The following is a 72,089-nucleotide window of genomic DNA, read 5'->3' as shown; positions in this document are numbered from 1 at the left end:
ATTTTAGACCTCTTGGTATTGTTTAAACCTGAACTTGAATGTTTTGCTATCCTGGGGCTCTAATAAGGAGGTAGGCAGCAGGAACTTTCTTAGGAGCTTACCAGAGCTTTTGCATGCAGGAGATTAACCAAGAAATGATAGAGAATAACTCCTACTCTGACTATCCTCAGCTGTAAATAAAATGTAAGCCTTAGGATGATGGGATTGCTCCAGGTCTTCCTGTCAGTGCTGCAGGGAATGATCCTGAGATCCTGCATGCAAAATATCGTGTTTGTGGAGCAGCTGCAAAATAGGGATTTCATATCCAATTTTTCTATCAGAAACTATTCTGAGTGGGTTCAGTAAATCAGCTGATTTTGATGTTGAATCATAAAGTCCCAAGTGAAGGACCTTGTTTAGGTTGTTGTGGCAGAAGAAAAAGCTCAGTAAAACTATGTTTTCATAGATTTCTCAGTTCTGTCATAATTCAGATGAAAATTTGTGAATTTGTGACCACTTATGTATTACTTACATGAATGATCCAGCCTAATCTCTAAAAATAATGACCATTGCCACTGCTCTTGAGAAACTCCTGGATTTAGGAGAAGAAATGTTGACATGTTCCCTAAGCACTGCTTTGCCATAATCAGGCATTAATCTATTTTGAAAAGCTGCAACTTCTTCATTTAAAAATTTTATCTCCAGATGTGATGTTGCCATTGGATTTCATCAAAGCTTAAAAGCTGGAAAAATGTTTTCTCAGATCAGTTCTTCCCACTATCTGTTACTCTCAGAGGAACTGATTCAGCAAGATGCTCCATTTGGGGTACAGTTAGTTCAAAGTTTTGAATGGGACTTTGATTTCTGCTCCTCTAGTCATGTGGTTAAAGTTACAGACTTGCTTATGGGTTATATTGAATTGAAGACTTGTTGTCTTCCTCCTACTTTTGTTTGCTGCTTTTGGTCTTTTTCTTTTCTGTGTGTTTTTTTTTTTTTCTTGTCTTCATATTTTTTTTTTATTCAGGCTTTCTGTTCTGACTTCTTTCTTCTACTTTTCATTTCTTCTCTTATTTTAATTTCATGTAGAAATTCCTAATGGAATGAAATGCTGAGTAAGACAGAATAGTAAAGTAGAATCTACCTTAAATTTGAAAGCTGAGCAATTTCCCTCTGATTGAACGCTAGGTTTTGTGACTTGGAAATCTTTTCAGTGTACAGAGAAAACCAAAATCTGTTGAAGTGAATAAGAAAATTTTTTACTTCAGTGGGTTGATGTTTAGGGAGTACTCTGATATTCCTCCTTAGATTTGGTAGGAGTCCAGTAATTCTAACAATGTAATTTAAATTCCCAGGAAAAACCCCAAGCCAAAGCCAAAAGCAGGACAGTGCAAAATATTGTGTTCCTTCTGTTCTCTATTCCCATAATTTTATAACAGTCATGATCATGTAAGATCCAGGGAGGAAAGATTAGTCCTGCCACCCATTTACTGAAGGCAAAAAATGCTTTGATATATTTCTCTCAAGCTGTGAGTTATAAAGCTTTGTGAAAACAGAGTAGAAAAAGCCCCAAACACCCTTGTGATAAAACTGAGAGTAAGCAGTTCCATGCAGACTGTCATTTTCTTTCCTAATTGCAAATGCCTTCTAACACCTTTCCATCACTTTATTCAGCATTTTTAATAACCAACAGTAAATGTGAGTAAATCACATTGACCTTTAAGGTCCATATATAGATCAAAATAAACACACAGAGATTAAACACGTTGTTGCTTTTACTGCAATGATATGCAAACAATTATAGATGGGGTCAATCTAGGGCACCATTGATATTGCTTACCAACCAATTTATTTGTGAAACTTCTAACCCCCTTTAATGTATTTCTTCAAAGAGGAAGACCTAAGAGGCTCTTAGGTATGACTGATGGAAAATTGACTGGTTTTTTTTTTAACTAGTAAAAGATTTTGCACAATTTTTTATGATTTATTTCTTACTTAAATGAAAGATAAATGTATAGCAATTTAAAATCTGCTTCGTGGTGATTTTCTGAGATATTTAAAAGCATAAATATTTAATGTTTTAAAATACCTCAGAAAAAGCATTCAAACAAAATATTAACATAACATGAAGTTTAATAGAGTTTAATAATTTTTATCCACTTTTCCATTGATCACAGAAGAATATGTCTGTCTATTCTTTCAGGATATGTTTAAGATATTTTTAAGCAAAAGATTGTTCAGGCATGTGATAAAGTGATTATTAAAAAAAAAGACATTAATGTGGTGATTAACTTATATTGCTCTCATTATTATAACCTTACATTTGAATTATCAATACATGATTCAGAGAGGGGAAAACAACTTTAGAGCTGAATACAAAACAGACAGCGTAAATCATGACAAAACATTAATCTACCAGGGTTTAAAGCCAATTATTTTTTTAATGCTCTCTATCCTCAGTAGATCCTCAAGAGAAATACACACACAATACTAAATTAAAAAATGTACTCATTAGGATTCAAAAAATTAATTTAAATCTTTTAATGTCAAGTATTTCTAATAATTTCTAAATTTAATTAGTGAGCAGCATGCTTGCTATCGATATATTTTGTGTATGATTGCATTTTCAAGGAATGATAAAAACCAGCCAGCTAAGGTGGATATATTGTTTGACAGCCTGGAGAAGACAAAAAGTACAAAGATATATTTTCTTGGTACCCAACAACTTTCAGTTCTAGTTCTTGACCTTTGAACATTATTCATATGAAAGCATAATCACAAACAAAACCCTGTTGTCATTTTTCTGCTCTCCTCAAATACCTTATTATGTAATTGACTAAATTTTACAACATCTTGTACAGGATGCTGTTACTGAGACAAGCATGATTGTCCTGTTGGTGTAGTCTTTTTATGTTTTTTTTAATTTAATGTGCATTTTCCTTTAGGAGTCCATTTATCATTGCAGATCATGATGTAATTGTGGTAGGTGGGTGCTGATCCCTTTAAAATCTCGACCTAAGTGCCAGACCTTAGAATGGTCCACAGAAGAGGCTGGAGTGTGTGATATGATAAAGGGGAAGGGAAAAGCACTTGCAGTTGGGAAAAGGAAACCATGATCCTGCACTGCCAACCACACGTTAATAACAGGCAACTACTAACAAATTCAGCAGGCTCTGAAGGCTTCACAGAAGCTGAATGACACTATATAAAAGAGACTGCATTTATTCTGGCTGGGAGATGAGCTCATTTGTCCAAGCAGCTCTTTGTAGCCTGTCTGAATGGCACCAGCACCCTAGTTTTGCATACATTATACTGGAATGGCTGTTTGTCATCAAGGTGCTTTTCTCTAGGCATGCACAACATTAAGAAAACAGGGAAGGTAGCAGGTTGTACACACTAAGAAAACAGGGAAGGTAGCAGGTTGCCCTGAAGGAATTTTTGACTGTGGAACTCATGGCAGCTTCTTCTGTCTTCAGCAGTTTGTGGATGGTGCCAGTGTAGAATAGAGCTGCCCACTTGGCATGGCCTGAGGGCTCGGGCACTTTTACTGCAGATGTTTGCAGGCAGTGATGTGTTTGGCACATCATACATGCACACATACGTGCTCCTTTAGCCCTGACGTCTGCTCCAGGTAAACCAGACTGCAGCTAAGGTCAGGCAGTGATGTGACTGGCCTGGGAAGGGTGGGGCAGTTTCACTGTTTTCAAATGGACTTCTGAGGGTCTCTTCAGTGAACCTGAAACTCTTATGAGGTGACAGATGTCATGTGATGTTTGATTAAGGCTGTCTAGCGTTTTCTATTTATTGCCTTAGACATGAGAAGCTGATGGTGAGGTTGTAGTTGGAGACATTTTCTGCAGCAGAGGCAGGTTCCATGTCACTTTATTAATCTTAGAAGCTCAGATTTAGTAAAAATTCATTTCTGCCAGCTCTTCTTGGTAGTCCAGGTTGACAAAGAAAGCAGCTCCTTCCATTTGTTTTAAACTTTACACTTGTGTGAAATGAATGATTATTTGATCTCCTACCTCTTTTGGTTGACGACAGAGGTAGTGAAAAAGACTACCTTAAAAGACATATCTGTCTTTCAGATGGCTAAAATTATGTGACAGGAAGCCTCAAGGACTAAATGGGTTATTCCATCTTTCCTTGAAATAACCAGATTTGTTTCTGTGAAGTAGATACTCGTTGTAGCAGTCATATTTACATTACCTTTGTTGCCCATCTACCACATGGGTCACGGATGTTCTTCCCAGACCTCTCTCACAGTTCATACCATACATATTCCTGGCAGCTCTAGGCTTCTGCCTACACATCAGATTAAATTGGGGTGAAGATGCAATTAGTGTCAGGAGATCTGAGTTCAGAATTTTATGCCATAGTGAGCTCAACTGTGGATTCAATTGTGGAAAACAGGCTAAGTGTTTTGAGTGGTATTATTACCTAATTACACTTACCTAATTACATTTTAATTAGGATGAGTAGCCAAGGGTTCAGTATTCCCAATAAGAAGAGGCTTCTGTCTGAAGGTTTTGACAGTTTTTTGGAAGGTGCACAAGAAAATTATCAATTTCAGTCTGTTTTGGTTTTAATAGCCTATTCCTGTAATTTTGTGTATAGATGGACTAAAGAATTAGTCAATTTTAAGTGTACTGTAAATTCTGTAAATATGGATTGAATTTTTACTTTCCTTTTTCACAAAGTGATTTTGTTGTGTGAATGTGTTCACAGACTGACATTTCACCGAATTTTTACAATGATTAGCACAGAAATGAAACATGGACTGCTCTGCCTCTGCATATATTCCAGAAAGGATTACAGAAAAGTCTGTGACTTTGACCTATTCAATGTTTTCTATTTGGTGTGTTAGCTGTTTTCAATCTCCTCCATTTCTAATTTTGGTACTTTGTGAGGAGGATGTGAAATAGTCAGTCCATCAATATGTGTAATAGTGAGATGGTCAAAAATGATGTTAGTGAACAGAAAAATAGCATTGCTGGAAATTTGGTCACCTGCAAGTGTGTTCACAATCTAAAAGATGGTATTGCAAATTTTTATGCTTATTGTCTTCCTATTTCTTTATATTCAGATTTATTCAGTTAATTTTGTTAAGAAGTCATCTCTTTTCTAATTCCAGTATAAGTGTTTCTCATGTTAGACTGTTGTTTTAACTGTTCTGCATTCCAAAGCTATTACTTTATCTACTTCAACAGAGACCAGTGACCTCTTTTATGATATTTGAATGTTTCTCTGTCACTGCTTAATGTATACTTACACAATGATTTCCCTGTGACTGCTTACATGCTTAGGATGTAGTATGTGTATGTACTGAATATTTCAGAGTTGTCCCTCAGTTAAAAATTATTTTAATCATATGCAAGTCAGGATTAACTTATTTCTAACATTGTACATATACTGCAGATTGCTCTGCTTTATGGGAATAGAATACAATAAATCCTATTCTTTAGATAAGCAGATATAATGGCTCAAAAGACACAAAGTTTACACATCTGTTGGATAAAGCACTTCCATGTTTATAGAATAACTTTCCAAAGAGGAAATGTGCTTTAATCACTCATGTTTTTTATTTCTCTGCCTGATGTTCCCAGAAGCAAGTTCTTCTGGGCATCACATTAAAGCATTCAGAGATCCTTGTCAGTGCTGCTGCAGCATCATTCCCAGCCATACTTTGCCTTATTTTGCACAAACAGAGAACAAATCAAACTGTGATGTTTGAATTCTCATGAGAAAGAGTGTAGTGGGAGACAAATGTGAGTCCAATAAGAGACCAAATAAAATTTACACATATAATCTGGTTATCACCCCACAACTGTGACTTTTCAGACTTTCCTAGATACTCTGTTTTGAATTGTGTCTCAACATGAAGATGTGCTTAATCCAGGATCCTGCTATTTAAAACAAAACAAACAAACAAACAAGCAAAATGCAAATGGGATTCTATTAGAGACATATTGGTAAAGCATAATGACAAAGTACAGCACAAAGTGTGATTCAGTCAGTTCTACTGGATTGGTTACACAAACCTAAATCCTACAGAAAAAATTAAAAAGTTTCCATTTGTTACAGAGGGACAGAAGATAATGTTCATGTTCTCCAGAAAACTGCATTGAAGGCTCTTTACCATTCTTAATATCAAGGGATTTTAATGATAGAAGCCCTTTGCACATTTGCTCATTCTAGTTTGTTTCATCTTGTTCAGCTGTTCTCTCACTGTTACAAATTAAACATATATTTTGAAAGAATTCATGCCAGAACATGTTTGTGATGATGTAAAAGCCATAACCTTTTCAGTACTTCTTCATAGGACATTTTCCTTTAACTATTTCTATGCTCAGTATCTGAAATTTAATTTTTCAGTTTTAAGAGGAGTAATTTCTGTAAATACACCCTGATATCTTCTTTTGTATCCTGGTCCTCTTGTAACAGAACTTTAGCACCCCTGCTTTTGACAATCTGGCTTTCTAGCAGAACCTCAATGGATTATCAAGGACAAGAAAGCTTAAAATGATTACAGGAAAGATAAGGTTGGCACTTTTATATTGACTGCCACTCAATAATATTCCAAAGGATCTCATGCAAGTTCTTATGCAGAAACTTGCATACCAGAAAAACCCAATAATTTCTTATATTATTTCTTGGTCTTCACTTCATATTTTTAAATTCAATTTCTGCAAAATTATGTTTTGGTTTTTCTGATGGCTATTGTTTGTGCATCTTTACATCGACTCTTCAAAGGATCCATTTTAACTTTGTTTGGCACATACATTCAGTTCTGTGATTCAGTTGAAGAATATATAAGAAATCTGTATTCTGTACAAACTGATTTTTCTTCTCCAGACTTTGAGGCTGTCTTGACTAGCTGCCTCATTTCCTGAGAGTCCTCATAGTCCAATATTACTGAACCTTTCATATTACTCAATACATTTTTTGTCACAGATGTGTTTAATTATATCGCAAGAGCTTTTTTTTGGCTGAACTGTTGTTCCTTCCAGATGCAAGTCAAACCAGATGTCCTATTTAAAGCCCCTATCTCAAATTATAGTTTTTTCTATTCTGCTAAAAACTGGTGCAAGGCAAGAGCTGAGTGCAGAAATCTGGGGTCTTGGTTAGAGGTGGGACCCTCTGCACAGTCTCTGGCATGAGCTAGGAAGCAGGAGCTGTAGAAGGGCAGTTGCTTCAATAGGGAGAAGGATTCTGTAATTTATTTTATTAAAATAATAATTTATTTTATTAAAATAAATTACAGAAAGGAATCCCAGAATATTCTGAAGGGGAAGGAACCTAAAAGGATCACTGAGTCCAACTCTTAAGTTAATGGACTATATGGGGGTCAAACTCTCAGACTTGGGGTTATTAGCACCATGCTCCAACCAACTGAACTAATCTCACTGCTGTGCTTACTGATCACTGCTTTACTTTCTTCAATAAGAAAGTTTTTCATGGTCTGAATGCTGGCTAATTTCCAGCTAAGACTCATGCCCATAAAAATAAGCTGGTCTTAAATTAGGAAAAGTATTTTAAAGAACAGGCATAAAAATTCTAGTCGCCTATGTGCCAACCATATTCCTGATGCTTCCTCCAAATTATTTTTCCAGCATTTAATTCTCATGGAAAGTTTAATGAAGTATACTATAAGTGATGCTTCTAAATCCCCACAAAGAAGAGCTGTTAAATGGAGGTGTGGAAAAGAGGAGCAGGTTGTGGGGAACCTGCAGAGTACTGGAAATCACAGGATTTATTACAATCTAAGACATTTCTGTGAAAAATTCTGTGGATTCTTATCTTGATTATTTTTATTATGTGAACATTTCAACAAAGAAAAAGAATTGTTCTTCAATTTAAAAGAATTTGATGATAGATAGTGACATGGTACTCTGACATTCAATCTGTGAATTAGAAATTATGTAATAAAAATGAGGGGGGAACTGTTTATTACAAGTGTACCGAGTTCAGCTTGCAACATGGTTGAAAACCTTGGGAATGGTAGGAGAAGGGTGACCTATGTGTGATTCTAGTTTAAGAGACCTAGTTTAAGTGGTCTGGTGGTCAAGCTCAAGTTAAGCCATCAGACAGCTTTTCTATTTAGTATGTGAATTGACGACCTTAGGTTCAGTGAATTAAAAGGAGTGCAATGCTCACCCGCTGTTTCCACAAAGGAAGAATATTTAGTGCTTTCTTTGCTTCTGAATTTGGATCAGAAATTTTTACTGTGGCAGAGTGGATTTTAGACAATGATGGTCAAATTGCAAACAGTACAGTTTCTAACACCTAAGGGTTTATCAGGTTGTACTCTTGATTGCTTGCACATTTATGAGAGTTTCCTGGGCTCAGAACTAATAATGGTGCTTTGGCAGTTTTCAAAGCCACACTCTAACTCAGCATGTTTTACCTTGTTACTGCTTCTACTTCCATGGTACCCATTCTCACCTGTAACCCCCTCCTTGACAAGACTGGGCATTTTAGGCTACACACCGATCACTACCTGCCACATTGGTACTCTAAAGGAACAAAAATTTTCCAGAGAAGGAGGTGCAAAGGAGTCATGGTTTCCTTGGAAACATTTTCCATAAACAAGTCTGAATTTTCATGTGAGTATTTCCCAAACCTTTCTTGAACCGCTGGAGTGAAAAAAGATCGGTTGTACCTAGGCATAGCAACAACTGTAAAACAGAGGGCAAGAAAACAGACATATCACCTCTACTTAAAGATGAGGTTACCCAGAGCACAGGGAGTATGTCAGTGTCTTAGGAGTGTCTTCAGTAGCCTGAGATGTGTCTGGCACAGAGGTGTTACAAAGCCATCAAACATTTCCTTAAAGAGGAGCAATTGTAAGATTTTATGCAGATTCATGCCAAAACTAAGTGTTGGCACTACCCTGTGAAACAAGAGACCACGTGTGTCTTCTGCATGGGCTTGTGCTCCTTCTGGTTGCAAGGTTGTCTTTCCAACTGTCTTCTACTTTGGGATATTTCCAACAGGTATGTCAAGAGTCATAATAAACTGTAGAGTAATGCCATTCTATTTAGCATTGGGAAAGTGTGAAGACAGTACTGGTGTAATTTCTATTTCTGACCTAAGACAAGACTTACATGTGTCCAATTTGAACAAAGAGTAGCCTGCGCAGAACCCAACAGGAAGATTTGTTTCAGAGGCAACATATTTGCAAAAGGTTAATCTAGGATTTTTAAGAAATGAATGGCTGACTGAGACCACTGTTATCTTAGAAAGTCTTAAGAAGCAGGCACTGTGTAATTTGATTTTTTGGATGGAAAAATTTTAAGATAACAAGAGAAAAGAACTAAAGTAAATGAGAACGATATAATGGAAAAAAAAAAAACAGGACCGACAAAAGCTTTGAGAAATATACTGATGAATGAAGAAAGAGAAAAGACTGAGATCTTGTCTGTTAAACATCTCTTTGTAGAAAGAACAATATCATAGGGAAATAAAAGGTTGTTTGAAATCTCTGATTTAACTTCAGGTGATATTCACACACAGTCTATTTCATATCCTTTAAGACCATGTCAATTAGATACAATAGAACTGTTTTCAGTACAGCAACTTGTTGAAAATCAGTGGGAAAATCTTTGTTGCATTTACTTATTGGATCCAAAGCAGAACTTAAATCTGGGCTTTCTGATCATGAGGTTTTTCTTAAGTGCTCACAAATAAAGAACTGGTCTTTATTAAATAATAAACATTAAAAATGACATCACATAGAGATGTGCCAGTGTACTGATAGAGAATAGTTTTTAGCCTGTTTCTAGCAGAAATGACTGTTTTTAAAACAACAAGTGTTTTTGATGAGAAGTTTGCCTTTGACATGCTGGGTTGTTCCAAATGAGGTATATGTTTTTTTTCCAGTGCAGTCTTATGAAATTTAATTACCAGAGAAGACAGGCAAATCTCTGCTATTTATAGATTTTGTCAGTGCAACTGTTGTACTTTTAAGTTCACATAGCGCCATCACAGACAAGGAACTCGTAAAACCTATGGCTTTCCCCAGAAAGTGCATCATGGTGCAAATTTTTATTGTTGGTTTGTTAGGATGCATGGTTCCAAATGAACTTTTGACCTACTTCAGAACTATATGTAGAAGCCTCTACTAATCCCAACACTTAAGACTGTATCAGTAAAACATACTTGATCAGACAGTGCTGAAAAAATAACTTAAACAGTGCAACTCTCTTTTTGAATGCAATATTGCCTGTTCTTTTTTAAATTTATTTTATTTTGTTGCAGGAGACATGTCTTTGTTGTAAAGGTCCAGGAATTATAACACTGGAAGACTTAAGTACATTAAGAATTTGGAGCATTAATCACAGTAAGAGAAAAGAGGCAGGCTTCCTTTTCAATGCAAGAATAATGTATTTCCCTCTTTAATACAAGAATAATGTATTGCTCTCATGACAATATATTCTTCAATTATGATTTTGATTATCATAGGACTGACTTCACTTACAACTGGCAGTAACTTCAATGCTTGCAGTTCATGCTGAAATAAATATTGCATTCATCCTCTCTGAACTGAACCTAACCCAAAGTCAACGCAGTTATGCTTCTGTATTTACAGAACCAAGGGTTGGTTTATATTTCCATTATACCCTTTATTTTTAAAGGTCTTTACTTGGATTTTGATTTTTGTTGTGTTTATTTTAAGATTTCTAAACTTAAAATATTAACTGCATGAAAACCACATGTGTTTGCAAAATAAAATATGCATGCCAAAGAAAAATTGTTATTCGGCTTTGAAATATATGGGTTTTCAGTGCCTGGAAGGTAAAAAAATAAAAAACCTAAATGAAAACCTCCCATGAGGAATAGCCCAAAATGAATTTGGTCCAGAAGTAACAGTCTATAGCCCCAGAGCTGATTCCTGGGAACCAGGTAATTTTGACAGGACTTCAGGAAAGTAATAGAGATTGGAGGCTTGAAAGTAAAATGCAAGCATGTTCTTGTACGCAGTCCTGCATACAGATACACAAACTCAGCTCCACACAAGATATCAGTCTGAGTTACAAGTTTGCCAAAGCAGAGCATCCAAAGTCAATTTTTTAATACACAGAACTGAAAACACTGGAGTTATCCAAGTAATAATCTCCACTCATTTCTCCCATACTAGCTCATTCCTTGACTCATGCCATGGTGTATCAGCACAAAGACAGATATTTGCAGTTGAAGCTGGTGCATAACTAGCAATCCAAATATTATAAGGCAAGATCTTATTGCAAAGTTTTGAAGTATATTGCACTGGATATAATTTGAATGTAAGAATTGCCTTGCCATTCTTGCTGCAGAACCAATGCAGAACTGTTGAATACCAGGAATGCCTGAGGAGACTTAGACAAATTAAAACACTCCTGGTGCATCCTGGTAAAATATCTCTAAATTTGTATTGGGTACAGTTCTATACCATGATTATCAAACTAGATAATATCTAAGGTAATGATACAACCTATATTTTGAATTCTGTTAATCCAACAGATATGATTAGAGAGTATATTTCTGTATTATGTTAGAAGACAGAAGGTGTGTGCAATCAGGCTGAGCTCTAAAAACATTACTTGTGAGATAATAATTGAAAAGGAGGTGTTTATTTGGTTAAATCAATGTTCTGTTCTTCTAAATCCATGCCTATATTGTCTTAGGACAAATTTTTAAATTATTTTAAAAAATATGGAAATCTGATTTTCATCTTTTTTTTTCATCTTCTCCTTAACAATATTTTTTCCTTTTCCTTAGTAATTTTTCCTGAAAACATGCCCACAAATGCTGCTCTATCACCCTCCTTGTCAGCTGGACCTGGGAGAGAAAATACAATGAAATGCTCACGGGTCAAGATAAGGCTAGGGAACACCACTCAGCATTTACTGTCATGGGTAAAACAGACATGACTTGGGGAAAATGAATTTAATTTATTACCAATCAAATCAGAGTAGGGCAATGAGAAACAAAACCAGATCTCACAAGCATTTTCCCCTACACCTCCCTTTTCCCAGGTTCAGCTTCACTCCTGATTGCTCTGCCTCTTCCCTGCCAGCAGAGTGGGGAGATGGGGAGTGAGAGCAACAGCCAGTTCATCACACCTTGTCTCTGCCACTCCCTCTGCCTCGGGGGGAGGTCTCCTCAGGCTCTTCCCTGCTCCAGTGAGGGATTCCTCCCGCAGGAGACAGTCCTTCACCAACTTCTCCAAGGTGAGTCTTTCCCACAAGTGTTTCCCAGAGGGTGCAGTTCTATGGGACCCGGCTGCTCCAGGGTGGGATCCCTGCAGGGTCACAAGTTTGGCCAGCGAACCTGCTCCAGTGTGGGCTCCTCTTCCCAAGTGTCTGCATGTCCTGGCAGGAGCTTGATCCAGCACAGGCTTCCCATGGGGTCACGGCCTCCTTTGACCATCCACCTGCTTTGGTGTAGGATCCTGTATGGGCTGAAGGTGGAAATCTGCTTCACTGTGGATCTGCATGGGCTGCAGGGGCACAGCTGCTTCACCGTGGTCTGCACCAGGGGCTGCAGGGGAATCTCAGCTCCAGTACCTGGACCACCTCCTCCTGCACTGACCTTGGTACAGTTGCTTCTCTCACATATTATCACTCTCTTCTCTGGCTGCAACTGTGCAATAACTTTTCCCCTTAAATCCATTGTCCCAGAGGCACTACCACCACTGCTGATTGGCCCAGCCTTGACCAGTGGCACATCCGTCTTGGAGCCTCCTGGCTTTGGCTCTGTTGGATGTGGAGGTTGCTCTTCTGGCAGCTTCTCCCAGAAACCACCCCTGCAGCCCCCCTGCTACCAAAGCCTTGGCACACCAACTCAGTACAGCACTGTGGAGGGCTGTGTGCTGAAATGCCTGAGAGCAGATGTTGGCCAATCTTGGTGTTGACAGCACTGGGCTGGAGACCTGTAATGATGATTAAGAGCACCTACTGAATCAATGTCATTTTGATTGTCATGCTGCTGGTGGTTGCATATGCAGGGATACACCACAGGTTATTTTTAAGTCTAAAGTCTGAATTTCTGCCTTGGTCAGAACAACACAGTAATTTTCTAGTTCCTTAATTTGTTGCCGAAGGGAAACTAAGGTCTGTATTGCCTCCTGTGGGTCATCTTTTCTTTGTATTAGATGGTGGAAATGAAGCAAAGCCAATTCCAGTGACGCTCCAAGCTTTTCAATGAACGGTACTGGAGGTCCAACGAACTAAATGGGAATGTATCAGCTGAAAAAAAACCCCATAAAATAAAATAATCATGTTTAGAAGGGTAGAGACAGGAAATTACTTGTGAGAAATGTATAACACTGAGTGATTTCTTTTTTAAATGTATGACGCCAATTTAGTGTTTAAAGCTGCTCAATGGCTGGAATACAAACTTCTTGTGAAATATATTAGGTGTTTAGAGTCACTTAGTGGTTAGTAAAAAGCCCTCCTAATGAAACAATGTATTAATTGCTCAGGGCCACTCAAAGCAAACACACATAAAATATTTAGATGTCTGGAGATGCTCAGCAGCTTGATAACCAAGTTTTAATAAAGTCTATTCAGTGTTTAGAGTTGATCAGCAGCTAGGAAAACAACCTGTGCTCAGCAGCAGAAATGCAGGGCTAATAAAATACGGAGCTGCTCAGTGGCTGCAGCAAGGTTTTTAAAGCTATGCTGAAATTAGGGAGACTAAATTAAGCAATAACAGTAGAGGCACTGGTAGTTCCATAGGATTAATGACTGTCTGGGATGAGTTGATGGCCTGCAGCTACATTTCAGGTCATTAATCCCAGCTGGTCATTAGTCCCCAGGAAATACTGAGCACTGAGGTCATTATTACAATTATAGCCAGCTTAAAAAAAAAAACCAATCAAAACATTTTGTGCATTATGGTATATGAATGTGTGTAGTGCCTACAGATACCTTAAGAAGAGACCTCCATACTCATATTAACACAGATTTTCTCTAGAACAATTCTAACACCTTAGAGTCAGTAAGATTATTGGGAAGTCTATTCATCTTTCCACTTGGAAATGTACACAAATCAAAATCAAAGTTTTGGTGCCCTGCACTTCTTAGTTGATGCTGTCTGGCATCCTTAAAAAGGAGCACCTCTGTTGGGATACTTGGTGTGGCCTCATTTGCATTAAGCAGGAGCTGCATTTGGTAACATTCCCAACATCCTGTGTTCTTCACACACTTACCTCCTTTCTTTTTCCTTTTTATGAATACCAGAGTGATAGCATTGCATACAGTTATACTTTTCATTTTTATAGAAACGTGTACCCAGAAGGATACTAAGAACTTCTCAGAGACCCTAAAAAGATTGCTGGGCTTGCTGCTGAAATACAGTTTCCCTTGAAAGAACAGTGACTCCTTCTGGGACAGCAATATTACGCAGTAGTGTTTTAACAGGAGGAAATGAAGATAAAATTTAATTGAAAGTACAGGGGAAATTCAGGTAGGTAGTAATACTGCTGGAGTTTGGCCATGATTAACTTTCACAAGTAATTGTTCAACTCATTCTGTCTGTCCAGTTGCCTACCTTGACATGAATTTAGTATTCACCTTAATTTTCTCAGTTCAGTAATTTAAGAAGTAGTAGGTAGCAGCCATGCTCCAAATTCCAGAGCTAAAACCCATACTTGCAGCCTGCTTATGTTATATAGAGAAGAACTTTACATCTCAGGACTGGAATATAGCTTTGCAAATCACAAGGAAACACCATGATACTTTAAATGCTATAACTTATGTTATGGATTTTACTCTGGAAGCATTTACTCTTTTCCATTAACCTAAGTTGGCCACCTAAAGCAAAAATGATAGGAGTACCTTCATAAACAGCTTGCAACCAGTAAGGCAAGACAGAAAGGAAAACAGCAGATATCCCTTTCACAGGAGAAGGAAATCTGTTTTGGATTGACTTTGTTGTGATTGGTAACATCTGTTCTGAATTGTCCAAGATGGCCTGCAGACCAAGGAATGGAAGGGTATCTTCCAGCTCTCACAATCAGATATCCAAAAGGCATCTGATCATACCTATGAGAAATTACTTCTTGTGTTTGCAGCTGATCAGCAGATTAAGCCTTTTTTTTTCCTCTTTATCAAGGTGATCAAAGTGGATTCACATCTCCCAGCCTTGTCTAGACTGTTATAATCACCTCTAACTCTTCAGGTTAAAATATCGAAGTAAGTCTGAGAAACTGAGTATGAATTTATGTGCTGATCTCAGCCCTTAAGTTTGATTGTTAAATTCTCTTGCTATTACTTCACCAGCATCTTTGCAGATAAATTTATTTATCTACCATTTACATGCAATAGAGGCCTGAGAGCATGAACACAGTTAACTAGCTGATCACATCACTGTGTGAATAGGTGAAAGAACTCTCATATTACTGACATCAGAAAAAACCCCATTCTGTGAGATTACAAAATTTTGCTCATATCCCATAAGAATTGTAAAGATCTTTAAGATGCTGTCCTGGGGTTGAACTGGTAAGGAAACCTGGTCTAACTGTGTGTGAGTGGGGAGCCAAGCAGGGACCCCTTGGGTCACTGGAGCCGCCTCCTGTGAAGGGGCTTGGGGAATGATCATGGGAAGTGTCCTTGGCAACCTCAAGGCTTGAACGACACCACTCACTGACATAAAATGTAAAATTGATTTACTGAGTGGGATGGGCATAGCAGGTGTCCAGTGGTTTCTATTCCAAGATTGCTATTTTACCATGCACACACACTGCAGTCACATTCGCATCAAAAAAAGCCCTGCTACTTTGGTACAGTCTCAGCCTGCACCGTGGAGTGGAGGATGCCAGACACTCACTACAGTTGGTGACTGTGTACAAGCCTTTACAGGTGGCCTGGCTTCCACAAATAATGGTGCTAACTTGGGCTCAAATTTCTGCCCAGCACTAGGCATTTGAGGATATGTTCCCTCTATGGCACTACTGTCTCAAATATTTATTGCTTTCCAGGGTATGTGGTCAGCATAAGCTGTGAATAGCTTTGTTGATCATGTAGTTGAAGGCCAAATGCCTTGGACTTTCTCTCTGTTTAAGACTAAATTAGCTGTCATTACCTTGGTTGCTATGACTTTCTAGCCTTTCCCCCAAACATGTTACAAGGATGTAGATTTAACACTTCAGCTTTGATTATTACCTGTGATCCTATTTTTCACACTGCCTACCTGAATTGTCTGATGAGTTAGATCTACTCAGATACAGTCCAGATATTTTTCCAGATGCTTTCAGGCATTTCTTGTCCTGTGACGACAGCCGGGATGTGTATATCAGAGTACAAGCCACTGGCATCTTGAATCCCGTTCTGGTACTGATATCAATGGCTTCTGCTTCCTCTTGCGTGTCTTTATTTATTTATTTGGATTAACTGGATGCCATTTTATAAGTTTTCAACATGCTGTTGTATCTTGCTTTTTCTTGGTCTGCAGCTGGACATTGTATCTGAATTTATGTTCCATTCCATGGAACATTATGTTCCAATCCATTCCATTCCATGGCTGTTAAATTCTTAGTCTTTGATACACCTAAACCTCATTTTGTCCAACTCCATATTTGCATTCTTTAACAGTGTCATGACAGACACTTAACAGTGTCATGGTGAGCTATTTACTCTCTTACAGTCTCCAGTGTTGGCCAGTTTCTCATCCTTACCATTCCCTGCCTGCTGCTCTGCATCACATCCTGTGTCTCCACTTCTTCAGACACCTGCTGTTGTACCAGGTTTCTTTTCCTCTTCAGCACATTGCTACATTAGAATAATAAATACCTAATTCACCACAGCATAACTACTTGATAGTATTGTTAGCACTGGTCATTAGACACACTACTCTCACGGCTAACATGTGCTCTGTTAAAACAGAGTTGACTGCAGTTAAAGAAAGGTTCAGACAAATGAATCCTGACAAACCTTGAGACCTTGAAAACTCAGTGAAAACCTGTAGCTCATTACTAGCAAAGGCAACACCAGGACAGTGTTCCTGACCTACAGGGCTACTGTAGGGTCTTCCTCTCACCTCCCACAGAGAGGAAGACCTCCCACATTTTTTGCATCCCTTTCCTTTAAACAGAAAACTCTGTGTAAATAGTGCCTTATGACAAGACCTTTGCAAACCCTTGAGCAGCTGACCTTCTGTATCTTGCAGCTGCAAAGCTGAATAATTCTGTCCTAAACTGCACACGAGATTGCAATGACACAAAACGTTAACGTTAACTGCTGATGAACCTCTTTCATTACTTTTAATAACATTATATCTGTGTTGTCTGCTCAATGCAGTGATAACTTAGTGAAGGCGAATTAATTTTACATATTATCCACATAAGCAATAATGAGGGAAATCAGTTTCCTCTAGAGTTGAGGAGAGAAGTTTAATTAAATTTGGGTATGGGCCAATTGATTTCAGGTTGGTCACTTGCTTTCTGGCTGACAGTGGGACCTTGGGGCTCAACGATAGGTGCAAAATCATGAAAATCCATGAGTGAAAATGCCCATGCCTGAAGCAAAGTCTTCAAGATATTATAATGGGGGTGAAAAGGGAGCAATTTGAAATTAACTGCACAGAAGATTTTTTTGTAAGGTTATTTTTATTAATCTTATGCTCTGGAAGGGATTTGAGTAGCTATGAACACACACGTACCTAGCAAAACGTGGGGTAACTGGTCAACTGGTGAAAACACTGCATAATGCAGTCTGTAAAATCTCTGGGATACTCTGGTGTTATGCATAATGAGAGAAGCAATGCATAGGCAGGCACATGATAAAGTAAACCTCTGATTCTTGAGTAAAGATCTTTCTTGTAGTGTGTACTCAGACTAGAATGACTAGCAGCTTTGAGTTCATATTGCAAATGAAGTCTCTCACCACACCCCCTGTGTTCATGGGGAGCAGGCACTGACTGGTTAGTGGGACTTAGGGTTGCCCCTCATGGACAAAATTTATTTGAACACCAAATAATTTAAACACTGGTGTTGCTAGTATCTTAATGAATCAACCTGTATAATAGGCTTCTTTGATAATAACTTAAAAATATTTTTGATTCAGTGAGTTCTGGAAAAGCAGATGAAGTGGCTAATTTATTAATTAAACATTGAATTGACAGGAGGGCATAATTGGATAAAACAGGTTCTGATACTTTCAATTTAAAATTCATGACAATCAAACTGATCTCTGCAATCAAACTGATTTCTAATAAAAAAATTTCCTGAAAGATCCAAGCCTCAGCTAAAAACTTCATATTACATGCTCTACCAAATTAGAAGAATTTTGGACAAAGGTCTTGAGGTTGCTTCTATGTAAAAAAACAGAAAAGGCACATAGCACTCTACCTTCAGCTGCATAACAAAGCTTTGGGCTCAATTCTTCCTCCTCTTAAAGGAGCAAGGGTTAGGCACTGACTTAAGTGGCTGCAGGATCAAGCTGCAAATCATCTGTGTGACCTTTACTTATCATGACTCACCTCCCAGTTCAGGGTAAACCCAGAATCTGCCTGGGAGTATTTGTGTTCCTCGAAGACAAAGGACAATTCGCAGTCTAAATGCTGAATATTGCCAAGGGGCTGCTGTAGGCTCCAGGAACCTGGCAAAGGCGGGAGTGAAGGAGTGAACTCGTGGAGGAATGAGCAGATTTGTTAAAACTGTACTAAGCTGGTGCTGTTTATTAAATTCAATTTGTCAAAGATGTAGTATAAATTGCTCTTTCAGTTGCTTCTAAATGGCATCATTCTGTATGGGAAAGGATAAAGAAAGGTTAAAGCAATGTATTTAACTTCCAAAATGCATCTAAAATATGTCATCCCAGAGAGCTGGGAACTGACACATTCACCAACACAGAAATGCATGTGCTGTGCCTCCTGTGACTTTCCCCCTCCCATGTTTCTGGGGCAAGTATGAACTAAGAAAGAAGTGCCTATGAATCCTCGGCAACATATACTGGCAAGAAAGAGCCAAAATTGCTATACTGAGTCATCATATCCAGCTACCGGCAGTAACATTATCAATAGTAAATTGCTATGTTGCAAGACAGCAGGTAGCAGAGGAAGCTCCTAGCAGGGGGAGATGGATCAGAGATACAGTAGATTACACCCCACCAGAGGGAATCATGAATGAAGCCTCAAAGGAACATGAGCAATCTGATAAAATTAGAACAGAGATATTAGTAGCATGGAAAGAGGCTTTTCCAGGGAAATCTTGCACTCTGATGCAGAGCACGTCAGGTGAGACTCTATATTGTGCCTCCAGGAGATGCAGCAGAGACCTCAAAGTCAAAAGTCAAGTGGGAAAATAATGAATTTACCTCTGAATCCTCATAATTCTAGGCTGGTCCTGCAGAGCTGGCCCGAATTTCTGCAGCCATACACCTACCATATCCATTGTATTCTGGATCTGTCCTTTCCTAGCCCCAGACTGAGCAAGAGCCTGGAAGAAAAATTATACAAATGCGTAACCTACAAGCAAATTCATCTTGAGACAGATATATGCTGTGAAAAATATTAGTCTAAATGCTTAGAGCTGAGCTAAGCAATAAACAAATAAAAAAAATCACAAAATAGTCACAAAGGCCTTAATGAGATCTTAAAGTTGTGGGTTTGTTGTTGTTGTCTTGTTTGATTTTTTGGGTTTTTTTTTTGGTTGTAGGTTTTTGGTTGTGTGTTCATTTTTGCAATGACTGGTTTCTGAAGTATTTTCTTTAAGTATTTCTATATGCAAAAACCTTCCCTAAAGTCTTTAGGTAGTTGGTATACCCATTTCTTTGACAGGTTACCCCCATGTAGATACTGGTATGTAGCAAAACTCTAGACCAGTGAATTTTATTTATGAAGGCTTCAAACCTGTATTGTAAATTGTCTTGTGGCTGTCTCAGATACATGTATGGTTATTATCTTTGCAAATTGGCAATGGAGTGATACATCTCTGTGCATAGGTTTGGGGGTTTTTTTAATAAAAACAAATAATCTAGGAAACAGTTTTCTGCAATACAATCTTATTAAAAAATTAGCATTTCAAGTGTAGCCATCATCTTTCACACTTTCCAAGTGGCTTGACTCCCATCCCTGTAACATTTTTTCTGATTAGCCGGCTGTCCTGTTTAATCAATAGAGCTACAAAGCCAGCTATCTCTCACTCTATGGTTATCTTTCATTGTACAGTACATAATGCCACTAGTCCTGCTGATAACAAAGAGCACACAGAGGGAATGTGGCACTGCATGTTTGTTATCTTCCACTCAACTAAACATACTTCTTTTTCTCTCTTGACTCTTATCAATGCAAAAAATGCTGAAAACAAATTACTCCTGGTGTTAACACTGCACATGCCAGTTGGGACTGAGATTTTTTGCCTATCTTATGTCTGTGGTTTGCCAGCACTACAAAAGCCTGCCAATTTGATACATCACCTCATCAACCTTTAAGAAGGCAGTCCAAAGTACTAACACTGTCAGCCAGCCTTACGTAGATGGAGGGAAAACTCTGGATGCACAGAGACTGTAATGCAGGGAGATTGACCCAAAAGCTGTTTGTGGTTGACCCCAGACCTGAAAAAAAACCTGAAAGTAATCCAGTTCTATACTTTTTCATTTCCCACAAAACATGAAAGCTGATATACTTATGTTTCTCTCTTGGCAACAAGAAAACAGCTAAATTGAACCTTTGCTTCAGTTAAAGCACAATCTAGCAGTTTCCCTTCTCAAAGGTCTGCCACTCACAAAGGGCTAAAGTGCATTGCTTAGAAAAGGATCCCAACATTTTTTATGTCTTTCCTGACAAAAAACATCCTGAAGGATTTTGTTCTGTCCACTATGATCTTGAGAATTTTAACCAAGATACATTTTGATGGTGCCTCCACCATATGTACGAGAATCTGATGTTCCACAGTCAAAGACAATGATAACCATGTACACAGATAATATTTAAGAGAGAATAGCAGTTTTTCCCTTTGCTCACAATTTTTATCCACTCGTTGAGTCATAAAAAAAAGTCTTAAAAAGAATGATTATTGTTTTCTACAACATCTTCCTGTTTTCCTTATTTCAAAAGAAAATACTAAAATAGCCCATAAAAAAATCCAAAATTGGAAGCTCCTTAAAAAGAAAATAAATAAATGTTTTCCTGTTTCCTTTGGGCACGAGTGTATTGGTTTATATGTGCATAGCATATGTATGGTTCAGAATCCTTGTTAACAGAGAAAACTGAAGAAAAACATCCTGTGCATGTGTATAACTACATAGCATATCCATATTTAGAAGTATATACAGAAGATCATTATGTGTTTTGCAACATGAATTTTATTAGAAGAAGAAAAACTTTATAAATGTAGAAAAAATGAAGAAAAACAATTTTGCTTCAGCATTGTATTTGACAACACTCAAATAATCCCCAAAACATGGGTATGCTTGTGTGGGAATCACTTTAAAATTTATAATTTCTAACTCTGCTCTGAACTTTTAGATAAGAGATGATCCTAAAATTGTGTTTTATGTCTTGCTTGATAGCACGACCTTTGATAATGTGTCTCAGCAACAGAATTCAAAGCTTTGCATAGTATTTATGATGTGTTCATAACCCTATTTCTTTTAGCTCTAGGCAAACATTACATATCTTCATTCAGATTTTAAAATAAATTTACTTCAAGCATGTTGATATAATGTCTGAGTTTGCTTTCTGCAAATATTCATCAAATGAGAACCACTAGTGTGAAAAACTCCAGATAAGCAAATTTACTGTCTAATAATCAAATATCTTTTTGAAGCTGGTGTTGGATTTTGTTATGGATTCTGCATTTTTGAGTTCCTTTATGTAGTCTGCTGATTAACTAAAAAAAAAAGAGAAAAATCATGCAGTCCAAAAGCAACATAATATTACTTGATACACTTAACCAGCCAACACAAATATCTTAACACTCTTTGTGAGCATTCTATGAAGTAAAATATTTCTTGGGAATAGTTTTTTCACATGATTACTCTTGCAAAAACTGTCCATTGGATAATTTTAATTTGATTTTTGGTTAATTTAGGATTAATTATTTTTTATTGCAATTTGAACCCTAATCTACAGTAGTTGGTAATTTTGCTCTCAAAAACACATGTGCTATAATACAAGCAGCTCAAGTGTCAGTGACTTATAAATGAAATTTTCCCAATTGGAAAACTCTGTGTATAGCTGGTTGTAACAGCACCAAAATTAAGTCATTAAGTTTGAAATTTTCTACACAGGATGCTTGTATTTGGGTGCTTTGAGAAGTGTGTGTGTCTCTCCATGTCTGTGAATAAATCAGCAAATATGTGCACACTTGTAAATGAGTCTGAAATTATGGATTCATCATCAAATTAATTTAATAAATAATGCAAACTCTGCTAGACTGTGATTTTCCTAAAATACATAAGAATAAAACCAATTGGCAGTCCCTTTTGGAAGTGTGCACTTAGATATATAGTAAAAAGTCTGAACACTTTCATTAATTTTTGTCACTCTTAGCTCTTTCGCAATCATATGCACATTAAAATATTTTTAGAAAAGAAAGTAAAAGAAAGAAAAGTAAAGCAAAAAAGTGAAGATGTTTAAGTATTTTGGAGGTAGATTCTTAGCTGGTGAAAGCATTTGCATATATCCCCATTCTATAAATAAAATCAAGGTTTTTTTAGCCAAGAGGTGTGTGGACTCAGGTACAGTATGCATGAGTTGTGGTTTATTCCTGACTTTATCACAGAGATCATCTCTAATGAGTGCCAATAAAAACTTTATAACACATATGCAGTTAGGCTATGTTACAAATTTAACACAAAAATTATTTCAGAAACGGTTCAGGAGGTTTTATGATTTTTTAAATTGATACTGTTATTGAACTTCCTTCTATATTAAAGCTAAATTAACTTGCTAATATGAGGCAACTACATAGGCCTCAGAATGACTACTGATACAGTTCTGAACCTCTAAATGATCTTTAGCAACTTGTGTATAAATCACTGTGTTCCACTCTCGAGGTCTAGCATATGCCAGCTAGAAACATTTGCCAATTCAGATGGAAAGAGCTTTCTACCAGTTATTTTCCCTTGAAAGAAACATGCTTCTTCTGCATTTTTGGGAATAAGGAGAACCTCAAACATCTCTTTGCTTCAGAACTGAGCATTCCCCATCTTTCTCCTTAACACAATGTAATTTGAGAGGAATTTGTGCATTTTTTGGTGAACAAAAAACCTTTTTTTTTTTTTGGTGACAGATCATTAAAAAATAGCAGACACTTGAGAACTGCTCAGAGGTTAAGAGTGATGGAATGAATCTTGACAGAGATAGATTAGTAGGCAGAACACAGGTAAGTCAGTCAAAGGTGCATGATAAATGTAATTTATCACATGGATCTGCAATTTACTACATGAATATCGACTCCACCTTTGTGTAAGTCTTGTCTAATGTGGTACACCTGTTCCCTGTATTTTCATTACAAATGTGACTGGTTAATACCAGGTCTCATGACCAAGTCATTACACTATTTTCTCCTTCATTATTAACCAGAGAAAAACAACATCAATTTAAGGATTCTTAAATTAGGAAGAGATTAATTTAAGTGAAAGAAAAAATTGATCTAGAGTCTGTATCTTCCATGTAAGTGCTCTAAACAAAAAGAGCAGATCCATAAACAGATTTACGATATATTGTGGTGTGTGGCACTGCAATATGTGTAACTTATGAGCCTCTTAAGGGGATGAATCTAGATAACGCTGGCAAAACTTGTGAGTTTGTGCATCTCTGTGCATGTGTGTGCACATGGAAGTCAGGGGAGGCTTTTTGCTGCATGTTTTCATGAAAACCTAGGATGCTGAATGGCATGTGCTGCCTCTATGGATGACCGGAAAATTTCCAGACTGTCTGTGATGCCTTTTAGGGAAGTCAGTGCCAGTACTGGTATCACCATTTCAAGCTGTGTATAACAAGAGTATAAAGGTATACCCTTAGGCATGTGTTACCTATGATATGTATGATAAAATATATATCAGATACCACTGTTAGCTAAGTGCTAAATGTTAGATGGGCAAAAGGTTCCTTGCCGCAATCTGGATCTAAATGTCTAAAGGTGGCAAATATTGAGTCTTAATTTAAAGTCTCGGCATCCTGCTGGCCATGAATACTGTGGCATATGGAGCTCAATCAGGACACAGACTAGTTGACTCTTGCTGAAAGTGCCTATTTAGAATCACAGAACCATAAAATAGTTTGGGTTGCAGGAGACCTTTAAAGGCCATCCAGTCCAACCCTTCAATGTTCCCAATGAACTTCCTAAATAACAGCCTACCTGCTATTCAAGGAGGCAGGAACTTGGAAGTTAGGCACTGAAAATCTGTTCTGGACTGCCTGAACATTCCATAAAAGAAATGAGAGAGAAATCATCATCACTGGGGAGTGGGGCAGGTGGCAGAAGGACAGAAGCTGTCCCACTCCTCAGCACATGTCTGAATCAGTAGATCAAAAGGATATCTTTAAGTGTCTTCACCTCCACGTCATCCCAGCTTTCTCTGATGTGGCAGTGTGATATTGGTGGTAGTTTAGAGACAGTGATTTTAAGTTTCCTCTGGCGTTTGAAGAGACACTGAAGAGTCAAATCATCCATGTCTGAAAGGGACATCATGGAAGAACAAAAAGGCAAAACCAAAGAAATCTCAAGGAGAAAAGGCACTATTATAAGGAGTAATGGAAGGATAACAAAAGACTGTGATGACAAAGCACAAATGGGAATAAGAGTGATCAGGTAAGGAATTATAAAAAAAAAGTAAATGTAAAAGAAAGAGACAAAACAGAACAGAAAGGCACATTAGAATAATAATGCAAACATGGTTTGGCTTTGGTGTTGACATTTGTAAAATTCCCTCTTTGGGGAAAGTGTGTTTTCAAATGTAATTATTTTGCAACCTCAAGAACTATTTATATTTTTGCTGCTAGCAATAAATACTTTTGCTTCATGACAATGGTAGTACTTTTGATTATATTTATATGCAAATAGTGTTTATTTTATAATAGTGCTTAATACTAAGATTGCCATCTCATTTCAAGCTTATTGTCTAATTTTCCTCCAGTTACACCTTTTATATCAAAAATATATTCATAGACTTCACTCTGGACTGTGGCATATTAATCATGCTACCATAGCAATACCTATCTATGGATTTCAAAAGATCTTGGAACACTAAAAGAGGATGCATTTCTCAATTTCTTATAAATCATAAGCCATGGAAAAGAAAAAAGAAGATCCCTTTCAGGGATTTACTTGTATCAAGAAACAGATTAGTAAAAGAATAAGCTAGGCTTGTACTCAAGCATTATCTTTTCTTGCTGCTGTTGATATTGTTTCATGCAAATCTTGTAGTGGAGATATTTTCTGTTTTGAAACTATTCTGACAGAATGGAAGAAACAATCCAAACACTTAGGCAAACCTCAATCACACTTTTCCCGGTGTGCTTCTTCTATTTCAGAGCTGGGCAAAGGAACAAAAGTGCATGAAACGAATGTAAAAGACACACACAGGGCGGACTGCCTTCTTTACCTGCAAATGGCTGTAAACAGACTTTAGCCTACACAGACTGCCACTGCTACCAAAGGACATCCTTGAAAAAATGAAACAGCTAATGCCAGAGGTGGTTGCAAACTGGGCTTCAATAGCCATTGACGTGCTTTATACAAAGCTGCACACTTCAAAGGAGGGGACTTTTTTTCCAAAATATCTTTTTGCCTGGTACCTGGGTCACTGCAGTGGGAATGTTATGATAAATTCAAATCCGTTCAGTGCGAGAAAAGACAAAGAACTGAAATCTGCCACCTCTCCTCAAGAGCATTCTGCCAGGCTTTTGGGTGAAAAGAAATGACCATCTCTGATTGACTGCAAAATTAATTTCATTTGAATGAAATACTTTAGCGACTGTTTCTGAGAGAGCGTCCATGGGGTACATGCTCAAGGAAAGAGGCACAGCTGCATTCTGACAGAAGCATTTCCAGTATTTTTAGGAAAAGGATCTTGCCTGCAGATACAGTCCCCTGAGAAACAGGTTCAGGGCAGTGGCTGGATCAGAGGTCCTGTCCAATTGAGTACTTTCCTTTTGGAGCCTGATCTATAAGAAGCTACAGTTTCCAGAGGTGTAGTGAGACCACCTCCAAACTCATATAAAGAGCACCTCCAAGCTCTTATAAACTTGTTGTTTATAAGAGCTCTCACAGGAAGGTGCCTTTTTTCTTCATTATAGGTGCTTATTCAGAAGTCCCCAGACAACCACAAGTATCAAAACCAGGCGTACTTGGAAATACACAACACACAAATTCAGAACTACTCCAGAGACCTGAAGTACATTAAGGTGAAAAATGAAGTTAGGAATAGATTCTAGGTATATCTGGATTTAGGCTGCAGCTGGTAAGGGTTTTTAAGGATAACAATCTGAAGCATAAAGCTTTAAATTTTTTCTTTTTCCTAAAAATTTGATTCCTGGATGGTTGTCTCCCATGCCATGAATTGTATAGAATTTCCCAGCTTAATGGCTGAGGCTTCTGATGGCAAAGTACCAATGGCTATTATAGTTCACCAATTCTTTTACGCACCTAGGTCTAGATGCCTAACCTTGAGCAGTAATTTTTAACAATTTTGGCACAAGATCTGATGGATACATTGGCCCCTTCTGACACACAGGTGCTTTGAGTCTAAATTTCCAGAATATTACCAGCAAAGCTTCATTTTATGTTGTTTCTCCTTGCTGTTTAACCACTTATCCTGGGTCACTCAATGTTTAAATTTATTTGTGATGAGGACTGATGAGGAAGATGAAGAGGGCTGGCTAGTAAGAGATTTATCTCTTAGTAAGACTAAAAAGAAATTTTGAAAGAAATTTCTGCTTGAAGGGTCTTGGGATCAGACTGAGAGACTTATATGTGTTTTCAATTTATATATGAGAATATATAAAGCAATAGGCTTGTGCATGGTTTACTTTGACATGTTATTGCTTTTCTGGTATTTTTCATTAAGCCTGATGCCAAAAGCTCCTGAGTTGCAGATTACTGGAGGCTGGGAGAGTAACCTCGGTGAGCATCTCACTATGCTTGCCTACCTCTTACACTTTTTACAAAGCACTTAGGAAATTGGGTACTCTTGGAGACAGAATGCTAAATTAGACTGACCTTGTCTCTGACCAGGTACAGCTGTTCTCACATTTCTTAAAAATGCTGACATTTAGCATTTGAAAGTCATTTTTATAAAGCAGTATTACACTATTTCCTTGTATAAAACGTTAGATCAATATTAAAGTTGTTCCATGCATGATGTAATGGAAACTTCTATTCTGCTGCAGAATGTTTCATAGAAGAGCCTTCAGCCTGTGATAGTGGAAACCCAGGGAAAACCACCAATATTTTCACATGGACAGTTCATGTGCCCATACCATTTAAAAGATTTGTGCCATGGGAATAAGTCTTCAGGTGATTTGTGTGGGACACCCGGAAAGCAGAAGCAGCGTCAGTGTGAGGACTCAGAGGAAAGAGGGCTTGGGGAACTGGAGGCCAGGAGCCTGGGTGAGCTCAGTCCTCTTGCACTTCCCACATGCTACTGACTTGGTTTTTATCCAGATGAAGACCACTGGTAATTGGATAAAAATAAGCAGAAAAAAACCCCTAATATTTTAAGGTTCTCACTGATTTGTAAAGAAACAGTAAAAAAAAAATAAAATCAGAATTACTTATGTAAGTGGCAATGGCCTTAAAAATCAGAAGTACTCACTGACAACATTTGGTAAACTATGTATTTGTGAAATAACTTTGTTTCTTTCGATACAGAGTGCCATATATTAAGAGAATATCTATTTTAGGAATTGACAGAAATACCTTTTTTTAACTTCACCTATTCAAACAAAATTTCAATCTTTCATGCACTATGGAAAAGGTCACCTAATTATAGCAGTTTTTCATTAACTCACCTGGTTCCTGCCTGTACATGCACAAGCCATTCATCAGGTGGTATAGCTTATTTAATATACCTCAGATGTAACATCTGTATGCGCAGGTTCAGTAATAATGTTCTGCATCTACCATTATATTTGTTGAAAATTTATTTTATTAGGAGATTCAAACCAACACAGAGAACAAAACCACCCACAGGCTGTTCCTTAGGTCGTCCAGACATTTATGCAGGTGTGGAACTTTATGTATTTGAAATAGCTGCTGACATTTTTTCCACCTGTTCTTTTAATGAGAAAGAAATAAAACTAGCACAGAAAGTCTGCAATATTTTCAAAACATAAATAAATACAATACCTGAAAAAGAATATTATTATATTTACTTGTCTTGTGTTCACTTGATAAGGTTTTGGTAGTGGGGGGGCTGTGGGGGTAGCTTCTGTGAGAAACTGCCAGAAGCTCCCTCTGTGTCCAGCAGAGCCAATTCCAGCTGGCTCCAAGATGAACCTGCTGGTGGCCAAGGCCAAGGTGATCAGTGATGGTAGTAGTGTCTCTGGAATAATAGAGTTAAGAAGGGGAAGGGCAGAAAAGCTGTACAACAACCTGTAACATGAGAGAGAAGTGAGAACAGTGTGAGAAACAGCTCGGCAGACACCAAGGTCAGTGAAGAAGGATAAGGAGGAAGAACTCCAGGTGCCAGAGCTGAGATTCCACTGCAGCCCATGATTAAAACCACAGAGATCCTCAGTGAGTCAGATATTGACCAGACTGAAAATGCCACACTGAAATTGGTGGATGGCCAAAGGAGGCTGCGACCCTGTGGGAAGCCTGTCCTGGATTCTGGCAGAATCTACAACCCATTGGAAAGGGAAATCCATACTAGAGCAGGACTTGTGACCCCACAGGGGACCCACACTGGAGCAGCTGTTCCTGAAGGAACAGGTTCCTGAATTCCCACTGCCAAGGGACCCCGTGGGAGGGACCCGCACTGGAACAGTTAATGAAGAGCTGCAGCCCCTGGGAAGGACTCACGTTGGTCAAGTTTAAGGAGGACTGTCTCTTGTGGAAGGGTTCCCACACTGGAGAAGGAATAATGAGAGGAGCCCTTGCTCTGAGGAGGAAGGAGTGGCAGAGACAACTTGTGATGAGCCCATGAACAAACTCGTTATCTGCCTTCAGGATAGAGAAATCTCTTCTTTTGTGGGTGGCTTCTCTTTCTTACTGCTTTCTTCAAATTCTGTGAGCTAGCATAGAAGGAAAGATTGGTTTTCTGATTCCTGGGCAACCTGTCCCTCACAAAATCTACCAGCTCTCTGAGCAAATCTTTCATTTGATGGGTACAATTCTACCGCATACTGCTTGCTTTCTCTCCCATGCAAAATTCATTTTCTAGTCCCCTTTACCCTGCAGAGGTGCAACTTAAATTGGAAATTTTATTTTCTCCTAGCTTACAATGGGCCCTGATCCTGCTTCTCTTTGGCAGGAGATAAATGTGATGGGATACAATAGCACAGTAGAGAGAAAATGAAGCCTTAAATGTCTCAAAATCCTTAGACTAGCAGCTCAAGCTTTTTTTGTTTAAGCATGGAGGGGATGAAAGACAGGCTACTTAATGCAGCAGGTTTCATAGAAGAAAGAAGCTCCTCATTACTTAGCAAAAGCAGGCACAGCATGCAAGTAGTCAAGCAGCAGCAAACACAGTAAGTACTATGAACATAACCAAATACCACTAACAAAAAACACAGAAAGCATAACTCAGATCTTGCAAAAACAAGGAGAGAAAATAGCAAGCCTCTAGGAGTGCTTTGTGAGACTGTTAGCAGCATACAGTGTCATTGCTGTTGGTTCATGCATGCCTGCATGCCAGCAATTGGGTTGCCTGGTCCTGTGTCCCTCTTCTGCAGGGTCAGAGCATCTCTCCTATGCTGGGTCTGTGCAGGCAAAAAGCTGTTTGTGTCCAAGCATCTATAGCACAGCCTTGTATCCAAGCCCAAACATCTCCTAGAGCTGCCTGCCTTTTTAGATCCCTTCTGCTGGATTTGTACATAACCCTTTATCCAGCTGAAAGCTGAGGGAATTTATTTCTGGTTGCAAGAGAGCCAGAGAGGAGCCCAAACATACTTGCACAGTTAAGTGATGTGACCAATGCAGGGAGATAGCAGAGAAGCTATCCACATACTCAGCTGAACTGTTAGACCTCTGCAATATCAGACATGATCTTTAATTTTGTCAGGATGTGGGTATGAAAACAGCTTTTTAAAAATTTCACTGCATAACTTTAATTTTTAAAATGGAGTCTAACTTAATGGTCTGTGGAAAATCCAGTGTTCAGATTTTGATTTTGTATTCCTGTTTACTGTTAGCTAGAAAGACACAAAATATGTTATGACACTCCTTGCAATGCTGTCAGTTGTTTGAAGAAATACAATGGGAGTTAAAGAATATCTATATTATTTTCACTGCAAAAAAGACTTGCTCTGGGGTCTGCAAGGCATCCTTCAGGTGTTAGGTGTGTGTATGTGATGACTTGGTTCTTCTTTCTATCTATTTCAGTCTAATAAAAGATGTTAGATCTTCCTGAATCTTTGACTCTCTCCTATCCTTAGATCATAATTACAAAAAATTACTTTCTACAGAGGCAGAAATGAAGGACTTTAAAATTCCTTAAAAAGAAAAATGAATTCAGGAAGGGCTATTTTTAACGTGCTAGGCACAGATTTTTTCCACTAGAGATAATTAATCTGAAACTTTGCCCACAAAATAAATGTCCAGAATTAACCCTCTCCCACCAAAAACAAGAAGCTTGTAACAGATGGGAAAAGTCATGAGACTAAATGATTAGTACTTCAGATTAAAAGTCTTTTTCGTAAAACAGCAAGCAGCGTATCTACTTCATGACAGTCGTTACTATATCAAAGTACTCAAAGCAGAATACAATTATATTGAAAAAAAAAGAAATACACTTTTTCTCCTTATAAAAAGAAAGTTGTCAAAAGAAGGAAAAAAAAGAATCTCCCATGAAGACAGATCCTGATGAGATGTATGATCTTTTTTGTTCTGGAGAGGGGAGGGGAGAAAGAGAATAGAAGAGAGGAAACAGAAAAAGCAGCCCCAGGATAACAAGCTTTGTGTGAAGCAGAAAATCATACCCTTTGAGGGTCATTTTCTTTGAGTTGCTGCCTCAGGGAGAAAGGAGACAGAGATTGAACATTGGAGGGAAAGTCCACATTTGCTTATGAAGAATCACTCTACCCTGTAATGCTTTGGAAGTAGAGAGTCATTTTTGGTCCTCTGGGGGATGTGCAGATCCCAGCAAACAGTTTGGATCAAATTGTGCCCTTTCCCTCCAGCCCAGTGGCTCAGTGTGCTGAGAGACCGGCTCATCAGCGGGGATGCAGGGATAGCCCAGGATGCTGAGCATCACCGGGATGCTGGGTGCAGGAGCTGTGCCATCGGGTCTGCCCGGGAGGAGCACAGCTTCGAAACAGGGATCTGTCCTTCCAGCTGTCCTTCCTGGGGGTGATTGCCAGCCCTCAGCCGTGTGTAGGAGCACAGTCTGCCCACCCAGGAGCGGATTTTACAAGGGAAGGGAGGCTGTTCCCACTAGGTGGAGCCTGAACCCTTCAGTCCTGCACTCGCCCTCCTTCCCCCGCTTCTGCACAGAGGGGTTTTCGCCTGTCTCAGTCCAAGCAGGGCACAACTAGAGAGAAACCTGAAGGCATTTGTAGGGGGTAGGAAGGTCATGAGATATTTTTCTGGGGATTAAAAAAATTTCTTTTTATTTATTTTATTTTTTTTTTATTCTACAGTAATGCCTGTTGTATATTAAGCTAGACAATGAAACCATCACATCCATCCGTATGCTCCCTGCTATAGCTAGTACCAATATAGATGTGCTTTAAATCAGGTTACACTTAAATTAGTGCTAGTTCCTTAAAAAGAAAAAAAAAAACAACAAAAGAAAGAAAAATTTGCAGAGGCAATGGCATTGCTTGAACTATTGAGCTGCTGGGCATGAGGGACACTTCTTCAAAGTGTGCATATAGGAACTGAAAAAAAAGCTGCAAAACTTCCCCTGGATCAAACTGCCCCAATGTTATGTAAATGGAATTGTATATCCTTGATGTGGGATTGGGGAAAAAAATAGAAAAATGTAGATGGAGGGCAACTGCATGTACCTACAGGTTTAAATAATCATGGTTTGAATAATCAGGCTGCAGCTCATACTTATGCCAAAGTTGGTAGGTCAGACCAAGCACTTTGGCTGACTCTGAATGGATTAGCTGGCAGTTGCTGAAAACCCTGCCCAACAGTTTCATTTCCATGGCCTTTTTGGAAGAGGCACTCTCTTTGCTTTGCACAGGAGTTCTTCTCCCCATTGTGTTCTGAGTCAGGAGTGGCAGGACCGGCTGGACAATGGTGATTGTGTAGCATAGTAGCCTTTTAGGTTTCAACCTTTTCTTCTTCATAGGGTCAAAGATAAACCTCTTAGATGCTTTGAAAAGCATGACCCCTGTCTCTGGAAATAACTGAGGTGTCCAGCACTCATCAAAGAAACCTTTCCTTCAAAAACATTGTCAAAACTGAGATTTTTAAAAAAGCTTTTGGCTCTGATGAAAGCCAAATGATGAAATCGGTATGTATTTGATGGGAAGTGTTCCAGCCAGCTCTAATAAGGAGCACTACTCAGTATTTTAATGACAACCTTCAATAGCAAAACTCTATTTTGGCTCCTTTATGTTCCAACCGCTGTACTACCGGGGCAATCTCCCAGTCTTTAATGTATTTTTCCTCACAGTATACCTGGAAAATGCTATTGTCCTGACTTTACAGATGAGAAATGGTAGCACAGGAAGGTGAGGCAACTTACTGAAGATTGTACAGTCAAGTTCGCAATGGAGAAAAAAAATAATTCCCCTTGTCCTAAATCATAAGTTAGCGCTGCAAGTTAGAGTTATTTTTCTGTTATATGAACCCAATCAACTCTGTTTAGAAATTGAGAGTATGGATAACCTGACAGATCATTTGCCCCCTACAGAAGAAATGTAAGACAGAGATCCTTTGTAGATGAGGTCTATGGGGTCCTCTGGCAGTTGTTGGGGTACCATAAAGGAGTTGTTATATATTTACAGAAAACAGAAAAAACCCCCACCCCTTTTATGCTTGTGCTTCTGTCTTCCTGCTCCCAATTTCCACGCTGCATTTTTGGGGCTTACATACTGCAGATGCTATCTATAAACTCCCCCCTCAATTTTAAGTGAAGTTTTTATCAGGTGGGAAAATCTCTCCAAAAAGGATAGGATAAAAAATCAGAGACAGCCAGACAATATTTGGTTCACTAGAGAAAAATATCAGTTTCTTACAGGGAGTAGAGGAAGCAGCAGAAACTATATTTAACTAGAAAACAAAAGCATAATTACTAATGTTATTTAAAATCCGGGAATGCCTTATTCGGTGCTCTCACCTGAAATGGAAGACCATCAGCTTTTTCTAAGTGAGCATGCTGATATTTTCCAGTAATTCTCAGTTTTAAAGCAGTGACAGGATTTCAAAGGAAGAAAGATAAAAACAATTTTCTGTGAGAAATACAGTCCATAATTCAGAAGACATTGAGGATGCAGGAAAAGAGTGACAACAGGCCAAGTGTAAATTGTCAGGTATGATTTTGTTCTTCAAATAAAATGTAAAAATGATGGTGTGGTGTTATGCATGTTCCCATGTTCTTTTTTTATATGAACTCCTCTTCAGTATTGCAAGCTGAACTAATGAAATTTTCCAGTTTCTTATTTATTCTTCTGTCAGCAAGTGACACCGGATGATCAGTGTACAGTTTTGTGGTTTCATTTTGCTTTCACCTCCTTTGTCCTATGTTTTGCTTAAGCATATGTGGCTGGATATGATTACTTGCATAAAGAATTCCATGAGGGGTAGTGCCTTGGTTTTGCGTCAGAAGACAATAATTCTTCTAATCTAGGTGCAGAGCTGGCACCTAACTGTGCTACATCCCTTCATTTATAAATAGTCTCAGCAGGGCAGTACAGAACTGCCTTTATACAAAACCCTAGGCATGGAGAAGAAGGAAGGCTCTGGGGTAGCTACTGTCTGTCCTCTGCCTTAAACAAAGAGAATGCAGGGTGATAGACCTGGGGGCAGTTTTGAAGGAAGTAGAGCATTGCTTTTGGCACTCACTGAAATCCTCAGATGTGTCTGACCTGTTCAGGTGTCCACAAAGTCATGGGTCACCATGGTCAGACTGATAGGGTCAGAGTCTGATAGGATGGGGTACAATCTACCAGGCAATTTCTTGGGGACAGTGGTACATAAGGGTCTCAAAGTGGTGCCAGCTGTGAGCTGGTTTATGGTCTGTCAAGATCAGTGACCCAGCTTTCACTTGGGTTAGAGACCCTGTGCAGTCCCTTCCAGCCTGAATTTTTCCATTACCCTGTGATGACACAGTGATCCTAGAGTCATAAAGGAAGGAAGCTCCTCGTGGACTTCCATTCTCTCCTGTCTTCTCCATGGCCCAAACAGCTGCTGGCTTTGTGCAGTCATGAGTGCTGGGGGGTCATGTTAGTTACTGATTTAAAGGAGATATTCCTTGAAGTCATCTGTATATTGCTGGGATCCTAGTTAACCTCTTGCTGCCTTTTCACATAGGTTCAGATAATGTTTGAATAGTTTGGAGACAAGGATTTTTGACACAGAGCTACAACTTCTGCAAAGATCTTGAGACTTAGAGGTTTTCTTCAGCTGTCTAAAGAGTGTATTTTTTGCATGTTAGTACTATGGTGGTGCTAAGACACATTGCTTAGAGGTGGAATTGAAAGTTCCAGGTTAATGGTGGACTTAATGATTTTAAAGATCTTTTCTAGCCTCAATGATTCTATGATTCCATGGGTTTGCACAAGTAGAAGCTAGTTTAAGCATATAAAAGCATATGATAAACAAGAGTTAAACACAAATATAATTCCTATATCTAGTTTTATTATAAAAAATCTTTGCATCTTCCTTTTTCTTAGACCTTGGTAGCATTTTATTTTAATTTCAGTGTCTGACAGTAGTGAGGAAACCAAAACTAATTCAGGGCCTAAGAACATCTTTCATCACTTCTTGCTTCTTGTCAGAAAAACAATTCCCTGCCATGGGAAGATTGTGCCAGGAATTTCCCTGCAGGCCTAAGTTTCCACCACCTTGGAACTTCAAAATGTTGAACTTGCAGTCTGGAGAGAGAATTTTCTTTCCAGAGAATATGAAAGTCATCTTGAAGTGGTTTTGCAGTGTTTCTTTTTTATTTTTTTTCACTGTATGTATATCATACACACCTTTCTCTTCACTCCTTCTTCCTGCTGTAATTGCCTCTAAAATGGTTTTGATGCACTTCCTTGTGTGTGTGTGGCAGCTGAGGTGTGTAAGGCTCAGCTGGGTGTAACTGTTGCCAAATAATGTTTGTATATATTCTTGTCAAAAAAGCTTATTTTCCTCTGGCATCTTATTTGTGTGCCTGCACAACTTTGGAGTGTGAGATTTTATTTAGGAATATATATATAAACAGAAGTATCAGGAAAATGAAATAGCTTGTTACAGAAATATTTGTGCAAAAATGTCCTCTCAGGATAGTCTTTTAAAAGCTTTTTTTTATTTTGGTGCTGTTATGTTCACTGAACATAGTTTGTAAAAAAAAGGAGAATCCCATTTTCCTACTTTAATATTATTTACATAATCTCAGAGTGCCGGTCACCCAGTTCTGGAACAGAAATTGTCCTGTGTGATTCACAGGGGCAGTCATAAATAATGAGTTCTTGTTCACCAGTTTGTGAATAAACCCCTGGCTAAAATGTAGTCATTAAACACTACAAAAATATCACAGCATATCTACAGATAATTTACTGCTAAAGTTTTCAGATAATTAATTTGTAAAAGTAAATTTTATTAGCTTTGATCTGGGTGTTAGCTATCTATCATTAAAATATCAGTGTTTTACTTTGTTGTGGATTATTTTTGAATATTGTGAATATCATTATCTATAATCCATTGCTTAGCCAGATCAATTATCTGCCATCACTAATCCATTGCCTACCCAGATGACTTCCATTCTCTTGAGCATAATTTATTTAGCTGTGAGTTTCTCTTGAAAAATTGTGATAGATAAACTGTAAAGTCAGGCTACAATACTTTAATGTAAGTTGTGATAGATTTTCTACCCGGAGAATGTCTTTTTACTGAATTCTTAGAAAATATTTCTTATTAGAAATTCTTGTGGCTGTATATAAGTAGAAGTACGGTAACTCTTTTCAAATAGCAGTCAAAATTCCAGAGGGGAATTTAAGCTTGGAAACCGTCAGAACCAAATTTTTCCTTGAAATTATTTTTTATTAAATGGTAAGTGTTCTATAATGACAAATGTCTGTATCTGATGAAAGCAAAATGTGTTCATGAAATACAAGATATTTCAAATCACAGTATCAAATCCATAAATTAAAATTATTTTTTGTTGAAAAGATTATTTCCAGATTCCTTAAAAAATAATGCAAAAAGTAGGGGAAAAACCCCAACCTAACCAAACCAAATGAAACCAACAAAGCCCTCTTTAAAAGATGTTTTTTCCTGGGATAGAAAAAGACTTCTTTTCTACTAAGCTTCCTGAAAGACTATAGATTTATTTTGAGTCCTCATTTTGCAGAGACTCTTGCTGCATTTTTAGATATACCCTCTACAATTGGGAAGCACTGTGTTTTTTTTAGAAAGCTTTTGAAAATTTCTCAGAAAAGATTTCCTAGTAGCCTTGCTATTTGGCACAAAGCCATTCAGGACTGTGAAACAAACAACCAGGTTACATTTCAGTGTTTACCTGGAGTCTTGGGAAGTGTGTAAATGTATGGCAGGGTAAGATTATCTTCACGCTTTCAAAACTCACCACCTTTTTGCAGCTCCATAATTCAGGTTTAATGTTGCAATAATGGCAGGACACATTGTGACAGCTACAAATGGCTCCCTGTCTGCGGCACTTGCTGCTGTACGGGGGAGGTCGGGAACAATTCCTAACTCAAAAAGCCATTTCTTGTCATATTTTCTGTCAGCCATCAAGGGCATGTCTCTCACGGAGAGCAACTGAGTAATTCACAGGATTCAAGTGCCTGTGGTTGCCGTGAGCAGGTTTTCAGAGGGGATGAAGGGGAGGGTTTTCACCATGAGGATGTAGGGAAGGAGAAGGCCTGCCTTCTGCTCTCAATGTCACAGCCTTGCTCTAATGGGACATTCTGCCTTCCCACAAGAGGGCCAGGCAGCCCCATTAGTCAGAGAGACCTTAGAACCAGCACTTGCCATGCTTCAGGTCCCCTGTGCCTTTATCTGCTGCTGGAGCTCTACCCTTTCCTCCCTCCCAGCTAAGTGTGAGAAGACAGTGCCTCAGGCTCTCTTGGGAGGGAAGGAAAGGGGCAGGGGGAACAGGGAGAGATGTCGGGGTCCCAGTTCTTGTCCCTGCTCTGGTTCCCAGGCAGGAGGGGAGCGGAGCACGCTCTCACACACATCACTCTGGCAGAGAGGGAGGTGAAGGACTGTTGACAGGACAGCCCCTTCCTACCAGCCAAGAGGGTCATGAACTCAACTCTCATACAAAAAGTATTATTAAAAACAAGCTGGGAAAAAAAAGCTTCCTAGAATTTGGCCTGCAAAACAGAAAATAGCATTATCTCTGGAGCAGGAGCAAGTATGAAATCCTGGAAAACATTCATAAATATGATATATTTTATTCAATGTTTTAGTTTCCAGTAAAGCTTTCATGACCCAGTTCTTTATTATCATACAATCGTATATGAAGCCAGGAGTGTCATTTGAACAGGATAAATTGATAAATACCCATTGATATTGTCTAATGAATATTCAGCTGCATTTGATGCATTGGGCAATATATTTTTCAGATTTGCTGAACATCTTACTTGAAGCCAGAGGTCCCTATGCTGCACAAATTTTCTGCAAATTCCAGGGTCATTTTGCTGCCTATTATTGATTTTTGCCTTTTTTTTTTTTTTTTTCCCAGAACTCCCAAAATCTATTCAGAACCCCCCCCAAAATCCATCCAGGACCATCCAAAATCCCTCCAGGACCCCCCCAACCCCCTCAATCTCCCCAAAACTCACCTAAGACACTTCAACCACAATTCTAATATTTAAAAAAAGCTTGGGAAGGTAATACTGGGGGGGAATCCCAGGGAATTAGAGGGTTGCAGGGTGGGATTTGGGGGTCCCAGTGGGGTTTGGGGATGGGGACCTTGTTTTTGTCCTCCTTGACCTTGAGGACCCCCACAAGAACTCCCCCAAAACCCAAATTCTGATGGAAAAGGAAGGGGGGGTGACACAGGGGGGATTTTGGGGGGGGCTAGAATTTGGGGTGGCATTTGGGGGTTCTAGGGGACAGAAGGAGGACATTGCAGGCTGGCAGCTTGGACAGTAGTGAAAATCATGATTTTCAAACCCTTGTTCTAGGCTGTATTGGACTTAAATTAAAAATGTTTTCCTTCAACTTGGAGTATTTTTTTTCATTTGGAAGGTATCCCTTCTAAAATAAATCTAAATCAGGCAGCATTAAGGTCAAAAAGCTGTTCAGTTCAATCAGGTCAAATGTGTTGTAATGTAAATTAAGTCAGTTAGGTAAAATATTGGTGATTTTGGTGTTCCCACACTCACAGTAACAAAGGGCAATTCCTACAGAAGGAAAGAAAATGAGATAAACTTCTGCAATGATGATTTAGACTATGTGTGAGTTTGCACTGCTGTTTATTGCACTGACTCCTGTGGAATGGCCAGCTGCCAGGTCCACTCGTCAAGTGTCTGTCTTTCATTTAGTCTCTTTGTTATAATGTCAAGATGTCTCTTGTGTAGACAGGCTGAGAGGGAGAGATTACTAGCACGGGCACAGCACGGCACTGGGTAACGCTCTTTTCATCCCCAGCTGGGATCTCTGCATGGGAAGGGGCCAGGCTGCACCAGCTGAATGCCACGAGCACAGCTTCAGTGCTGTGCGTCTGCATCGTGCTGCTCCATGATGGATATGAGGTCAACAAGTGCTGCTGAAATTTCTTAAATCATGCTGATTCTTGTAAAGACAGTTATAAAACTCGTGTTGACTTCAAGAGAAATGCATTCAGACCACAGGTCAGGGTCACAAAAGGGCCTGTGACAGAGCTGGAACAGAAAGTCTCAGATTTCTGTTATTCACTTAATAAAAAAAATCCATCATCCCTTTATGAATTGAGATCCTCTCTTTCCAATGATTTTTTTTTTTAATTTTCCTGAAGTATTCAGGTCAGTTTATTTATTGTCCAAACTTAGCTGAGTAGTTTGCATACTTGCTCATATAAAGGAAAATTTTCTACCTTCAAGTGATCAACCTTATAAACTGCAGCTGTAACAAGGGCCTTCTGGGCAGCAGGGGAAAGTGGAGTGGGTGATGTTGTTCATTCCTGTAGAACAACTGAGTGAAATTGTAGTTTTTATTATGCTTCATTTTCAGCCCTTACCTTTCTATGGCCTCTGCTTCCTCACTTCTATAAACTGGGCCATTATTGCCCTAAACCCTTAAACTGACCTTTTAACCAGAGCTGCTTTACTGTCCTGCCTGCACAGCAGTTTGTAAACATTCTTGGGGCACTCAGAGGACAAATCACCATGTGTTTGGAAATACATTATAAAATATTTTATTTCCTATTGCTTAATGGAAATTTACGATGGTGTCCTAAGAAGAATTTATTTGACAGCCTGCTAAGTCTTTTCACCACAGAGGTAATATGTTGAGCATCAGTCTGGAGTGTACTTTGTGTTGCAGGAGGCTTTATTTGCTAAGCAGTGAGGAATATAAGAGCAGGTTGGGGCAGATGCAAAACAGATGCATTCTTCACATGAGGGTATTGGATGTGTCCAGTGGTGTGAAGCCATGCTTTGATGTGATCGTGCTTTTACAGGGCAGTCTGATAGTGTGCTGACTAATGGCAGGCTAGAAGCAGGCATGGGTGTCAGCCAGGGCTGAGGCTGTTTAGCTTAGAAAGCATGAGGCTTCCATTTAGAAGAGTGATTCTGGAATGTGCAGGAAACATTCTGCCTCATGAGAGGCTGAGGCAGGGAGCAAAATCATGAGGCTGCAAAGACAATAACCTCTTGTTTTCTCCAGAGAGCCACCATCCTTTGTGTGTGCTGCAGATTTTTTTACAGATGGTAATAAACTCACATTCTGGCACACCTTTTAAACCATCCTAACTGCATCACTGTTGTTTAGGAATTGTACTTGGACCACGTCAGGAATTTTATTAAATGACTTGTCACTAGAAAAATGCTGATTCCTTGATACAAAGTGTTTTGTGGAAGAATGTCAATGCTGTGAGACGCTGCCGAGACACAGAAAGCCTTTCATAGAAATTCACCTGCTGGGCAGATTCCTTGTTACTTCATCTGCTGCACTGCTAAGAGAAGAAGATCCATAAAGAAAACTATTATCTTGAATGCTTATTCTTGCTGCTTTTAGATAGTCTTGCTAGAAGACAGAATTAGCTTGAAAGGCAAATATACATATATAGAAACAAGTATATTTTTTTAACTTGTAAGATTTTAGCATTTTGCACCAGATAACAGTTTAATATGCATGAACATTAGCAGTTTTCAGAGGCATATAAAACACAGCAGTGAAAAACTGCTTCTAAAGTATTGCCTAAAAGTACTGGTAAATTAAACTCTACTATTTGCCTAAATGCATATAAATGGTATGGCATCAGTAACGTTTTTGTTCAGCTCCCTGGCTCTGAGTGTTTTTGATCACTTAGCTTCTATGTCTGTCCAAGTTTATTACTTTTTCTACCTTTCTCCATATGAAGATTTCCTTGCTTGATGACAATATTGGGATACCTGAGTTGTGAAAGTTTTCTCCAGTAAGGAAATTTGTGTTTCACATTCTCAGTGAGAACCTGAGATACTTTATTTACTCTTCAAAAACTCTAAATATTCTGAACCTGAATATTTTGGCTGTCGTTCACAGCTGAAATAACTGTATGGTCACACATGCATGGTTTAAGCTCTAGGGCTGTACCATGACCTGTATCTCTTGGATTGTATTAAGCAACTGCTTTTAGACTTGGAATTGCACAGCAATTAATTTACCATATCTTAAAAACCCTTTTGTTCCCATGTTTTCAAGACTCTCTGTGTCTTTATTTGGGTGCGTTTCTATGTGAAACACATTCTTTTTTAAGAATATGAAGTCAAACTTGCAGGGCCCTGGCTGCTTTGGAAAAAACAACAGTAATTCAAGTAGGGACTGAGCATCTCCTGAAACATGAGAGTTCAGATGTCTCCTGTTATCACCTTACCAAGACCAAAGAGATCTATTGTCCTCACTAATTGATCCAGGTTTTTACTTGCAGTGACAAAGTCAATCCCTTCTGAAAGTTTTCTTGCTTGTTTCCAATGTCCCTGTATAGAATGAAGCATCAGAATGTATATTTTTCCCTGTTTTTCTTTGGGAAAGGCTTTAAAAGGAACACTTAAAACAGCTTGTTATGGTGCAGTTTCTTTTATTTTGGAAGCCTTTACATTGTTTTGAGGCTTTCATGTACTTGAAAAAAACCCAGTCTGCTGTCTTGGCAGGTATACTTTGATGGCTTTAGTGCCCATGAGGTAGCTCAGTGACAGCCAGAGCAGGCACAGGGGCAGGAACATGTGGCAAAAGGAGCTATAAAGCAGGAAAGATTTATCTACAGATGTTTGGGACAATTTGCCTGATTCGTGGACCACTTGCCTGTGGTCCACTGAACACTGCACTTCTAATACTCTCTGTACTAGAAATATCCAGCCTTCTCCAGCTGCTTAATACCATGGCAATACAACACAAACCTCTTCTCTCTATAAGTCTATTTATGCCACTAAGATTAATTCAACTGGTCCTGGGAGGCTGCTTAAAAGTAAGTACAGAAAAACATGACTATTTTATACATGAATTTTCATTTACAAAAAACCCACCACAAACTTACAGTAGTTTTTCATGTCCTTCCAGGTTTTGTACATTTTTTGGGCAGAGTTGATTGAAAAAGGGACACACTGTCTTTTGATATTTTTGCAAAGAAATTTCCTTTGGGTGTTTCTGTTAGAAAACTCGTGGACTTGAGTTTTTCCCCAGCTCTAATGTATTCTTCTTGCTACAATTTTGACTCGGAATTCAATATATATTACTCCATGCTATTCTCTATTGCTTTGCTACAAAATTCCTTTGGAGGAAAAAACATTATTCCTAATTGGTTAATTTATCAGTGCTAGCAGAAGCAAATTTAACAACTGATTTTGTGGACTCACATCTCAATATTAGCTACTTTCCTTCCCTTTGGTTCTGCAGTATCAATTGAGAAAGGCTACACAGCATGTACACAACTATGCAGCCAAAAGAGGACAAAGAAGCTGCTCTAGTTCTGCAGGAATGCAGCCCAGACTCCCTCACCTATTCTTTGTTCAAGTATGCAAATACACTTTGCTCTGCGACAAATCCTTTTTTTCTTTTTATTGTTATTACTCATGAAGTATTTCAGGGTGGTTAAAATCATCAGAATGACTTAAAGGTGCTCGTGGCCAAGTCCCACACTGTAGGGACTACACATTGTGTGGTCAATTCTAGCAGCAAGTATACATCAGAGATGGGGTAATAAATCAAGTCTGCTAATTTTCTACCACAAACACAAAAAGGAAATTTCTTTGCAAAACTTTCTGAAACTGGTGTTTCCTTTTTTCAATCCACTCTGCCCAGAAATCATACAAAATTTGGAAGGACATGCAAAACTACTATAGAGTGTTAAAAAAAATTATAATTTACCTATCAAATAATAATGATCTTCACTACTTATATTTAAGCAGTCTTGCAAGAACTTAGCCAGTTCTTGTATGACATAAGAACTTGCTGCTCAAAAATTTCCTCCTGAAAGTCTGAGGGCTGGAATGGAGGACCCTATCCCTCTTCCCCATTTAATGCTATTGTGTGAATGGGCCTTAACATCCTGCTTCTTTGGATCCTTTTCTGCTTCCCCAATATCTAGCAGGGCTTTTTCTCCGTAGCTGTGGCCCAAAATCCGGAATTCAATTTCGACTCTCTTGTGTGTCCATGGACTGTGTAGGCACCTGCATTTTCCCCCTCTTTTCTGGGCTTCCATAGATTTAGCCAATGTGTAGTCCCTGCAATAAGGTTCACAAAGAAAGGCTGATGAGAGAGATTTCTGGAAAGAATGCAGCTGTGTAAGCGCTTGCTTTTGCTCCTGGATGTGGAAGGGTCGTGGCTGCTGCTTTGTGGAGGGTGATGAGGAAAGGAATTGCACACAGATATTCAGGTAAGAGATCAACAACTTCAGTGCTTGATTCAGGATTCCAATTTAGCTTGATCATACAGGATGAGGTACAAATACTTGGGTTGAAATTTATTTTTGCCTTTTGTATTGGTAAAGCCACAGATACCCTGTTTTAGAGAAAGGTGCTGTAACTGTCTGCTAGAAATTGACTTAAAGAAAAAGGGGACATGCCTTGGAACATTCTGGGGTGATTCTGGCAGTTAAATTCTTGTACATTATAGCAAATTTTCCTTTTGCCCTTGAAGACAAATACATGAAAAAAGACCACAAGAGATTCTTTTCTATTCCCTCTAACAAAATAATGCATGCATAAGAATCTGATATTTTCAAGAAGATTTAATCCCACTAACTTTATTGCTTTAAACATTTTAAAAAAATCTTCTGGCTCCAGTATATGTCCCTTTTACATATAACAAAGAGTGGGCTGTATGATGTACAGGCAGTTTGGCCCTCCTCTGCCCCTATTAACACTCACCAAGTAGGAATTTATTCTCTGATTGTTTCACTTTCCACTTCTGTGGAACATAGATATCTCTTCTAGCACACATTACCAAATATTATTTTTTCTGCTGGGTATAGGTCAGTCCTTTTACCTTTTATTTAATTGACATACATTTTTTTCTAGTAGTGGGTGCTTTATTTTTCTTGGAAATGGGCCTCAAATAAATGTGGGTATTCTGTCTTTTTTGATATTTGCCAGCCCTTCTAATAACAGAATACAGTTGCTGCCATCCTAATGGCCTTCAAGAGAGCTCTTAAGTAAGATTAGACTTAACATGAAGTTATGAAAACTTTGGATTCAGAAAAAAATATCACCCTCTTTTCTACAGGTTTATTTTTTTAGTTAGAGATGGCTGATTAAAGAATAACATCAGAAAAGAATACTTCAGATAAAATAAGGCTGAATCATATTTTATAACTACATTTCTCTAGTTCCTGTTATTTAAGGATCAAAAGATATTATTTTCCTTTTTGAATTGCCACAATAACAGAAATAACACAGAAGAAAATAAACAACCATGGGTAATAAGACTGCTTATCTATTACAGAATTTTGGGATCCTGAGTTTGCAATGTCACAGAAAACCATAAATGGTTAAGACAATATGGTTACAAGTGGTTCAGTGTTTGAATTTAACTTTACTTTTTACAATTTATAGATGTAAATAAGAAAAGTGTCTCTCCCTGCTAACACGGATTTCTTGCAGAGGCAGTGCTATGATTTTAAAAAAGGAGCTTCCATGTACTAAATAAGGAGGTGAAAAAGACTAGCATCTCTCTGTGAAAGGTAAAGTTGATCATGTTTACAATATAATTTAAATTTTAGTACATTTTACAAAGGGAAAACAGGATGTTTAAAATGACCTGGAATTGCCCCAAACTCACTGAAACCAGTAAGACTCTTACTGATTATATCAATTGAATAAACCCAAAACTAGGCAAATGGTGACTGCTTTTGATATTTCATAACTCTTCTGTGCGTAACAGATGTATTAATTAAATGTATGGATACTTCCCCTCCATCTCCCACACCCTCTCAAAAATACTAGAGAGGATCAGAAAACAAAATGTATCTTATAAACTAATTTATGTGCAATAAATTAAATTAAGACCAACAGCTAAGGAGAAAGGGAAACCAGGTAAGAATGACAAGGTTCCCAAATGTCAGCAGGACAAATTCTCACATTTTATGAGTGCTGGTTGTGGTGTGAGATTTTCTTCCTTCCACAGAAGCCCAGTGAATGTTCATGGATTATTTCATGAGGAATGGGGAGCATTTGCACATAGATAGGACTTACATCTAGCATGAACTCTGTCACAAAACCTGCCTGAAATATCCTGTTAGATCACTGAATCTCTGTACCTCCAGAGGCAGGGCTCCTCTTTGGCCTGGTCTGCCCTGTAGCATCTAATCACACCATCCCTGTGTACATAATTCCTTGGCTTTTACGAGAGAGAAATGCACGGCTGACAGGCTAAAGGAAAGCAATGGTGATTGTCAACATATTTTTCTGTCTTTGTTATAGAGATGGCAGAAAACAGAGTGTGTGTAAATGTGTAGAGATTTTTAGTACATATCTAAGTTGCTTTTGGTAAAAGTAGCTAAATTTCTGCCTGTTTTCAATAGGAATAGAAGCTGTCCTGCTGAAAACCAGATTCTGCATCTGATTTCCTTAATTTTTTAATCTTCTAGCCTTAATTTGTGTGTAATTGCATGTGTGACAGCAGAGGTTCTAAGGAGAAAGAATGAGTATATTACAAGGAGAATGAAGACTCAGAGGCAATCTCCCTTTATAAAAAGAAAAAGTAAAAATTTGCACTTGTATAAATTCTGTGATTTTTTTCCATTTATGATGTGAATCCTGTAACATTTTCTCTTCGGGAGGACAAGTCTTGGGAAACTTCATCTAAGTGGAGTGTGACTTACCAAAAAAAACGTACATTTCACAAGTGGATTGCCCTCAAGAAAAGCTCCATGAGGATTCCAGAGTAGTGTTATTTCACAGGACACCTCCATACCCTCCTTCTGCCTCTGAAAGATTACACTGACCCCAGGTAAGTCAGTTTTTCCCCAGCCTTGGTAAAACTACTCTTGGTAAAACCATTGCCTGCCATCCTCCTCTCCTGTGTAGTCCCCAACAATGCTTTAATCTGTAAAACTCCTGATGTGACAATGTATATTCTCTATCTAGTATATGTTAACTGTTCTTATTGACTACTCTTCCATCAGTCCAGGTGCACATAGCTTATAACATTAACTTTCAGTGGGATCTCTTTCTTTTTTTTTCTTTGAGTGACTGATTAGCACTTTTTAGCAGTACCAATAATGTGACCAATATCCACAGTTTTTTTCTTAATCATCATTGTTGTCTTTGCTCCCTTTTTTGTCCAGAGCAATTTTAATTCAGCTGAATTTCTTTTCCCCCTTTTGTTAGTCAGACTGCTTTCAGTGTGCTGACTGTAAAAAATTTCTTTGGAAAACTGCCTGGTTTCTCTCTAGACCCTGATGTAAAGTCTTCAAAGTAAGATTAAGAGCTCTTTGTTAATTTATTTATTTACAGTGTCTTGAAGAAAGGGGGATTTGGGTTTTTTATTCCATAGACCCTGAACTTTGAGTACAAATCTTCTAAAGATGCAGGCTCATCACATCAGTTCAATAAAAACAGAAGATTCCAATTAGTTCTAGAGGGATAACCTGCTAGAGAGTGCATGAATCAGCAAAGCTGTAGTCAGTGTTTATCATTGCTGGTTTTATTGATAGATTACTGATTTTATATTTCACGACGAAATGCAGAATGATCTGGAAAGGTCAGGATGGTCTGTGGATTATTAGTCATTCCAAGGGCTGGAAGTGCTGTGGAAAAATAGTCTGGAGCAAGTGTAGGAAGTACTCTTCAGTGAGTCTTGCTGTGTATCACTCACCTATGCAACAAATATATCTTCTAAAAGTCTTCAAATTTTTTATCTCAAACTCATTATAATTAATAAAATCTTTTTTGATGGATAAAAAAAGAAGACAGATTTGAAGTTATGTTAGTTTGAGGCAGAATTTTTTTTTCAGATCTCCAAAATGCAGCTGATGAGGGTTTGCAAGGCCATCCAACTGTGGTTGCCAGGTGTTTAGATTTTAAACTTAGAAGTCTAAGAATTTTCTGTCAATGTGAATAAGTAATGCCCTGATACATCTGAGGCAAGGAAAAAAATGTTCCCTGGGGACAGTGCCTCACGTAATGCAGTTAGGATCTGATTATTAAGAAATACCTCTGCCCAAATAAAGGTGCAAATGAGACCAAATTCAATAGTAGAGATTTTATTTAAGAGTAAATGCGAGGTAGAGAGATATAAATAGGACAGAAAAGAGAGAGAGAGAGAGAGATTAAACAAAGATATCACCGTGTGGTCCTGCTTCACTCTGGTCTGCTTTGTTGTGGGTTCCGCTGAGTGTCCTGAGGTACCACTTTTATTGAATCCAAGTACTGTGAATGCACAAGATCTATGTGCTGTTCCCACAGCTTGGGATGGCAGGTGTGTAACTGGCTGCTCCTTTTCTCACAGTTTGCCCTTTTGGGAATTTTTGTCCAGATAGGTTGCCTAGATCCACCTCACCAGGCCTGGCGTCTTCCCATTGTTTCTGTCTGCACATTTCCTGCAGTCTACACAGTGGGGTTTTGTCCAGTGTGCTAATTTCAAACCTTCACCTCCATTTAGGTCTGGGTTTCTTTGCCATCATGCTCATCTCAAAGCTCCTGTTGTGGTGGCTTACCTTGGGGGACCTTCCTCAGTGCTTGAGAGAGTTAATTGTGCTTCTCTTAAGTCCTCACAGATGCCACTCATATTTTGGGGCATGACAGGTCCAGATTCAATTTGTTATGCTGATATTTCAGCAGCTGCATTAGGGCATCTGAACATGATCTGAACAGAAGCATAAATAAAACATTGATCCCCTCACTGCTAGTTATATTCTGATTAAAAGACCAAGACTTGAATTATGTTTTTTTTTTTTTTGGTAGACTCCAAAGTACATGATATTAAAAATACAGTCTGGTTTAAAAGATTAAATCAAACCATTTTAGTTTTAAGTTATTGATATTTTCATTTGCATCTCCACTGTAACAAAAGGACTGTATGATATGGGAATAGATTGCCATAATGGAGAGGCTTACATCTTTTAAAGCAGCCCTGTAAATCTTCTGGAATTGCTGGCAAAAAAGAAATACACAGATAATATATGGGCCTAATCCAGTGGCTGCAGAAATCAGCAGGCATGCTGGAAACACACTTTTGACCAGACGAGCAAGCTGTGCCCAAGGAAAGTATAAAACCAAATAAGCAAAGAGCTTGGAAATGCTTCTGAGAATTGCAAGGAAGAAACATAAAATGCAGCATATTAAAAGTGAAGGTAGAAGCAGTGCAAGTTTACTGTTTTTATTTGTAAAGTTAAAGTAGAAAATAAACAGCTATCCATCAAGGATGGATAGCGCAGTTCTGAACCTCAAGTTAGGCTTGTTAGTGAACTGGTTTTTGATTTTTTTAAAGGAGATTTTTTTTTAAATATTAAAAAAAAAAAAACCAAACCAAATCAACTGTCAAATTGAAATAGTACATAACAGAAAAGCATTTAAAAGATCATAAGATCACATTTCCTTCCAGCAGTTTTACAAGGTGTCTAGTGTCCCAGTTTTTATGTCATTCAAAACATAAGCAAATTGGAGCAAATGTAACCAACAAAACTCAAATTGAATAATTTTGGAGCAATTGAAAGGAAAATTCTTCTTGGGCCCTAAATCTCAGTTTTGACTCCTAAACAGAGATGAAGTTTTGAGTTTTCAGTCTAAGCTTGAGTAAAAAAATTGCAGTGCCTTGAACACTCAGACAAGTGAAAAAAAGTGGTAAGTTTTCAGTCCTGCTTAAATCAACACTACATGGGCCATTTGTATGTTAAATATATTACCTTAATCCTAGCTGACAAAATGAAACAGTTCCATTTGTTTTATTTATACTGTGATATTTATCAAAAAAGGTGATAAAGATAAGGTTATAAAACTTGAATAGAAGTACATGTTTTACACTAAGTGTTATTAAGTCCCTGAGAAGTAATGCTATCTTTATTTATTGTAATGTCTGAGAGAGAATGATTTTACAATTATTTTGACTATCACACTTAATTGAAATGAGAATGTGTAAATTTTCTGTAAGAGTAAAACAGATGGTGGTACTATAATATAGTTGCAATTTAGGCTGTGTTAATTCCTCTTTATAAGCCTGAATCTCCACCTCATTACCTAACATTAATGAATTCACGCCACAAAAGGTTCAGCTAAGGGAAACAATAAAGAAATAAATGCACAAACTAAAAGAGCAATGAAATTATCATCTGAAGAAAAAACTTACATGATTCACCATGTCAGTAAAGGTACAGGAATAATTGGTTATATGGATCACTGCTCCTGCTGTGTTGTATAAGAAATCTCTGGATCAGTCTCATACACACGCATCCCTGGAGGGAGCGTGATGAGGAGAACAATTGCTTTTCTGCAACAAAAAAACCTTGAGAACATTTGTTTCCATCCACTGGCAGTTTCATAATCAATGTCATGTCTTCAAAACACATGGATTAAAATCTTCCATTTTAGACTATTCAGCTATTCTGTTACTAGATCAAATCTGCAATTCTGTTAATTTTAGCAACACAGCCCATGGTTATGATGGTCACTAAACCTCAAAACCATTGTAAATGCAAAAAGAGAGTGAGAAACACTATAAGTGGGTGGGACTGATCTTGGAGATGACTGTCTTTGATTTCAATTTCAGTGATGATAATAATCTTCTAATTCAGATATCAGGCTACATACTGATGTTAGAAGGATAAATCCAGACTTGGGCTTCTTAACTTAGATGCTACATGTGATGGCTGTAAATATGAACTGACATCCCAAACCCACTGGAATGTGTCTGGGTTTGCTTGTGGGAATGTGATGCTTTAGCTCCTAAAAAAATCTGTAGCTGCGAATGACCCTTCAAGCGTTGTTCATTGTCAGTGCACAGTATTGACAAATTTTCCTTCCTTCACCTGAGCCATTACCTTCTACCTTACAGGGCACACTGAGACAACTGGGATGAAAAAGGCCTCTTTGGTCTTCTAGAGTTACAAGATTTGCATTGAGAATGCTTGACTATAATTTACTTTTACAAATCTCATGTCTGTTAGAAACTGGTGTTGAAAAGATGGTTTCACGTGCCTGCAAACAGAAAAAGAAATAGCTAAGAACAAGTAGAGGAGGTTAGTTTTCACTAAAAGTCAGTGCAAGGTGCTCACTCCATTTCACAACTCTCCCATGAACTGGAGGAAACAATTTTTGTTTATAAGTAATGTGAGAAAGGAGGCTGAGTGCTTTTCTTACAGTAGCCATCTAGTCAAAGCAGCAGAATGCAGTGAAATCATTATTACTCATTAATTTTTTGAAAGACCATTGATTGACTCAGTAGTAACTTGTGTGGTACGTGTGTGAGTTTGTGCTATAATTTTCTTACCAGAGGTGTAAAATAACATTAAAATTATTAGCTGAGACTCTGCTTTGCACTTTTGTTACACTCTCGTCTTCCCATGTCCCAGTGGGAACCCCATTCTAGTGAATGTGCAATGTAAAAATATGAATGAGCTAAACACAATTGAATTTTAACTATGGTCATTCCAGGGTCCATAAATACCTATAGATTCAAAAGATCATGAAAGGATTTTTTGTTTACGATGTAAATTACACATGTACTAGCTATTTTGACATAAATTTAAAAATAGCACTAATATTGTCATGATGAGTGGTACAGAATAGCCTAAAGGATTTTCTGTCTTCCTTTGTACTTTGTTTTATTTTGTGTAAAATACTGTGATGCAAGTATTGTGCACCATCCAAGTGATAGTAAAGATTGGCAGTAAAAGCTATTGCTATATTAAAAACCTGGCAATTAGTTCAACAAATGATCTTTGTTTTGTTTTTTAACAAGCACATGATAAAAAAGGGAGCAATGAAATAAGTTCATGAGATGAAAGCTATAAGCTAGCGTGAATGATCAGTCAAGGCTGTCAACATTTTATATAGTGTATTTCTCTTTTGTTGCTATTTATGTTCCAGTTCAGAAATAAAGGGGGTTTATCTCTTCAGCCCCCTGCCAGACTGGAGCAGAACATACAGATTGTTTTGTTGCTCAGTGTTTGAGCTGCACAGAAAAACTAAGAGTTGATTTTTAATAATTCCTTTTAATTTAGAAGATGCCTTTATCCTTCTAGCTGTAAAGTACCCTTTTTCCTTCCTATTCACTCAGGTCTGTGTCAGTTATTACACATGAAGGACAGGATGCATTTTAAATTCAGTGTTGTCATGCACAGATACCTGAGGTACTACAGTAATCCCATGATCTTATAAGGTAAGCAGACCAGCCTTCCATATAGCAAAGCGGTTTTAGAGAGAAGTGACTGCCTTTTAGTTTCACAATTGCATCCTTTTCTGATTTACATTCAGCTCTTGTACACACTCACTGCAGAAGCACTACATAATTTAGTGTAGGGAAGAAAACACCAGGCTAGGTATAAGGTAAAAATCTGGTTGGTATGAGTTATTTTTTCTCTGCTTAGAAGAGGATAGGGAGGCAAAGGGAATGAGATAGGGACTTGTTCATGTCTTACCATTCACTTGATTTTTTCTCATCATGGATATGTTCTTTCCTTATGACCCCTGCAAAATGGTGTTACCATTAGGTGGTAAGGGAAAAGACCTCTCTAAAAGCATAACACTTTAACAAATTGTTTAGCAATGACTGCATGCAGCCATCAGGAAAAAAACTGACGAGGATGACAGAATTTCAATACTGAATGTGAAAGTATTAAAATAATCTGAGGATTGACTAGAAAAGAAAAGCCTGATTAAATATTCTTGATAGCTTCTGAGGCAGAAAAGAAACCAGACGCCTCTCTGTCTATATTTATTACTGGAAGCTCTGTTCATTCTTCTTGGCTACTGTAATAGAGGGGGGATATTATCTCCTCTTGGGAACTGAGAGGCTCAGCCGGAAAGATATTGTCACTGCTCAGCCATTGAGTCTAAATTTCTGTTTTTAAGAGTGTTCTCAACCTTTGCCCAAAACCAAAAATAAACCTGCCAAGTCTTTCTTCCTTCTTTGCAGGGATTAGAAGCACTGAAATGCTCTGAAAGAGGTAGTTTTTAATGTTTTAAGGTTTAAGCCAAACAGTGTTGAGGAGATTAAAGGGTGTCTCAACCTTACTCCTTAAAGAAAGTGGATGCATTCAGATAAACATCCACATCATATTTTTATTTTGATTAGTATGATCTTTTTCATGTTCACTCATTGCTACTTTCCATCAAACATAGTTTAGCAACCATCTCAAATTTTGTATGTTTGCTGGTTTTTCCTTTCACTGTTATGGTTTCACCATAACAATCTTCGACAATAGCCAAAACTATGAATGAATAGAGGATGGATGAGGCAGTAAATCTTAAATTTCAAGCTTTAAAAAATGTCTTAAATTTTTAAGCTTTAAAAAGTTTTTCTTGAAGTCAATGGTAAAGAAAATGGGAAAAGCTATAAATTATCTAGGTAACTGCTAGAGTATCTGCCAAAATACCTCATTTTCTATAGAATAATACTTAATAGAAATCTAAGCCACACAGGATAGGAGTCCATTCTCTTACCTTTAGGCATGTACACTGTAGATTACTAATTTGAGGCTATTCTCTACATCTAGTCCCCATTAGAGATCCACTTTACTTGTAATTTTACCAGTCTAAAAGAAAAAGCCTTTATTAGCCTTATGTGTAAGACTATTCCTAGTCTAAACCAGTGACAGGTTAACACAGGTCTGAACAAGTGTAAATGTGCTCTTTACATGATAAAAAGAGCTTGTACAGACTGAGACATGCATGATACACAGCTCCAACCATTTGCATTTAATGACATTAATCTTTCTTGTGATACCTATTTGTCATGGACCTGTTGCAACTTTCAAATCTCTCAGGACTCTGTCAGCAGCTTAAATCAGGTGCCATTTTATTATCACTAGAGTGGAAATGAAGCCCACATCTATGTGGGTTTTGTCATTATGGCTGCACCAGTTAGGGGATATGATGTTTAGTGACATTTTTATACACACAAAACCAGCAACATAAGCAACTCTATTCATAGCTTCAACTTTTATGCATGTAGTCAGCATAAACTACATGGGCAAAATATCACTTTTACTGTTAAGAGATGCATCTCTACTAGAAGGAATTTCCAATTCATTGAGAGGCCCCTTTTAAGAGGTAAGAGAGGGACATGATAGTGCTTTCTGTAAAATGTAGTTTGTTATGATTGTTTTGTCCTGGAGTTGAGCACCTTAAAATATTCTGTCTAATGTTTGTTTCCTCTATGCTGGAGGAAAACAGAACAAAATAAGAGATATTGACAAGTCTGTGAAGCAGTGTGAATGAAATCCATAAGAAAGAATAACCTTCTGGAAAGGTTTTGCAGGAAAGTATTCCATTTATTATCTGCTTCTTCTATCTTTGTTTTAAAGAAAACATCTAAGATCAAAAAAAAGGGAAATTGCACTATGCTTCTGGGAAAAAAAGGCAGAAAGCTTTCTGATTGTCTCTCATAATGCTGTGTTAGTCTCATGTTTTTGCAAGGTTCTCTAATTTAATCAGGATACAATTGAATTTATGGGGTAGGAGTATTTTAAATTTTTAAAATGTAGAAATACAGCAAATCTTGAAAAAAGTGGATAGAGTCAGTTATGCTCTTTTCAGCTGCTATTTGGATTACCATAAAATGATGCTAAATTTGCTGGGACTATTCTCTAAAACTGAGGCCAGTTGCACAGAGCTTTTTGTACAAAGCCACCCCCTTACTCTACAAAACGAATGGCTGCACAAAATCTGCCTGTTGGATGTGATCTCCAATGCTGGATTTGTTCCTTTATAGGTGTGTACACTGCTTGCTGGCTAGACCCAACACTGTGTTCAAAGGGTAGAGACATTTGGGTGCCAGTACCCAGCACAGAACTTGTTGCTTTTTGCCACTTGATACTTTTTAAATAAATCATGAGAAGGATTTGACATGAAGGGATGCTTCTGGTCAAGAAGGTCTTGCAGTCAGCAATAATGATAACTCTTTCACAATTTTACAGACAGTAGCATTTGAATAACTATGGAATACTATGTGCCAAAATGGACAATGTACATGTGATGTTCCTCATAGTTCCAAGTGTGCAGAAGTTCAGGTTTTTCTTCAAAACATTGGATGTGAAAGAAGCTAGGGGTTCATTGGATGCAAAGCCCAGAGTGCACTATGAAGTCACACAATAGCATGATACAGAAGAAAGTTAGCTAAACAAACATGTTAAAGCAATTGCAGGTGAATGCTGTTTGATCTGCACTTTGTGCTTTGATCTGCACTTTACCAACATGCCAAAACAGTATTATGCCTTTTGTATGTCATGGAAATGCCAAGGAAAATTTTAACAGTTAAAATGTTGAGAATTTTCAGTTTCATGTCTCCAAACCAAACAGAATCAATTCAATTTCCTAAATATGAAACAGTAAGTATATTTTTCCTATTGACAAGATAATGTCTTCTTGTCTTTTCTCCTACTATACCCCTGTGTTTTCTCTGGAAGCCTGACGGATTCTGTTGAACTCTGCATGATGCTACAATGGGATTTCCTTGCTTTGGTAATATCTTCTGATGAAAACAGAGTTCAGTATTTCTGAAATATTTTGTGTATACACTCCTTCTATGTTAAGGACAATATGTTAGGGTGCTGGCATATGGGTTTTTTAGGTGAAAACACCTTATGACAGTGGACTTGATATAGTTGTGAAAATCAGATATAGTTTTGGATATCTCTGTGGACAGCTGACATTTGAGGACTGGGAAAAGAATGCAGAGGCAGAAGAACAAATCTTAGATACTGGCATATGCACTGCAGAGGCTCATTAGGACACAGGGGAAATGGAAGAGCTGATGAAAAAACAGGTTTCATACTAAAAAATGATGATGAAGAGGGGAAAGTGAATTCTTTAAATTGACCATCCAAATTCAAAATGGAAGAGCTGAGATGGAAGAGAGCTGTAGTTCAAATGATAAACCACAATTTAGAGAAGAAAAATCACTGGCAACCTTGAAGAATGTGGAAAAATCCTGGGAAAGGAAAAGGATGAGAAATCAAGGATAGTACAGATATGCACATTTCTTATTCTACCAAATAGAGATTGAAAGACCTACAGACATTCTGGTGTGCATCACACCTGTCAAATGTGCATGAAAATGGTAAAAACCAGACAGGAAAATTAATTCCCTAACTGGGCTTTGAGAGGTATGGATGATCGTCTTGGGGATATGGGAATAGAAATGAATAACATTGGATTTACACCTACACACCCCAAAGCACAAGCTACTGCTTAAAATCTTCCCTTCCCCAAGAAATTAAGGGCAGGTGTGAATCTGCATTTGGCTTCTCTCACAAGAGTATCTATCAGGGAGAGGTCAATGACGTGTAACTACCTGCTGGCCCCTTATTCCTCCATCCAACGAGGCTGAGCTTTTCCTATAAACTCACAGCTCGGAGGGGTACAGTTGATTGGCTTTCCTTCTGTTCCGTTCCTCTTCTTTGATTTACAGCAGTCTCCCACACCTTTTTCATAGGTCCTTTTCTAACTTCACTGATAAGGGATTTCTCTGTGTCCAATTAGCAAGGCTAGTGTATCAGGCTGGAACTAGATAATTAAAAGAATGAAAAGACACAGAGTGACCTTGGCTCACAAACCTCCATGGGCAATTTATAAAACTTTAAAGATTTCAAGAAAATATATTAATGTTATTATTCTATATCTTCCTCATCAGAAACAGGTCAGTTGTTCTTATATAACTTCAAGGTCTGTCTAAAATAAAGAAAAAGGTGAATTTCTTCATTTTTTTCTTCTTCTACTTTTTTTTTCAAAGCTGTCTTTTGATAATTATACATATCTAGAACAAAACTGGACTTTTCAAGTTTCCAAATGAGGGATTGACTTTACTGTATTTTATTTAAAAGCACATGATTTGTTTTGAAGGGAGAATATGAGTGGCACAATTCTTTACTGTATTTTATTTAAAAGCATATGATTTGTTTTGAAGGGAGAATATGAGTGGCACAATTCTCATGGTAAATCCAGAGCAAAAAAAACCACACAAAGCAGAAAACCCCATGCTTCATTTTATCTTGCCTGCCTCTCACATATTTTGTTTAGAAGGAGCAAGGGAGAGATATAGTAGCTGGGTGAAGTCCTTATTTGCCTCTTCCATTTGTGCTATTTAAATAACGATGTATATGTGCTTTTAGCAAAGAACAAAGGTGCCAAAAAACTACTGGGGGAGGTGAAACTCATAGGTTGGAAATTCATCTTACATAGCCAAACTCACCTAAATGAGAGGGAGACAAGGCTCAGTTATTTACACTTCAATGATGGCTGAAAGAGGGAGATGGCAGAGCCATAAGAGCTGTCTTATCTGAGGGCTCAGAGCAAAAAGGGATGTCAGGAAATGACACTCTAGAGGTGCCCTTCTCTCTGCTTGGCTGTCTGTCTCTCTTTAGGATATAACTGTAGCCCAGATGGCTAGCTTAGACTAGATGTTTAATTTTTATTTAGGTGTCTAAAGTTAGGGAAAATAAAATCCATTAGAAAACTAGGCTGGTATAACTAGGATGTGTTTACATAAAACTTTAAAGAGATATTTTGATTAATAGACTGTTGGCAAATTGTCTTATAGCCAAGAATTTAAGCTTTTCTGATTAATCTAAAATAAAAAAAGAATAATCTCTTATTATCAGATGTATAGATCAACAGATGCCAAAGAAGGAAGGAAAATACTTCTTACTGAACATGAATTCTTGGCTTTTAGATGTCTTGAGTTTCCACTGGTACTGGATTATTTAGTGTCTGTTTTGAGTAAGTTTGATTCCAAGTATTATATTGTGCTATATTTGCTGGGGTAATTTATTTTTCTTTCCTTTGTGTGTGTGTCTCTCCTATGTAGATGCAAATTTTAATGTGTGTCTGTGCATTCACAGGATGAAATCTGCTCAGAAAATTAAATCTAGCTATATGGATTGAGCAGAGAGGAGAGTCTCTTCCCAAAAAACACAACAAGAAAATCCAGTCTATGGGTCTTTACTCATTTACCGGGTTCATTATATGAAGGTGTTCCCTTCTCGGTTGCAGAGAAATGAAATATATCCACTTTCAGATAAAGAACTCAGCTCACAAAATTAAATACTTTTATTCTCCTAATTCCTTAAGACCCTGAAAATAGGTAGGGTGCTATAATGTGATTCCAAAAATCAGCATTAAAATATTCCTGGCTCTATTTCAATGTCCCCATGTGTATGTATCTAGAGGTTGAGGCCAAAAGATTTTTCAAATAGCTTTTCTCAAAATATTTCAGACAGACAACCCTGTCATCATTAAAATGGCAAGTTTCACTGCCCAGAAATAAGGAGCATTTTCAGTTATGTGTCTCACCTCTGGGGTTTTATTTTCTCCATGTCTGATGTGCTTTTTCCTATTTGTTTACTTCTAAGACATATTGCAAAACTTGGACAGCAGGGTTTTGTTATGGTATGCAGGCATAGCATGCATCCCAGATTTTTAGCACCAAGTATTACTCTACTACTAGACAAAAGTAACAGCTGATTTCTTACAAACAATGAAGTAGCTGATTTCTTAAAAATGATGAAGTATCAACATTTTACTGATAGGCATGGTTTAAACTTCCCTTAAAAAATAATGACAGACATAAAGAGTGTGCCCTTAATACCATTGCTGCTCCTAAATCTTCCCTACAGTTTTCAAATTTTCTTCTTTCTAGGTTCACACTTTTTCTTTTACTGTTATACTCTCTCTGTGCAATTTTTGCTGGTTTTGAAATAAACCTTGCAATTTACAATCTGTCTATTATTGGCACTAAATTATTAAATCCTTTCACAATTAAGTCATTTCAATGTCTTGAGAATTTATTATCCAGGAATTAACTCTTTGTTCACACATTTACTATCTATGTTATAGTCCCCAGAGATTTTCTTCATAGATCTTGTTATTCCATAATACTAATTGGTGCCAGTGGAGGAAACCTAAATGCCAAGCTATTTTCAGCTCATCTACAGCTATTTCACTAATGAACTTGTACCATGAGCAGAATAAAGCTAGAGCTCCAACAGAAATGAATGTGCTTGGATTTCTCACAAATGCTTCTGTTGAATTGGCAAAAGGGTGCACTTGTAAAATGCATGAACAAATTTCAGCTGGCCAATCAACATCTGTTATAGAGATAAATGTGAGCCAAAAGTTCTTGTTCTAACACTCAGCATTTGGCCTAGAAAGAATGATTATTTAAACTTTTCATGGCTAGATCCCAAATACAGTCTCAGAGCCAGCTACAGCAGCTACCAGAAAAGTAGGCCATATTCCATATCCGACTGGAAGGATACTTGTTAGATTTGGTTTATTTTTAGTTCAGTTTTTCAGTTCTTTGGCTTTTTTTAAGTCTAAATTTTCACTTGCATTATAGTAGTACTTTAAAGAGTTAATAAATTCAATTGTTGCTATTAAAAATTCTATTTAACTGAATATGCAAGTGGCCAGATTCTTTGCTGACTTTTGGGTATACATCCTTGTAGAAGCTATGCATATGGAAAGTTTGATAATAAAAAATTCTGACATAAAGTAGAATTTGAATGAATAAAAAATTTTCTGGGTAGATATTAATTTCAAAAATCATATTAAAAATATTAACATTTCAGAAGAAGAGCTCCAAGCCGATAAAATGTCCTTTGCAATATTTTTCCTTTTGTGACATTTTAAAAACTTTCAAATTTCATGACAAAGGCATTTTCTGGGGATACAGATTCACTCTTCTGAGCTGGTCCCCTATAAATTTTTTCATTTCCTGAGCCTCTCATATTGGAACAATAGATTGGATGCTGAGCTGCTTTTTCCTGAATAAACCAAGAAAGAAAAACCTTTCCACTGGGAGAAACTGCACTGCCTGCAGTACTCTGTCCTGCAAACTGCATTAAATTATCTTTGAAGGTTATCAGTGTCTGCTGAATATCAAGAGGTGTCACTGTTGAGCAGTAAAAAAACTTCCGCTTTACTGAATGAATTGCCCTTGTGAGGTTTAATTTCAGCTTTTTTCCTTGCAGGTGTGGAAAATGGTTTCCAACACAATGGCCTATTAAGGCTGAAACAACGTCACTTACTGCAGAAAGCACCCATAGAACACAAAAAAAAATTATCCTTGTTGCAGAGGTCAAGGGGTAAAAAATATCAGAGGTCTTTCTCAATTCTAACTTCAACATGGAGATATTCTAATTTAGTCAAGCAAACACATATATCTCACCTTCTAAGAATTCTGAAATTGTCTGTTTTAGGAAAAGAATGCTTTGAAGGACTACAAGGGAAATGGACATTATATCCAACCTCAGGCATACTAGAAGCTCTGGCCAAGATTGGGGTTAGATCCTGACCATCACATAATTTAGGTGTAATTTTGCCTTTATAGACAGGTTTCCTTTAAATCTTAGCTAATGCTACCCAGTCATCGCATATATATTTTGAAGTGTCCTTTCTCATTTTTAAGGACAAGGAAGCTTCTCTCTTATTCATAATTTTGCCAACCCTTATGTCCTACAAACTCTGTTTTTCACTCATGTTACCACCTTAAATTTTCTACACAGAAACAGATGGTGGAAGAAAAGGGAATTAGATTCATAAAGTGCATTTTTTCCTCATTCCCTGACTTGATAAAAGAGAAATCTGTGCCCTCAGGTTTCACATAGGAAAAATTCACCAGAACAGGAACCCTGGGATCTCAGGGCCAAAGCCATTTTCAAATGCAGATGGAAGGTGTCACAGTGTCACAGTCCTCAGCCAGCCTGAACGGATGTTCCTTTGACTACTGACATCTCGCTGCAAATTCCAGTGTAGTTGCTGAACACTTGCTTGTACTTCTCTTTGTTTACCTTGGACTTAATGCTTTTAAAGCTTTCATGTTACAGATAGAATCTCTTTCATCTGCCATGGTGTAAATATAAAGTTTCTCATTCTTAAATTCAAATCCATATTCCTTTTTGAAGGGTTTCATTGAAGACTCTCTTTGCTTGAGGTTATTCTATACCAAGTAGCACATGCAGAAGTTTAAACAGGATAGCATCATTATTAATTTATTCAAATCAGCTTTGGAGTTTTCCATTCTTACTCCCTTTAGATTGACATGAAAACAAAATGAAGTATATTTATGTGAAAGTATATTGATGTAAGAAAATTTTATCTTGATGGAGTATCTTCAAAGGGAAGGAAATCTTCCTCATGGGAAAAAAAAATGTGAAACCTTTTTGTCTTTTAATATAGTTATGAGAAAGGACAGAGGTCAAAAGGTTTTCCTTGTTTGTATACAGTTATGGAGCCACAAGTCTCTCACTAAATTTGAAGCTTATAGAAGAAAGTCTGTGATGAAAGCACAGTTTTCTTTAAAATGTTTGTCTTCTTTTTAACAGGGTACTTTGTTTTCAGCTGAAGAGTTAAATAAGGCTAGAAATACTCAAAAAATTTTCAGCCATAGATAAAGGCAAACATATCTCCCAGTGAAGAAAAGCTTAGTTCTATTGATCTAGTAAGGTCTGGTCAAAGCATAAGATGAATACACTTAGATCTAAAAAGCAGCTCTGTGAGAGAGCATTTTGGCCAGGGGTCGGGGTTTGCATGGCACACTGACCCTGGAACCTGAAAAAACACTGGCAGAGGGAGCAGGGGGGAAAACAGCCAGTGTTTCATGGTGGTGTTGTCCCATTTTATGAAGGAGCATCAGGTCAGACTATTTATATAAAATGTTTGAATTCTGGTGAGTTTTAGCCTCTGGACTTCTGTATTTGTAAAAGGTAAATGACAGGGGATTTTCAGGAAGTTTTTCTCTTCTCTACTCCATTTATTAAATATGTCTTTTTGTTGCTGATGCCTTATGAATTCAACCCCAAGAGTATGAAGGGGCTCCTCAGACACTTCCATCACCAGTTTTGTATTAGAACTTTACTGTGAGTTACTTGGATGGCCCTTGAACCAGCTCCACTGTCTGTGTGAATTTGCTTCCTTGGTCCTCTTTTGAGAGATAAGGCATTCAGCTACAACTTCAACAGGAGTTTCTCTTTTGAGTGTGTATGCTGATGTGGCTGACCTGCTTCTCAGCACAGGCAGTCCCAGGTCTCAGTCCTGCAAGCCCAGACAGGCTGATGGCTTTAACCAACTCTTCTGAGATGTCTGTTTGGGGCTAGGCACATGTGTGTTTTCCTTGTAGCAAAGGAATGGAGCTTGTTCCAAGTTTGTCAGGTTTCCTTGAAGAAATGGAGAACTTCTGGCACTGCAAAACTTGTGAACTTCAGTAGAGACAGACAAAAATTTGAACACCAGCTTATTAAAACCACTAATTAGAACCCAGGACCATTTCCTATCCCATTACATATATTTTTGTCTATCCCTGAGTTTCCATGGGATCCAGGACCCTGGGAAGCTTAGAGAGCCACATCACTGAAGAGAGATTACCCCCTTTTTGTCCATTTTATTAATGGGTTTATTATGCACTGATCCTGCTTCTCCCACTGGAGTCCACATTAATAATAAACTAAGCATCATTAACATGTGTGCAAGGGTTTTTGGAAGTTTTTAGGTTTCATTTTGCATTAAGTGACAGCTCCTCTGAAATCACTGTTGTTAAGGAGAGTGTTGCACAATGCAGGAGTTGATCAAAGGGGAGACCCTGAAAAATAAGATATAATGTAAGTCAAGATGTTCATAAGTACTTATAGAATATAGAACTCATGAACACAGACCATGCTGAAACGGTGCCAGTTAAAACCAGACTGAAGTAGTGTATATGGATGTGAGTATTGAATTTGAGAAACTCATTGTAGAAATTTTTTTTTGGGGAGTTTAACATTATGAAAAAAGGCCTTAGGAGATTCTGCATGTGAAAACAGGTTAAGCAGTAGAATTAAAACAATTGGATGTATAGAATAATATCTGTATTTCACTGTGTTCTGCTCTCCAGATCCTCAAGGTGATGTTGAAAACTGAAGAGTGTGGAGGAAAAAAGAACCAAAAAAGTGGTTTGCAAGGTTTGCCTGAAGACTTCAATCAGTTTGACTTATAAAATAGATGTCAAAACTTACAGTGTTTACGGATAGCTTAGAAATATTTGGGGAAAAAAAACAAAACAACAAAAAGACCAAAACCTGACATCAAAAGTGTGTACTATAGGAGAAGACACAATCCATTTGTGAAAGCTGAAGCCAAATATGCAAAGGAAAAAAATATTGAAGAATATTCATAGGACTTATATTGAGCAATACAACATACTGTTGAAGGAAATATGGCCTCATGGTCTCATCTCAAGCATGAATGTCTTTCCAGAAAGTGTATTTCAGCCAAGAAGAACTCAGTAAGGGTAAAAGCAATGGTATGTTTTGAATTCAGTGACCTATGATCTACAAGAAATCCAGTTGTATTTATCTCTTACGTATAAGCAAAATTGCAATAAATAGTGAAGCATGAATTTTAGAGGTACTCTGTTTTGGTTTTTTTAATTTCAATAGGCCTTCATGAATTAAGATTATAAAATAAGTTTTATACTCTAATAACAGGACCCTGTTTTATGGTCATTTCTGGTGCTAGGAAAAAGTGGCATGGCTATGAAAAAACTCCTTAGAAAGAGATGATCCTGCAGTTAATTGAAATTTGATGTGAGTTAGGGCCTGGATTTACAAAGGCGTTAAGGTATGCTTCTTCTGCTACTCTTAAAAGAGTGCAAACTTCTAAAAGGTTTATGGAAGAGCTGCCTTAGCTCAGCTGGTCATAAGATGGTTCTAATAACACCAGTTTTGGATTTGATCCCTGTAGGGGCCACTTATTTAAGAGCTGGACATGATGATTCTTGTGGGTCCCTTCCAAATCAGAATATTCCATGGTTCAGTGAGCATATGTAGTTGTTCTATTATTTCTAGAGTCCCATATTGTTGTTATTAGATTTCTAAAGTCCATACCTCTTGAGTGTATTCTCATGGCTGCAGCTCTTCACTGACTCCTTCTTCTTCTTCTTCTTCTTCTTCTTCTTCTGCACACTGTTCTCTCTCATGTCAAGGCTCCTCCAAGGCTCTCCCTGACTGGCTAACCTGCCCCCTTTTATCCCAGTTATCTTCATTGGTTACAGCTGCAGCCTAGTTAAGGACATCACAGCTGCAGCCCATCAAGGGCAACCGGGACCTCCAGGGCAAAGCCTCTATACAGATATTTAAATACATTTCCTCTACTATGAGCATAGACCAGAGCTATAGGGGCACCTATGTGATTTGGAAAATCTCAGATGTAGCATTATACAAATATTCTCTCTATAGGCTATTTTAAAATAATGTATATCTAAAGTCCTGTGCTGGTGTTCCTTTTTCTGACTCTGTGAGCCATTAGCCAAGAATCCCACATCAGTGAAAGCAATATAGATATGTGGCATAATTTGGAAAGCCAAGGAATTCACCATCTCCAGCATAGTTCAAAAACAGGAATTACACTAGTTCCTTGGGAACTCTCTTTGCTCCATTGCAGGAAAGGCAGAATGGCTCTGGATGGGCAGCAACACAGACCCAGCAGCCCAGTAGTGATGATGAAGTTGCTGCCACCCTTTCTTTCACTGCTGGGCAAAGGACACTGGTGTTCTCTGCTTAGGCATCCTGAAGGTCAGGAATTAGCATTTGGCTGCACCTGTTATTATTTCTCACAAATTCTTTCCATAAGCAAAGGAACAAAAAGCAAAAATAGCTACTTCAAAAGTATGATGTACAAGGTTTCTTAATAGTTAAGTTGGGTTACAGTATGGCAATATGTACTGCTGATAGTAGATACAAGAAATACAGATAGTGTGTTTATTAAAGGTTGTAAAATGGGGGAGATACCTTACATATCCTCAGAAATTATTCTCTTTCATCAAAATAAGACATGATCATCAGTCAAACATAGCAATAAGAAAGTTATTTATCTTAGAATGAAAAAGAAATGATACCTTGAAAATATAACTGATGTCAGCATTGATGCTGGCATGGACACAGAAAAAAATTGTTCTTCCTTGAGTGAAGAGAAATTGGATTTGTCTCTGAGAAAACCTACTACAATCCCTTCATTCTGATTTCTTTTTAAAAGTTCAGTAAAAAGTTTGAATGTTCTTTCTGCTTTTGGTTATTTTTTTCTAGTCCAGTAATTTTTTCATTTGTTTTCCTTCTAATTAGAAGGGAGATTCTTCTCCTTCCTTCCACTATGTCTTTGAAAGAACTAAGAAAAGGCCTGTTTATTTCTGTTGTGCTAATCCCTTTTTCATATGGTTGTGCACAATGCCTAAAATGATAAAAGCATCTGCATGTGGTCTCTGAATATATTTATTTTGACAAGCTCTCAAGAGACGAAACATGGAAATTTCCATATTCTACTTTCATATCTGTGATGAGTTTCCAATTCCAATCTTCTTTTGTATCCAGCATGAGTTCTTCATTTCCAATGGTAAAAACTTCAGTGGCTATATTTATTTATTTTGTAATGAACCAAGAGTTCGGTGCTTGCTTCCCTAGGGCTCACATTGGTGGGAAGGGTATAATCACACGACTGTAGTCTGGAAGGCATCCCAAGGGCACTTGTGTGAAGACTTGAGAACCTTTTCCTTCCTGGCTGTGTTACTTTAGACACAGGACTATGAATTAAATGCAATTTTAGCTGAAAGTGAATTTCTCTGCTTTTCATTTAATGGGAATAAAGGAGGAGAGAAAATGTTTTGGTTTAAATTATGTTCTTGTGGGGCAAAAAATAAAACCCCCAAAAAAACAAGCATGAAAGCAAAGACCCCTAATGGGCTGTATCTTTTTCTACCTTGGACAGATGCTAAGGGCCTTGAAAATTGCTGTCTTTTATATGAAGGTTTGCAGTAAGCCAAATTCCAGCAGGCATTTCCAACACGCTGAGTGTGTGCACTTACTCATAGTGAGTTGTTTTGACAGAAGTGATGAAGTTTTAACATGTAAATTTCTCATTTACCACAGTTCTCAAATGCCAGGAGAATCTACTTGTTGAGGTTTTACCAAATGTCTGCTAGAACTAGTGTAGAAAACTAGTTGGAGTACCATTCAAGATTTTTCCTCCCTAAAGACAGCTAACTGTAAAGTAGTCTAAAAACCTCATAGGAAAACTGTCCAATTTCCCGGAGAAAAAATAGCATTGGCTGAATAGAAATTATGTTTTAATATTTTTTTTAGTATCAGCTGTCAAAGACAGCTGATTCAAAGACAACTCTGATTCCAATGTGGGATGAACCACCACACAACTCTATCAAAACATGCATTTTGCAATCCAGGCTCTGAGCTGGTGAGTGAGGAATGGGGATAAACTCTGGATTTGCATTGTAACACCAAGTGCACGCACTTGAAAGACAATAGAAAAGGTCTCTGATTTACAGCAAAAATGGGTCTGAGAGTTATCTGGTTGGGTGCAATCTACTTGCTACTTAGTGTAGAGACAATGGTTAAGCAGGAATTAGGGCTTCTTCTCCTGAAAAGGCAGTGGAGTCAATAACTCAGCTGATGTGTATCTACACCGATGCACGGGCAACAAACAGGAAACCACTGTGCAACAGCAGAACTATGACACAGTTGCCATCACAGAAACATGGTGGGATGACTTGCACAACTGGGATGCTCCAATGGATGGCTATGAACTCTTCAGGAGGGATAGGCAAGGAGGAATAATCCTGTATGTTAGGGAAAACTTTGGTTGTCTAGGGCTTAATGATAGTGTCAATAGCATTGAGTATGGGTAAGAATCAGGGGAAACAAGGAAGATGTCATGGTGGGAGTGTTGTAGACAACCCAACCAGGATGAAGAAGCAGATGAAATATTCTATAAGCAGCTGGGAAAAGTCTTACAATTACTAACCTTGTTCTCATGAGAAACCTTGACTTAACAGATGGAAATGCAACACAACAGAGAGGAAACTGTCTAGGAGATTCCTGGAGTGTGTAGAATACACACAGGTGGTAAGTGACCCAGCTAGGGAAGGTGCCCTGCTCGACCCATTGTTTTTGAACAAAGAAGGACAGGTGAGTGATGAGATGCTTGGAAGCCATCCTGAAATCAGAAAATCAACAGAAATCAAAAAATGATAAGAGTAGTAGCAAAAGAGTTACCTTGGACTGCCAGAGAGGAGACTTTGACCTTTTTAGGAGACTGGTTGGCAGAGTCCCTTCCAAGGCAGTACGGAAGCACAAAGAGGAGTCCAGGAAGGCTGGACGTTCTTCAAGAAAGAAATCTTACAGGCGTAGGAGCAGGCTGAAAGATAGGGTGTTGTGGAAGAAGACCAGCCTAGCTGAACTGAGAGGTTTGGCTGGAACTCAGGAAATAAAGGAGAATTTATGAGCTTTGAAAGAAGGGGCAGCAACTCAGCAGGACTACAAGGATGTCATGAGGTTATGCAAGGGCATATTAAAAGCACCAAACAGAACTTAAAAGACAATAGAAATGGGTCTAGAAATACATCAGGAATGAAAGGAGAATTTCCACTCTTTATTGGATGCAGGGGGAAACATAGTGACAAAAAATGAGGAAAAGATTGCAGTATTTCTTTGCCTCAGTCTTTAATAGTAACACCAAAGGTGTTCTTTAGGTACACAGCCCCTCAGCTGGGAGAGAGGGACAGGGAGCAGAATGAAGCCCCTATAACCCATTGGAAATAATCTGGTGATCTGCTGCTCTCAGACACACACAGGACTATGGGATGGGACGGTATCCACCCAAAGGTACTGACAGAGTTGGCAGAGGTGCTCACTAAGCCACTTTCAATCTTTTACCAGAAGTCTTGTCTCACAAGGATGTTCCAGTGGGCTGGAGGTTTGCAAGAAGTGCTGGAAGAAAGATCTGGGGAACTACAGGCCTGTCAGCCTGACATTGTGCTGGAGAAGGTCATGGAGCAGATCATCTTGAGTGCCATCATGCAGCACCTACAGGACAACCAGGGGATCAGAATCATCCAGCAGCGGTTTGGGAAAGGCAACTCCTACTTAACCAACCTGATCTTGACACAGATCATGGATAAGGAAAAGGCTGTGGCTGGTGTCTACTAGGACTTTAGTAAGAACTTTGGCACCATTCCCACATCATTCTCCTGCAGAAAGTGGCTGTTCATGGCTTGTGTGGATGCATTGTTCATTGGTTAAAATCTGCCTGGATGGCTGGGCCCAGAGGGTGGTGGTGAATGGAGGTAAATTCTGTTGGCAGCTGGTCACAAATGGTGTCCTGCATTTGTCTTAATATTGGGCTCAGTCTTGTTTAATATCTTCATTGATGATCTGGATTGGGGGATTGTAGTCTCAGTCAGTTTGTGTATGACACCAAGTTGGGTGGGAGTGTTGATCTGTTGGAGGGTTGGAAGGCTTTACTGAGGGATCTGGACAGGCTGGATCAATGGGCTGAGGCCAATTGTTTGAGTTTCAACAAGGCAAAATGCTAGATCCTGCATTTGGGTAATAGCAACCCCATGTAGTGCTACAGGCATGGGGCAGAGTGGCTGGAAAGATCCCTGGTGGGAAAAGACTGGGGGTTCTGGTCAACAGCCAGCTGGACACGAGCCAGGAGTGTGCCCAGGTGGCCAAGAAGTCCAGGATTGTATCAGCAATAGTGTGGCCAGCAGGACCAGGGAGGTGATCCTTGCCCTGTACTGGTGAGCCTGCATCTCAAATCCTGTGCTCAGTTTTGGGCCCCTCACCACAAGAAGGACATTGAGGCACTGGAACATGTCCAGAGAAGGACAATGAAGCTGGGGAAGGGTCTGGTGCACAAGTGTGATGAGGAGCTGGTTTTGGTTAGTCTGGAGAAAAGGAGGCTGAGAGGAGATCTGTTGCTCTCTACAACTACCTGAAATGAAAAATTTCTTCACCAAGTGTTGTCAGGCATTGAAACAGACTGTCCAGGGAAGTGGTGGAGCTATCCTCCCTGCACGTATTCAAAAGACATGTAGATGTGTCACTTCGGGACATGGTTTAGATGTGCACTCAGAAGTGCTCAATAAGCTTAAGAATCTTTTACATCCTAAATGATTCCATGATTCTACAATCCTCTACAGATGAATTGCAAATGTGCTTGATCCTTACTGAGGATTTTATATGAGCAAGATGGAAGCATGCAACCCCATGCATGCTTCCCATGCATGCTCTCCCAACAGCCTCCTTCTATATCTGGCTGCTGGGAGAGGGAATAAGGTCAGATCTGCAAAAGTCACACCCATGAAGGCATGTAAGCTCCCATTCTTATGAGCTCTCATACAATAAAATACTACTTTTATCAATCTAACCTTTTTTTTTTGCCTATGCAGTGTTCAAATTCTACCATCAAATGCTATTTTTTCTAAGTGTAATCCTGGTGCAACTGGTGAAATAAAAGCATGTATACTATTCTTACTGGGATCAAACACTGAATTCTGAAATTCTCTTATTGTGTGACACCTAGTAACTCTGATTGACTGTATGAACTGGATGATTCCTCCTTTCCATGACACCATTCGTAAGGCTGTATTTCATCCCTGTGGATGAAACACTGGACAGAAAACAGGAATGTATCCAGAAAAAGCAACAGTAAAGTAGCACATCTGCAGCCAAACGTTTCACATTCTTAACATTTCCTTATCATGTGCAAATGCTTCAAAAACACTTTAAATATATACCCAGTTGAGTAGAAAGAGCAACATTTGATAGTACACAGAATATTGCCCTGGAGCTCTTCAAGTCCTTTATCAGGAATGAGAATATTCTGCTTTTGTTACAGAGAAAAACCCAAAGTTTTGAGTGAGCAAATGATCTGCCCTGGAGCACATGCAAGGCAATAGTAAGACTGAAATACTATTAAAAACTGTTTCCTGGGATATGCTGATACACCCCGCTCCCTCTTCTCATTCTAAGATATCAACCAACTTTCTGTCTGCTTTTGTGGGAAAAGGAGGCAATAAAGCAGAGGATATATCTTTACACAAGATAACTGAAAAAATACACACTTAAATTTTTTGAAAGACTAAACTTGACACTGACACAAACCAAAACTGTTTCAGAAAACCCATACTTGGAGTCTAACTCCTAAAATGACTGTGTGACCTTTTCTTCCTCTTTTGGTGAATTAAATGGGACTAACCAGATGTAAGGAAGGTCATGAATATACAGAAGAGACTAAAATGTAGGGAGTACTGAAATGCAACAGAATTTTGTTTGTTGAACCAGAAGAAAAATCACTGGGACATGAAAGAGTATTTATAGAGTGAGTAGCTGTAAAGAATAACAAATATAATTCCAGGCTTGTCTGAACTAGAACCATAAATTGGTGGAGGGAAGTTCAGACTGTTTTAAGCAGAATCACTTACACTTCGTGGATCACCTTTTCGTTACCCAAATGCTTCCTCACAAAAATATTTTCATTTTATTTACTAGTTTTCAAAAAAACCCCAGCATCATCATATTAGCTTGTAGAAGCTAATATGTGATGAACAGTTTAGTGTGACTACACTATTCATTTGTTTTGGTCTGTGCTTGAAAAATATTATCTCAGGAAAACTGCCTTAGTGTAACCCATTGCTGCAGTGTGTGCTTCATGGATCCCTAAGGCCCTTCAGTGCAATAAAATGTGCAAAGGAACAGTTACTGCTCCCAAAGAGTTATTGAATTTCAAGGTGTGTCACCAGCTGCACAACCACTGCATTTTCTTTTCTCTTTTTATTTATTTTTTTTTTTAACTGAAGCACAAGATGGTAAGTTCCTATATGTTTTGAGTGGTAGAATGTTATCTTTGAAAAAAAACCAATATGAGTGGTTTTGAGTTATATAGAATGGTAAGATAAAAAGATAAACCCACCCTGCCATACCTACAGAAGTATTTTTTTTTTCAACTCCTCTGTTCTCTGAGGAAAAAAAGTTCCTTTGAGCTGAGACCTTGTAGGCTATTTCAACTTGAGGTGGATTATTTCAGTGCTCAGAAGGCACAGGAGCTCAAAAATGAGTTTATAATGGGAAATTTTGTAGATCCTTAACTTCATCAGTGCACACAGACACTTCCATAGAAAGTAAAAAGATATTTGAAAGATATTTTGCAAAGCAGGTTTTGTCCTTTTGAAAGTGAAGAAGCAGCAGAGCCTTTTTTCATTTCAGCTTCCCCTGATAGCTCACATCTAACTAGGTAATTAATTAAACCTACCTGGTTGCTAATTAACCAGTTGGAGTAATGGCTTTGAAATAGAAATTGGTTCATAAAGATACAAGAAAAACAGAGGAGCTGAGTTGTAAAGTATCAGTGAAATTCTAGACATTTAAGACAGTTCTCTGGTATATTTCTTCTAGATGAGCAGGCATTATGTGACCTACAGAGTTGTTCTCAGTATACAAATGATTACTGATTACAAAATGTGCAAGTTATAAGCCATTACACAGCAGACAGAAAAATTAACTTCATTATTTAGAATGATTTTGGGTTTTTTGACAACTTGGATGTGATTTTTAAAATCATGAGATCGAGGTAACTATCAGATCCAATCAAGAGATTGTAAATTAATACTTTGTCAGAGAAGTCTAGGGATTTCCTCACTATCGTGGCTGTGGGTTGACAGTGTGGAATTGACTGAAAGGCAGAGCTCAAAGGTGTTTTTACTGCAATAAGTGGGGCTAGATTTGATTGCCCACAACAGTCCTCAGTGCTGCTCTTTTGGGTTCAGTTCTAGGTCCAGTTCTGTTCAATGTACTTATCAATGATCTGGATGCAGGAATTCAATGCACTGTCAGCAAGTTTGCTGATAATACAAACTGGAAGGTGCTGAGGGACAAGAGCCCTTTGCCAGATGGAGTGGAGCACTGGACTGTGGTTAATGGGATGAAATATAACACTTCCAAATGCTGGATTCTGCACTTAGAATGGAATAATGCTGGGTCCAGCTGGGAGAAGAGTGGTTGGAGAGCAGCCCTGCAAAGGGCTCTGGGGATGCTGGCCCACAGCAGGCTCAGAGTGAGTGAGCACTGAGCCCTGGCAGCCCAGAGGGCAATCCCCATCCTGGGGTGCATCAAACACAGCAACACCAGCTGGTCAAAAGAGGTGCTGAATCCACTGTATTCAGCACTGGTGCAGCCTCACCTGAGTGCTGTGTGCAGTTCTGGGCCCCATAAGTTAAGAAGGATGTGAAGGTCCTTTAATGTGGCCAGAGGGGAGTAACAAAGGTGGTGCAAGGGCTGGAAACAATGTCCTATAAAGAGTGGCTAAGGACTTTGGGCTTATCTAGTTTCAAGAGAAAGAGTCTGAGGGGAAAATAATTTCTTTTTACAGTTTCCTGAGGAGGAGAAACAGAAAGGGAGTTAATTTCTTATCCCTGGCACCCAGTAATAGGAGTGGGAATGCTCCAAAGCTGTGCCAGGGAAGGTTCAGACTGAATATTAGAAATATTTTCTTTACCAAAAGGATTTACAATCACTGGAGCAGGTTTCCTAGAGAGGTAGTCAGTACCCCAAAACTGTCAAAGAGACATTTGGACAATGTCCTTAATGACTTCCTTTAAATTTTTGTCAGTCTTGAATTGGTAAGACAGTTTGACTAGATAATCATTGAAGGTCCCTTCCAAATGAAATATTCTGTTCTATTCTATTCTATTCTATTCTATTGATCTTTGTCTTTCCAATAGCTTATATCACAAAATCTTTTGTCTTAGGGGAAGGAGGGAGCAGTAGGCAATAGTCTGAAAGCATGGTCAACTTGATGAATATGACACAACTGAAATTATGTGCAAACATGCTTTCAAAGATTATTTCTGTACACGAGTTTGTGGAGCAACTCTTAGACAAAAACTTCACCCTTTTAGCCTCATTCTAATTTTTACATTATTAAGAGGAAGATGTAATATAATGTAATATAATTTTACTTGCTTTCATCAGTTCTGAATACCTGCCTTTTAGATGGCTTAATTGGAAGATTATGTACTTCTCTAGATTCATATCAGGTATCTTTAAGAGTTGCAAAACAGATATGCATTTTAAGCAAGGTTAGCTATGAAACATATATGAGAGTGTTCATACATGAATTACAATATTATTAAGAAGAGTCTAGTTACAGTCATATAATATGGAGGGCTGCTTTGGCTAGTAGTCAGGAATTCCTGGAGAATGCAGTTACAGCTTTCTCCTAGAGCTTCTAGTTATCAGCAA

The 72,089-nt window shown here is 38.2% G+C and overlaps 1 long non-coding RNA gene across 1 annotated transcript; it reads left to right on the top strand.

Annotated features, from left to right (window-relative positions):
* Positions 1-42,756: 42,756 nt before the first annotated feature.
* On the top strand, positions 42,757-62,403 carry LOC143693502 (uncharacterized). Its single transcript, XR_013181226.1, has 4 exons — positions 42,757-43,247; positions 44,473-45,820; positions 51,086-51,187; positions 61,895-62,403. It is a non-coding gene; the product is annotated as an uncharacterized LOC143693502 (long non-coding RNA).
* The last annotated feature ends 9,686 nt before the right edge of the window (positions 62,404-72,089 follow it).

Source organism: Agelaius phoeniceus, chromosome 3 (genome assembly GCF_051311805.1).
Source record: "Agelaius phoeniceus isolate bAgePho1 chromosome 3, bAgePho1.hap1, whole genome shotgun sequence".
In the NCBI taxonomy this organism is placed as follows: domain Eukaryota; kingdom Metazoa; phylum Chordata; class Aves; order Passeriformes; family Icteridae; genus Agelaius; species Agelaius phoeniceus.
Note: the sequence above shows the minus strand (reverse complement) of the source record. Positions and strands in the feature narration are given on the sequence as shown.